Raw genomic sequence first — 71067 nt, forward strand, 5'->3', positions numbered from 1 at the left:
AAAGTGTCGGACACAGCTGAGTGACTAACACACACATAACATTTTTTTTTTTTACATAACATTTTTTAAAGTGTCTATTGGATTTGTTACAATATTGCTCCTGTTTCATGTTTTGTTTTTTTGGACCCAAGGCATATGAGATTTTAGCTCCCCAACCAGGGATCAAACCTGTACCCACTCCTTTGGAAATACAGAGTCTTAACCCCTGGACCACCAGGAAAGTCCGTAAAGATGATGATTTTCATGATAAACATCTTTAGGTCTTTGGGGAGATATACTGAATCTGAAATGAGTTAAGGAAATGGACTTGGTGGTTAGAAAGACCAGAGTTCAAATCCAGGCTCTGCTTCAGTTATCCATGTCATTGGAGTTGCGGTTTCCACAATTGCAAAAAAGGAGATCCTTACTATAGCCCTGATCTCACTGGAGTTTTAAACAGCTTTCTTGAGATATCATTCACCTACCATACAATCCTGTCAGTTAAGGGGTAAATTCAATGGTTTTTAGCCTCGAGATTTTTGCAGGATTCAATGATATTGAACACACAAATTTTCAATACTAATTCTCTGCTCATAATTTTCATCATTTTCTTGGGCTAGGTTCTTAGAACCAGCAATATAGCATAAATGCCTGTAAACCTCTCAAATATTTTGGAAATAAGCTTTATGAAGACAGAAAGTGTTCTTATGACAGTTTTTTAATTTGGGGGGTTGGGGGTTATTTTTTCGTATTGGATAGAATTTAGGGGCACAGATGCTGGTACAAAATTCTTGGGCTCATTGATTCAAGATGCTATCTTTCATTCTCCCTTGTGTAACCCTGAATCAGACTCATCCCCAAGCCTCCACACACAGAGTAATTAGGAGAAGTCAATTTAGGTTCACGGAATGTCCCTTCCCTGTTGGCCACCCTCGAAAAGCCACTAGCCTGTCCTTCTCCATACCCAAGCGAGTCTTATTCCTTCAGTAAGAGCTGCACTGGTACCATCTCCAGTTGCCCATCTTAACTGACACCAAGCATGCTACATAGCAAACCAGCAGGAAAGACAGGAGATGGGTCTCTCTACCAAGTCCACTGGGTTCCCAAACTACCTACAAGAAACCACAAATGCATATTCCATTTGGCCGTGGGAGGGCTGACTGCAGGTTTCAGGGCTGAGTTAGTGAAGTGTCAGCCAAATCCAAGGGCATGTTGCACCAGACTGTTGTGTGGGTGAGTCTTCAGGCATCCCGCAGGTGTGGGAGCAGGTTACGTGAGATGGGTGTGCGTTAGGCGGTGAGGGTTGAAAGGAAGGTGCAGAGACAGTGGGTGGGGTCAGAGGTGGGCAAGGGTGGAGGTGAGGAATCGGGCCGCAGCTGGGGTTGGACCTAGTAGTTAGACCTGTAGCTTAGAACCATTTTTGGGTCATAGCTTCCTTTGAGAATTCTACGGATGCTAAGGAAAGAATGCACACACACCCAAATGCATACACACACACACACACACACACACACACACATTGTTCCACAAATTTGCATACAGCGTCAGGTTTCCGAAAGCCTAGGAACTTCAGCCAAAGACTCAGGATTAAAAACCTCTGTCTAGACTAGCTCATAGGGACTTGTCAGAAAGAAACCCTAGGGCTACACTAAGAATCTGAGACCGTTTGTCTTCTTCTGTAACAGAGGCTTGCAGGTTTGGGAATTAAATTCCAAAGCCCACTTAATCCATAAATCATTTTCTTCCAGTTTTTATTTTGAAAATTTTCAAAGTACCAAAAAATCACAAGCTCATGCAATCTTCAATCACACTCTTTAATTGTCAACATGTGGTCAACATGTTCCCCTATTCACTCTCCTCGCCCTATGTATGCGTGTGCACTCAGGAACCTATGTTTTTTCTGGAGAATCATCTGAGAGTAAATTGCAGAAGTTCCGTTACCACATCTCTAAACACTTGGCTTGTAACTCCTAAAATCAGGAGAGTAACCCTACCAAAACACAAGGCAATCCTCACACTCATAAAATTTAACATGGATACAATACTTTATGTAATTTACATCCTATATTCAAATTTCCCCAGTAGTCCCAGTAAGTACTGACCTTTTAGCTGTATTCTTTTTCCTTCCCTTCCTCCTTCCCCTCATCTTTCCTATCTTTCTTTTTTAATTCAGGATTTAATCCAGGATGATACACTTCATTTAGTTATCTCTCTCAGGCGCCTTTGATTGAGAGGCCAAATTCCAGAGTTTTGTTTTCTTGTTTTCTCTTGTGACAGTGACCTTCTTGAACAGTGCAGGTGCTGTTTTGCAGAATGCTCCCCAGTTTGTATTCAAGTTAAAGTTTTGGGGCAAATGTTGTGTCCCTTCTTGGTGCATCGTATCAGAGGGTCAGCTGGTCCCTTATTGGTGATTTAAGTTTGATTCATGATTAGAGTGATGATCTTCACGTTCTCCTTTGTAATTAATGTGTGCTTTGTTTTCAATGAATCCAGTAGGGTAACACTGTACTCAGTGAAAACCTTGAGCTTTGGCAAATGCTGGGTGAGCCAGTGGTAAGTATCTACTCAGTCTTTGTTCTCAAGCTGTTTTTAAAGAAGACAATGTCCTAGGAAACTAGCTACAAAATATACAGTTTTCTGAAGAATGTGGGTGGATGCTGAGAAGAGCAGTATCAACTCCAACATTTAAAATGAACTGAAATGTGAGACTTGAAGAGGAAAAAGGGAGTCAAGCTTGGAGGCTAGAAAGAACTGAAAGATGGGTATGTGGTGATCTCAAGGAGGGAAAAGTCATAGGAGAAAGTCCTGATCTGATCCTAATAATATTGAGCATGTAGCTTGTGCTAGACACTCAGATTATAAGAGTTTTACGTGGTTTGTCGTTGTTGAGTCGCTAAGTCATATCCAATTCTTTCGTGACCCCACAGACTGTAGCCCGCCAGGGTCCTCTGTCCATGGGATTTCCCAGGCAAGAATACTGGAGTGGGTCACCATTTCCTTCTCCAGGGGAATCTTCCCGACTCAGGGATCGAACCCATGTCTCTCACATTGGCAGGAGTATTCTTTACCACTGGGCCACTAGGGAAGCCCCTTTAACACAGTTTAACTTGTCTAATTTTCCCCACAGCCCTATGAAGTAGGCGCCATGACTGTTTTTATGCTATAAAATCTACAGCACAGAGAGATTAAGTGGTTGGCCCAAAGTCACAGAGCTTGTAAATAGCAGGACTGGGATTCAAACCTGGGATGGATCTGACTCCACAGTCTGTGCTCTTAACTATATCAAAAAAAGAGGAAACAGAGTCTCATCTAGAGAATAGAATATGAAAAAAAGATTAGAACCAGAGCAAACTGGGCTGTGCCAGGAAGTTGTGTTGATTTAAAAAAAAAAAAATGTGGGATTGGAAAGCGAGACAAAAGAAAGGCCCAGAAGATCAAAGAGAGAAGAATGTTCAGGGCTAGAAAGTAACAAAATAAAATAGGCCAAGGTTGGTTGGCCACCCCACCCTCAGTCCATGCCCAACTCTACAGGCAGGCCTCTCACAAATCCCCTGCTGCTGCGGTCCCAAACAAAACCAGAGTACTTATATGATCTCAAAGTATCGCTTATTAATTATGGAGGGAAAAATAGGAGCTTTACAGCGAGCAACTTGGCTGACTCCAGCTTACCCAAGTGTCCGATGTGAACTATACAGAGGGGTCTTGAGGGAAGGTTCTGGAAGGAAATTTTGGGGACAGTGTATGAGAAGGGTTTTATGAGGAAGGCGCTGGATGAGAGAGAAGGGCAAGTCTTGAGGTTCAAGGATCTATGGGTGACAGGTCAGGGTCCATTGGGGGAAAGACGGCGTGTCCCTGGGAAGGAAGGGGAAATCTTATGACGGAGCGGTTCTGAGAGCTAAGAGCAAGTCATTAGGAAGGGACTTGATGGGAAAAGTTTGGGTGACAAAAAGGTCACAACAGGGTAGGTTGGGGTGGGTAAACTCTGGATGACCAGAGGGCAGAGCGTTTGGGGCAGGTGTCTCTAGGGGAGTCCTAAAACGGTATACGAGGCATAAGCCTCTAGGGCCGCAGCCTGCAGGAGGGGTTGACCTCGTGGTGAGCGCGGCAGGCCAGACCCAGGATGGGGAGATTTGGAAGCGGGCCTTGAGGGGCGGGGCAGAGGCGGGGCAGGGGCGGGGCCGGGCCCGGGCGGGTCCCCCCGCGCTGCAGGGGGCGCTGTGAGTCTGGGCGGACCCGAGCCGGGCGGCGGCCGCTCCTAGTGAGCGCGGCCCCTTTTCCGGGTTTCCTCCTCCTCCTCCTTCTTCGCCGCCGCCGCCGTCGCTGCCCCTTTCCCGGCCGGCGGCTGCCGCTGCTGGTGCCGCCGACAGCGCCGCCGCCTCGGAGCCGCGAGCCGAGCGGAGGCCGCCGCGGAGCGCGAGCGCTGCCCGCCCCGCCGCCCCGCCGGCCGCTCCAGGGCCGGGCCGGCTCGGCCGGCGCCCCCCGCGCCCCCCAGCCCGCCCGCCCCCGCGGGCCCGGCCTGGCGCGGCCGCCCGCCGCGGCGCTCCTCCTCCTCCTCCTCCGGCGGCCCGCGGCCCGCCGCCTTCTCTGCCCGTCGCCCCGCGCCCCTCGCCGCGCCGCCACCCTCGGCGCCCCGCGGCGCCCCCCGCTCCCGCCCGCCATGCCCGGCCCGGCCGCGGGCAGCAGGGCCCGGGTCTACGCGGAGGTGAACAGCCTGAGGAGCCGCGAGTACTGGGACTATGAGGCTCACGTCCCGAGCTGGGGGTAAAGCCGCCGCAGCCCCCCGCCGGGCCCTCGCACCCCCACCTCCGCCCGGCCGCCCCCCGCCGCAAATCGCACTCGCCCCCCGCGGTCTGTCTCCCCTCTGGGCCCGCGCCTCTTCGGATCTGGGGTGGGAAGCAGACCCTCCCCACCATATTCTCGTCTCCCTCTCCCCGCTTCTCGTCCCTTCCTCTCAGTCGTGCGCACCCCTCTTACCCCGGGGAATGCTCTGTTACTGACAAGTGTAGGGATCCAGGGACCAGAGCCTGGTGGAAGTGAAGGAGCAGCCCTTCCTTCTCACGCGTTGGGGTTTCTGTTGGGGTGGGAAGTCAGCAGCTGTCCTCTTGAGCTATTAAAATTCTCTGCCTTTTTGAGGTTTTGAAATGAGACTGGGTGGGAGGAAATTTTTAAAAGACGTCCAGATTCTCAAAGCGGGCGCTGTCTGCCTTGCGGGAGTGAAGTAATAAGGCAGGTGCTGTGGGCAGAGGGGCACCTGTGAGCCTCCAGGATGGATGCTCTGCCATGCTCAGACCCCTGCCTTCCCACCTTGTCTCCGCCGAGTTATGAGGGATCAGTTAGGTTAGGAGCTGCGTCCAGTGAAAGGAGCCAAGTTTATGTTGTGGCTTTCATTTAGGGAATGAGTTATGGCATTAGGTATATAGACACTTGCAAGTGCTTGATCAATGGAAGCGCCTGGATGGGGATGTGTACTGGGCATAGGCTTGGTTAATCCCAAGTCCTGGCATTTATGTGTCCTTCTTGTTCTTTCCCAGTAATCAAGATGATTACCAGCTGGTTCGGAAACTTGGTCGAGGAAAGTATAGTGAAGTATTTGAGGCTATTAACATCACCAACAATGAGAGAGTGGTGGTAAAAATTCTCAAGGTGAGTGTCTTATGAGTGGCATTAAAATTTCTTTTTTCACAGGTCAGAAGGATACAAACTACGCCAACTACATTCTAGAATGAGCAGGACAAACTCATTTTACAAACCTTCTGCCCCATGTGCCTCTGCTACTCCTCCCATGCTGCCTGTTTGAACTTTTTTTCACACAGACCTTTTTCAAATCTAAGCATGGTAGTTAAGGAACATCCTTGTTCTGAAATGTAATTATGGGCTCCCAAAGTGAATATTCCAAAGAGCCTTCCATTTGTTACAAACTAGATAGGAATTCACATGCAAGAAGAGCCTCTTCATGAAGAGCCCAGTTGATTCAAAGGCTCCTTGAGCACTGAATTTGTTATTCCAGAATGAAAGATGGAAACAGAGTAGCTTCAAAGACAGTTTGAAGCCTGAGTGGAAGGAAACACCTCAGTGAATAATTGCTTGTTTTTTCTCCTTTGGTGATGAAAGTTTCAGATGGGGTACATGCAGTGAGCCAGCAGGGCCAGGAAGGTTCAGTTGTTTATCAGTCAGTAAAAGTGAAGTTGGGAGCAGTAGAGAGTACACTTACAATCACTAAAATAATGATTGGAACAAAACAGCCTGAATCTGGTTTAGCAGCCTAAGTTTGTAACAGATACACACTTTGTCATCTCTTGGATGGAGGCATGATCCATCCAAGTATGAAGTATGTATGAAGTATGAAGAATTGGCTAAAGTATGGCCAAAAGTTGGCTAAGTATGAAGAGTTGGCTAAATTCTCTTCCAGGTAACTGATTGTATAGCTTTGATAATGTTTTACAGGGTGGACTGAAAAATAGTTCTTAGAATCTGTGAAGGGTATTCATCACTGCCAGATCATTTCACTTGTGTGCATGTCATTTAGTAGAATCTTGAGATGACCAAAAAGCTAATTAATATAAGCACTTTTACACAAACAAGAGTCCAGTATGGCCATTTTGGAGAGGCTCTGTGGATAAGAATGTAGGATCGAAAAGCTGTTTTTGTGATCTTAAGTAGAGTTAGGGCAGCTGTGTCCATATTTAAAAAGAGGCAGGCTTGGACTGTCTGAAAATGGCTTTTCAGAAAAATGAGCGACTCTTATTATTCAGTACCAGCCTAGCCTAGTGATGAAGAGACAGGATTACGGTTGAGAGAAATAGGCAAGTTACTTACTTGTGCTGTCAGAAACGCTGGAGGTAAGAAGTGAGGAACTGTTATTGAAAAATGTGGAGTTTTTGACTCTCCTCTTCCCTAAATATGAATTGCACCTACAGAATCATGTCATCTTTTTTGTTATTGTTTTTCTTCATAAACATAAATATTTAAAAAGATACTTTCTTCAGAGAAGTCACCTGGAAAGCCATACAGCTTTTTTCTTGATATATTAGCATAAATGTTTTTACTATAAGCTGCTTAAAATCTCTCTAGGAAGTAAGCAAGGCATAAATTGAAGTTAGGAATATCCACATTCTATTGCTGTGCATTTGGAAGAATGAACTGCTGACGCTAAAGCAATTTCAGAAAAATGTCTAAACTTTCATGTGATGGCAGCATTTTTAGAGTAAGCGTGCAACTTCCTATGGTGTCTTTTTTGAAAAGGAACAACATTCAGGTGTACATGGAAGTAATGATATGTTCAATTAGAAAAGCATCACGTTGCTCTTTGGTCATCCTTGTAGAGAACTTTGTAGCCTCAGTTACTAGATGGTTTTTTTCCCTGCTCTGAAGATTCACAGGATGTGTTTAGGGAATCCTGTATGGAAGCCGAAGGTTATATTTAAGCCACAAGAAATGTAGGCCCAGAGAAACATATCTGACATTACTGTGTTGAAGTAACCCTCAGCCAGGGCTCTTGTTTCCTATTTCTCCCTGTCTCTTACTGCTCATTTTGGCATTGGGTTGTAAGATCTTAACTTTGAGCACAAAGTAAGTTCCACTGTTCTGAAATAAGACTTGGGAGGCCCCTCTGATGTTCCAGCTGGCTCAGTGTTGTTTCTTGTATCTTTTACACACAAGTCCTTCTCAGGGTGCAGCCCACACCACCTTGTTTCTGCTGATGAAAAGTACACTCACTTTTGTTTTTCCAAGCACTGTGACATTTCTATCCAGATTTTGTTCTGTCTGAAGGATGGGGTAAGAAACTACTGATGGTATTGTTGGCTTTTCTCTTTCCGATAGGCTGAATTAAAATAGATTAAAAGTACTGTTGTTTTTTTTTTTTTTGAAAAAGAATAGGGCCTTTATCCAAAGTTATGTGCCCCTATTCAGATAAGTCAGAGTTATGACTAATACTACTATTGTCATGTTTAGCCACAGGAAATTAGTTCCTTAACAGAATGCCAGTTGCTCATAATTTGAAGGACTCCAGAAAAAGCTTGCTCTTCATCTTGGCCTACTGGATTTCAGCTGCAGGAAGGAACTTCTGTGTTGATGTGCACGTGGTGACTGAGACAGAGTACGTTCCTTGAGGACAGGAACAGCCTGCTTCTTTGGTGAATGTTTCCACCCAGTGCTTTCCAACATATGAGAATGGCTGGATGATGAACGACCGCAGAGGAATTTCTTATCTCTTCATTTACATCCATAGATGTCTAAATATTAATAAGAGGTTTTTAGGAATTTAGCAATTGGTGAGCAGAATGTTCTCTCTGGCCTGAATTGAGATTCTGAAACCGAAATCTTCAAAGAACACTTCCCAATCAATAGGGAGGTTGTGTCTTTTTTTGACAGAAATTGTTTTGAGGAGTGGGGAGGATGGTAAGGATTAATATAGCAGGGCAGAAAGCCACTTTCATGCCTAAAGTTTCATCTTTTGATTTTGAAAAATCAAATTTTCAGTTCCTTTGTAGTACCTTTTAGGAGAGTGTACACAGAAATAAAAGCATCTGGCCACTTTGGACAACTTTTAGCACTTTGTGAGCATTACCTCTGTGTGTGGATTTCATCTCTTCTTGAAGTCCTTGGGAGGCTGCAAATTCAACTATTTTCTAAATAGAAGTTAAAAGCAATACCAGATTTTAAAAAACAAAAGTGCAGGTTTTTGGACCCGTGCTGCAAGTACTGGAAATCCTCATCTTAGGCTTCTTGTTGGTATTACTTCATATAGAGCTTGTCCATTCCCTGCGCCCTCCCCCCACCGAAATTAATTATCAAGCTTCAAACAAAGAGTGGTAGCAACACAAGTGTAACTCTACTGTCAGGAGGTAGTGTTAAAGGTGATTGGTCCCGGATCCTTCTTAGTTACTTCACAGTGAGTCGGTGGCTATGGAGCTTTTATGAAACTGATGTTTTTCTCTATTTGTACTTTCTCAGCTGGTAGGTTTTTTGCCCTCCGTTTGCTTTATTAGGCAAGTGTACCAAGACATCCACTACATGAAACAAGACATTAATGCTAATACGTCTCTTGGTATAAAAAGAGGATTGTTAAAGTATTAAAAATAATACAAATTTTGAAAATTGTGAACGAGTTGATGCTGTATCCAATGCTGTGGTTGTGGGGTTGGAGATTTGAGAGTGTGGTCAACCTGTGAAACAGAATCACAACAGGGGAGCATAGATACTATTAGAACCCAAACCTGTTTTTACAGATAAAGCAAGACCCAGGAGAACCTGCAGTTTGCTCGGGGTTCCATGGCCAGCGGGATAGAAGCTGGGTTCATGACCTTCTGTCCCTGCTGCAGAGTCTTGGTAGATGTGAGGGGCACTAATGGGACATCAGCTGGATATTCTGAACTCAACTGGAAAGATGGACGAGCATGCACTATAAGTCAAATGGAATTTCTTTGTTTCTAATGATTTTTGAGGTGTTCTTCTGGAAGGAAATACCTGATGTCCGTGGGTTGCTACTTGACATGTGGGGTAGATGAAAGCCCGAAGCGCTATAGGGACCTAGACTTGGCTTCTCTGGTTTGTATCCACAGCAGCATATTTAACATATAAGTGAAATGTTACTTTCCTTTCTTGTTTGACATCATAAGGACCAGTGTTTTTATACTCCTTTTTTGAAACGTATAGTACCTCCAGGTCTCATCCTCATTACTTGCTAAGAGGGCAGAGCCCTTAGGAGAGAGGACTGTACCATCCTCTCTGTGAGATGCAAAAGCCTACTATGTACCTCACTGTTTTAAATTAAACAATTTTTAAATCCCAAAGGTAACAGTTGCCCTCAAGAAATTGATCATGTATTTGGGAAGATGAGAGTTGAAAAATCAGGGGGAAATTTGTTGTGAAGAATAAACATTGCACAAATGATATTTAGGTCAGTTGCAGTGGATTCTGCCATGGTAATAAAATAAAAGCCATCATCCAGACTGAGCATTCTTTCTGCTCTGTCCTACAGTCCTGACAACCATTGTTTGTTGTAATTGTTTATTGCAGGTGATGAAATTAAAATCTTAGTAGGGCAGTTGTTGATTTTGTAGTGGAACAAAAGTAATCCCAGGTTTGAAAATTCTGAGCTGTGTTCCTGCCTTCCTTGAATGTATCAGTTCAGTTGTGCTTGGAAAGAAATTAAAACAGGACTTTGCCTGTTAATATTTGCTGGGATTTATTGAGGTCATAATTCTTAATGCCTTTTAGTAGACATTAGCTTGCAAATTCAGTCACAATTAAATTCTAGTAGTTGAAATCATTCTCAGATCCAGCTTTTTAAAAATCAGCTCTGAGTAAATAAATAGGACAGATAACTATCAACTTTCGTCTTTCTGAGCAGCCATCACTAAATTGGTCTTTGTTTTAAAATGTTTAATGTTGCTGAATAGGGAAAGAGAGGCAGGACCACATTGAACAAGATTTGGATCACATTGAACCAAGACTGCTGACTACCTGGGACTCTTCACCTGAGGGCAGAAACCTCCTGAAAAAAATCTTTTTTTTCCTTTCTTTTCAGAGCTCTTGCACAGAAAATTTTAAAGGAGTTTTTCCCCTTTAAATAGTCTCTGTAGGTGTGTGCCGAAATTCATTTATTGTTAAAACTTGATTTAATACTTTAATTTCTTTTGTTTAGCTTTTTTATCTACTAGAGTTTAAGTTTTTTTGTTTTGTTAACAGCTAAACTGATTCAGTTAGAGCCAGATATTCTCTGAATTGGGATAAATGAACCTTAGGTGAGAGAAGGGCTTTTAATTTAGCATGCAGATGAAATGTGAAATTGTGGAAATGTGTTTTCCACTTTAGTGGTGGTGAGTGAGTGTGGACAGTGGGCTGGAGGATCGGAGCAGCCTTACTTCTGTAAAAATTCATGGTCTGTCTTCCTTCAGATGTCAAGGATCCTCCCTTATAAATCCTAACTTTTTCTCTTGAATTCTGTTTATAAAATGTCAATCATCGCTGTCATAAGTATCTGGGCGTTCATTGGTTTTTCAGCTTCTGGAGGTCTCTCAGGTTCAGAGGAGTAAGCTTGAGGCTAGAGAGTTACCGCTTGATTCATGTAGAGACTTGGTGCCTCTTTGGAGGGTAGTGTCCCTAGCTGTTCATCACTTTTCTTACAGTCTTCTGGTCTTTTCTCAGTATGTGAGGACTCCAGCTGCAGTGTGACTCCATTTTGCCACTTCAGATTTGTCCTGCTGTCCCCAGGCTGACAGGTGACAGTTGGGCAGTCAAATGTGCTTCACTTGTTCTGTGAGTTACCTTTAGACATAGTGAAAGATATGTTCATCTGAACTGGATTATCCAGGAACGGGTGTCTGCCTGATCTGTTGCTGAATCACAGAACAGGGCAAGGCTCTATATGGGACATTGTCATTGGAGCAGCTTATTTAATGTACTTGTTCACTTTTAGAGGGAGAGGGGGGTTTTGATGAACACAGGCTTCTGGCCATTGTTTTTTTCCTCCCTCTGTTGCCACTCCCACAGATTTGTAACTGCTTTACAGGAGTGGATGACAGCTCTAGAATTTGTTGGGGCTTCCCTGGTAATTCAGTGGTTAGGGTGCTGAACTTCCATTGTGGCAGGGCACAGGTTTGATCCCTGGTCGGGGAACTGAGATCTCACATGCCTTGCAGTGTGGCCAAAAAAAAAAAAAAAGAATTTTCTTACATTGAATATATTAGTTGCATTTGATTTTTCTTTTAACTTTGTGACAAAATTTCGAACTACTGAAAAATTGCAAAAATTCCCATGTATCTTTCATAAATATCCTTTTCTCTCTTTTATTTATATATATACACACACGTGTTATACATACAGATATGTATGTATATGCTGATACATAACTATTTCTTTTACTTGTTTTAAGTGCTTGAAAGTATGTTGTTTATCCCTAATTTCCTATATTTCCTAAAAACAAAAGCAGTTTCTTACATAACTGAATGCCATGATCAAAAATAAAAAATTAATATTGATGCAGTGCAGTTAATCTACAGCCTATGTTCTTATTTGCCAATTGTCCTTATAATGTTCTTTATAGCAGAGGAAAATCCCAGATCATGCGTTACATTCAGTTGTCATATTTTTTTAATCTGGAGTAGTTGTTTAGTCTGTGTGTTTCATGACAAACATTTTTAAAGCTTGTAGACTACTTATTTTGTAGTATATCCTTTGGCTGTTTTCTGACCAAGTTTATACTTGATGTTTGAGTGCTTCACTTTTCCAAAGTATTGAGTTCTGTAATTATGAAAAAGGGAAATAGTAAAATTTCTAAGTGGACATGGAGAAAGAACCACAGTAGCCCGATCTGTTCTACTGAGAATCCTGACAAAATGGAATGGGCACGATTGTGGCAGCTGGCTTGGAAGAATGCAGCCAGACTCCAGTCTCTCAGTTGAGCACCCTCTTACAGGTGATGCAGGTGTTCTGTGTTTTATAATCTCTCTCTGTTTTGTGTTCAGAGCTGTAGCTTGGTGGCCAACAAGAGATGATGGTTTCTCTGACTTGTGTGTATATTACGTTTCCACCCATTCCACTGCCACCACCACATAGACACAGTCTTTTTCCATCTTTTCCATCGTGGCTAATCCATTGGGCTGTCTTTGTCTTTGCCTGTGCTATTGTAACTGTCTCGGTGAGGCGGTACTCCTTTTCCTAAGTTACGATTCTCCCATGGCCACACTTGGGAAATGAAAGCACAGTGGCTAAGGGTGAGGCCTGCAGAGTCAAACTGACTAGATTTGAATCCTGCGCCTGCTCTTTACTGTTAGCTGTGTGATCTTGGGCAGATAGCTCAACTTGGCTGAGTCTACTATATAGGAATTTTGTGAGAATGAAATATGAAAATAACGGACCTAGCATTTATCAACTGCTTCCTATATACTAGTCGCTGTTTAAGTACTTTATAAAGCATAATTGTGGTGATAATGCTTATTTTTCTAGAGCTACTTTTATTCTTCTTCAGACTCTAGCCCATTTACAACAAGAAATAACATGCATAATGCTGACATTTTTGATTAAGGTTTCCGGTTTGCCTGTCCAGCAGATTGAAAGGTTAGTGGGTAGCAGGGGTTTTCAGTCACTGCTGTGTCAGAGATTGGTCTTTTCCTTTGCTGATCCATCATCTCTTCCTTTAGGAATGGGGTCTGTTGGGAAGTTTTACTGGCTCTGAGCTGATTTCAGAGTCTAGATATTAAGGAAATGGGAGTGGTGACAGGAAACGGGAGCCAGCAGCTGGGAAACAAGTTTGTAACTTGATGTCAGTGAACTGGTCTTCACTCCTAGAAGACAAAATTACATGGGACCCGTTGGAAGAGCAGGTGTCTTAGCAGTTTGTTTCAGTTTTTCCATTTATGAGTGCATGATAGACAGCTGCTGAGAGCTATAACGTTTTCCATTGGGCAGTTAACTCGTAAACATTTTATTTTTAAATTATGACATAGGCATTCAAAATTTCATGTGTCCTAAATGTAACTACTTAAAAGATTTGATATGTAAGCTGTATGAGTCTGTGAATTATTTCAAGTAATCTTAAAAATTCTTATGGGCAGGCCCCTCTTAAACCTCATTTTCTTCCCCCATCTCTTCTAATTTAGGCATGCCCTTGTGCAAAATAGTGCAATAGTCATTTGATAGAAACATTGTTTTAAAGTTTTATTTATTAACTTCAAAAGGAGTCTTACTTCTGATTGCTCTTGTGTATTTAAGCCAGTGAAGAAAAAGAAGATAAAACGAGAGGTTAAGATTCTGGAGAACCTTCGTGGTGGAACAAATATCATTAAGCTGATTGACACTGTGAAGGATCCTGTGGTAGGTGCCTAGTTGTTGAAGAGGAGAGAGGGAGAGAGAGAGAGTGTGTGTGTGTGTGTGTGTGTGAGAGAGAGAGAGAACCTGAAACTAATGGGAAACATCATTATAATATGCTGGGAATGATTGTGTTTGTCTTTACTGCTAAACGATTTTGAAAACCAGAAAAAAGCATGGTGGTCCAATGATAAACTAGCCACTACCACTTTTATGGAACCTTAAACCATTTGTAGAAAGAAAATCCCTTTCCCACTTTTATAGCCTCATTATTTTGATCCAGTCCACGAACGTTTGCTTCAAAGCTCCCTTATGCTCCTGCTTTTCTCCCAACTTTGAAAGCTTATTAACTGCCAGTTAACATTATTGTACCTCACTTAAGTAAGCCTGACATTTGAAAATCTGGGTTTACAGAAGGAGATAGGAAGTGTGTCCATGTGGACACTTCCTGTGGAGAACTGAACAGATCACAGACCCCTTGAGGTCACTACTTGCTGTTTCTCATACTGGTCTTTAATTTGGCATCCACTATTAGGGCTCACATGGTATATGCAGATGCAGTTTAAATATTTTTGTTAAAATGCTTAATTTTTAGCCATTTAAAATATGCTGTTTAATTTTGTTTTCTCCTCAGAAATAACCTAACCTTAAGTGTTTATGATTAGGCAAGCTTCCCATTCAATTTCTGTTCTTTTACCTCTTCTACCTCAGATATTTCTCTGTTTTCCCATGATACCTTTTTAAGAACATCTTTGCTTCTGTCTGCTAAAGACATTGTCATAATAATGTAGCTAGCACGCATTGAACACTTACTGTGTGCCAGGCATTATTCTGAGTGTTTAACGGAATTATGTCATTTAATCTCTACAACAGTCTAGTTGGGTGGGTACCATTATTGTCCCTGTTGTCACAGTGTACAGATAAGAAAACTGAAGCCTGCAGAGGTTAAGTAAGTTTCCCAAGATTACAGTTTTTCCTTTGGATCCTAAAAAGATGGAGAAGGGTGGTTACATGCTAGATTATATCTAACTGGCATTAAAAATATATCCCAGCCTGGGCTTCTCAGGTGGTGCAATGATAAAGAATCCTCCTGCCAATGCAGGAGACGCAGGAGATGCGGGTTTGATCCCTGGGTCGGAAAGATGCCCTGTAGAAGGAAATGGCAACCTGCTCCATTATTGTATTCTTGCCTGAAAAATTCCATGGGCTACAATCCATGGGGTTGCAAAAGAGTCAGACACTGCTGAGCACACGCATGCACACGCACACAAGTTTCAGAAGTAGGAATAATGACTGTTAAGTGGATGAACATTAAAGGTTTACTATGTTTAAAAAAATATATATATCCCAGCCTTATCAGTTCAGAGAGATTTCACAGTAACTCTGGACTGCGTGATCCTTGGAAATGGCCTGCACTGTGAGCCAGCGTGTAGTTTTATACCTAGTATATCTCTGTTTTGCTTTATATATATATACATCTGTGTGTGTGCACGTGTTAACAAAACTTAGCGGTTCCTATCATTTTTGTAATGTTACTTAAAGCATGCATGTTTCACATGATACATAATACAAATAAAGTGAAGAAAAACCAACAGGGAAGCCTCGTCCCCTAACTTGTAGAGGGACAGGCTTGCTTCTAGCCTGTAGAGAGACCTGGTGGTCTTGTTGAAACCTTTCAACACTGGGCTAGTGAGGAATTCTTGGTCTGCTCCTTGTTCTGGTGAAGACATGCATGCACTGTGGCCTGTTTGCTACATAACTTTTACCTACTTCTTTGAGCGGAACTGCACAGCCATAAAGATTTCCAGGATTTTATTTCTTCCTATAGCCCTTTAAGCCCCTGCTTTTCTCTCAATTTTGAAAGCTTATTTCTGCCAATTAGCATTATTTTACCTTACTTAAGTAAACCTGACTTTTGAACATCAAATGTTGACCATTTTGTCCTCATTACATTAAAATTTATAGTGCTTTAAAAATACTTGATTTTATATGGTTTTGGAGGGGCGCACATCTTTGAAAAGAGACATTCTCTAATTATGCCTAGCCATGGCATAATTTCACATTATACCTTAGTGACAATCATAGACGGGAGGTTTTTTGTTTTTTTTTTTTGATTGTGGAAAGACCAGTGGTAAATTCCCAAGACCCATGCTAGTTATGTAAAATGCGTCTGGTTCATTAAACCAAGGTGAAAACTTTCTACTCTCTTTGTAGTTGGCAGGCTGGAACACAGCAGAGTATATACATCTTCACATAACGTGCCAGGCCCACTGACGGCTTGGTCAGAGAACAGACTCCTAAAAAACAAAAACAAAACCTTTATAATGGAAACTGCAACCATTTACAAAAGTAAAGTGAATAGTATAATGAACCTCTTCGCACACATCACCCAACTTTAGCTCAAGTTAATCAGCTTAAGGCACTTTGTTTCATCTGGACCCCACCCACTTCCCAACCACCCACCATGCCCAGTTGTTTTGAGGCAAATTTCAGACATAACATTTCAAGGGGATTCTTTCTTAATAAGCTCTCCCTAATGAGTGAATCTCTCTTTCATCTAAGTGGGATTTGGGGATGGGCCAGTATGACAGAAGCAAATTAAATTTATTGTTTGAATACTTACAAAGCATTAATATTCTCTCTTGCAGTCAAAGACACCAGCTTTGGTATTTGAATATATCAATAATACAGATTTTAAGGTGCGTATATGCTGTTTCTTTCTGGCATGGGGTTAATGGGGAATGGGGAGGTGGTGATAATTACTGTTGATACTCTGGAGCACAAGGGGACCAGGAAAGGTCATTGCTGAGAGCAGGAGATAACACTGGATGGATTTCTTACAGCATTAGTACAGGATGCAGGAAGTGGTTAGAGTCTTGCAGTTGGTGAAATTAAGCATTACTCTTTGCCTTGCTTACTCTGGGAATAACTACTCGGCTGGGTCTAAGTTAATGCCTCATCTATAATGCTCATGTTGTAGACATGATGGGTAGATGTTAATTTTAATTTTCATAGGAATCTTACACATTCCTAATAGGAAGTGATAAATGGATACAGAACTTGTGTGAAAAGAGTCAGTATTGTACCTTGGATTCAAGCTATCAAATGGTGTGTGTGTTCATGCACACTGTATACAAAATAAATGACAGAATCACTGTGCTTTAGAAAAGCCCTATTTTGGGGGCTTTCTTCTGTTTATAGTGCATGTTAGTTTAGACTTTAAAGTGTTCTAAAAGCATGGTTTTAAGCTGATTTTTCATGAATTTGTGTTTGTTGTTGTTCAAACACTGCAACCTTCTGATAAGAGATCAGACATACTGAGCATGGTAGAGCATAATATGAAAACCAATATAAAAACAAATAGTATTGTTTATTTTTAGGGGCTTTTAGGTGATTATAATTCTTCATCAGTGTAGAAAAGGCTTGTGATTTTGTTGTGGTGGAAGTTAGGAAAAAACCCAGTCAGCAATTGAAAGATGCTGTGCTAATGGGGAGTGATCCTTTTGGGTGAAAAGAAAAGAATTTTATCCTCACAGTTACTTTTTCTTAAGTAATCACTCTAAAATACAGTCAATTAGTGAAAATATGCACAAATGGGTATTACACCTTATAAAACAGTAAGCAGGTTTTATATTCAGTACAATCATCCCTTGGTAATGTCAGGCGAGTGTGTGCTCCTCGGTTTGTCTCATCACAACAAAAATTTGGAGTGGCGGACATTAAAGCCCCCTTGGCGGGTCACAGCTCTTGGAGGACAGTCCGTGTTATAGGTCTTAAACAAATCAGTGTTACAGCTCAGTGTTACAGCTCTATTTTATTTAGATAATAGCAGGAAAATCCATCTTGGAGGCATGAGGGCATGTTGATCCAAAGACACGAAGAGAAGAGCACCCCATCGTGGGGGCAGGAGGGGTGGGGGAGAAAACGCTTTGGCTCCTCTTTTTATATGTTTTTTTCTCCCCCCTGGGCCTGTCCTATGCAAATTGGGCTTAGGCAGGAGCGCTGTTCTACCTGAAGTCCACTCCGGTCCTCGGACCTTCCTCTGCTCTATTTTCACAGGCTTTTCCCTTGCTTGTCTTTTAGCCACCGCCATTTAGGACTCCTTTTCCCTATTCTAACTACCTAACAGTATCCATGGGAGATTGGTGATTGGTTCTAGGCCCCCTCCCCAGAATACCAAAACCCCAGGCTTATATGAAAATGGCATTTATATTAAAATGACACAGTACTTGCATGTAACATATGCACGTCATTTAAAGATGATACTCTAAAACGTCTCTAGATGACTTGTTACGCCTGATACAGAGTAAATGCTGTGTAGGTAGTGGTAGAGCCCAGCAAATGCAACTTTGTGGGATTTTTGTTTTTTCAGTCCATGGGTGATTGAATCCTCGAATACAGAGGGACAGTTGTGTAGCTTTTCCCATATTAACAAGTTTCCTTGTGATGTAACTCCTGGAAGGTGAACTCTGGACAGTGGGATGTGTATTTCTTCATTAACTGGCAGAGCAGCGCTTAACCGGTAGAGTGCTGTGCTGATGAATGTAACTGATCACACTTGTGAGGTGAACAGCTGAGGTTTATTAAGAATGTCCATGATTGGGAATGTGTGTGTGTTTCTGAAGAAACAGGCTTTAATGAAACCAAGCACTTTTGTAATGCAAAAGCTTAAAAGCTTGTCTTAATGGAACTTCATAGTGAAATACCTTAGGTTTCAGTGTCTCTGCTTCCTTGATGAATTTTTACCAGTTATATAGCCACACATGTAAAAATTTTACTTCACCATTTTTGTGTTTCTCAAGTTGACAGCTGCTCTGTTGATTTAATGACATACAGAACATCAGTTTTGAATTCTAGAGAAATCTGACTTCATACAAAGGAAATATTTTGATGGCATATATTCTCTAGGAGCTTCCTTTAAAAGAATCATGGGAAATTGATGTTTTTTGAGGCTTGCATATCTGAAAATACCTTTATTTTATCCTCCCAATTAATATTTTTGCCATGATAGAGAATTCTAGTTTGTAGTTAAGAATTGCCTCAGAATTTTGAAGGGATTGTTCCACTATTAGCCACTGAAGCCACTGGTTGTGATCTGCCTTTTTTTCCCCTTCCTCATGAAAGCTTTGAGTATTTTCTCTTTATTCTCAGTCTCTGAAATTTCACAGTGATGTGCTTTCATATGGGTTGCTTTCATCCTTTGTTCTGGGGACTTACTGGGCTTTTAAGTCTAGAAACTCATGTCCTTCCATTTTGGAAAAATATTTTTAATGTTCCTTTCTTCCCTTTCTTCTTTGTTCTCACTTTCTAGAACTCATTCAAATGTTAGACTTCTTATCTTGGAACTCTATTTTCTTCTCTGAATTTTTAAAAATAGTATTCTGTTCTTTTATGTTTTATGTAATATCTTCTATTTTCTCACTGAGAATATGTCCCCCCCCCCCATTATGTTTTCTTCTTTGTGTCTTTTTCTGTTTTTCTTCCAAATTTTTGGGGGTGTTTTTGGTTTTTGTTTCTGTTACAGTTGTCTGAAATGTCACAGGTTTTGAATGCCTGTTAATGAACTTTCTGACTACTGATTGTCAGCTCTTGTCTCGAGGATGCAAGCCTGGCTGCCAGCATCTCAGTTGAGGAAAGCTATAGGAAGTGCCTTGTGGACTTAAGACTTCGTTTCGCCTTTGCAATGTGGTGTGAAAACATTTTCCCACTTGCAGTTCAGTCTCTTTGGCCATTTTCAGTGATACCTGGAGTCACCAATTCCTGAGCCTTTCTGTCATTTTTCAGTGTGAAGTGTTTGCTACTTACTGGGCCCCGTCTGCTGGCAGAATGTTGGCAGAATTCTCAGCTTTTTTGGTCTGCTCAGTCAACTGGACATCTGTTTTACAGCTTCAAAATTGGTTGTCTCTTCCATTCTGTTAGTATTGTGGGTGAATCCACCCCGCACCCCCGCCCCGCTTTTTACAGATATTTTTGAGGAACTTTGGGAAGAAGCAGAGGTAGGGATGGGTTGGTTCTACCAAGTTATTATTAAACTGGAGGTCCTTTTTGAATGTTCAAGCCATGCCATCGTAGTCAACTTAAAAGATCTTAAATATCAGGTAGCATATGTGTGTTTTGGAAGAGCAGACTGTAACAGGAAAATTACTTTTCTGGATAGTATAATTGGCCATAAGTGGGGAAATTGGTTGATTTTAATGTCTGTGTTCTTCAGACTTTTTGTTTTGTCCTGTGTCCATCTTATTAGGAAAGGTTGTTTTTATTTATTCTAGAGTCTTTCTGATTTTGCTATCAAGATTATACCAACTTCATAAGTTAGATGACTTTTCCTTTCTGTTCTCTGAAAATTTACATAAAATGGGAATGATCTAGGTGGTAGGTGTCTTCTGAGGTGGGGAGAAGAGACTTTGGACTACACTTTCCTTTTTAAAATATACTCTTGGTTAAAGTTTTATTCCAGTTTTATATATCTTCTTAGATCTATTTAGATAATTATTTCTAAAGCTGTCTAAATTATATTCACATAAAGTTATTGATAGCATTCTCTTAGAACTTAAAATTTTAATGTGCCTGTAGTTATGCCTTCCTTTACATTTGTAATATTATCTGTACCTTTGGTTTCTTTTTTCTCTTTTTTGAAAAACTTCAGATTGCTAGAGATCTCTTATTAATGCTTTCAAAGAATCAGCTTTTGGTTTGTTCAGATAGTTTTTGTTAGGTTGTTTATTTCATTCTGTTTCTACTCCTGTGTGAATTATTTTCTTCCTTCTTTCTTATTTTCTTTTTTGGGTTTTCACTGTTTTTCCTGTTACCTTCTTGAGTTGAAGTCAGCTCATTGGATTTGTTTCTGTCTTTCTTGATTGGTAGTACGTGTGCTAAGTCTGCACAGCCCCAAGCACCATTTTAGCCGCATTCAGCAGTTACGTGACTCATGCCTATATATTTTTCAGACTACAAGTACAAATTCCAAACTTGTGGATTTTTTCCCTCAAACCTTTTTCACTTTGAAAATCTACCGAAAATTGAGAACAGTAGCAGGTTAATACCCTTACATTACCCAGGTTACCAGTTCCTGCTTTGCCACATTTGTTGTTCTTTCTTCCCCTCCTCCACCCTCCCCTCTTTATCTTTTTGTTGAAATTATCTTGGAGTACAGTTGTAGACATCATGATACTGCACTCTCAGATATGCCAACCCTGGAACTAGGTGGGCCATTTTCCTACATAACCACAATACTTTTAGTACTCTTAAGAATTTTATATAATAATGCCATCTAATGTACAGTATAGAGTTTATATTCAAAAGTTTCCCAGTAATTATTGTCCTGGAAATGTCCATTCAGGATCCACTTGGCTTTTCTGTTTGTTCTGTTTTTTAAATGATTCTTGGGACTTCCCTGGTAGTTCTGTGGTTCAGACTTCGAGCTTCCACTGCAGTGGGGGCACAGGTTGGATACCTGGTTGGGAAACTAAGATCCCACATGGCATGACCTTCCCCCCACCCAACCTCCCAAAAAGATTCTTTTAATTGTTTCCTTATTGATTGCATTGTGTCCAGAAAACATGATCGCTATAATTTTGATGTTTGGGATTTGTTTATGGTTACTTTGTGGCTTTGGTACATGGTTGTTTTTTATATCAAGCTTGTTAATTTAGATCTTATTCAGATTTTCTATGGCCTTGCTGATTTTTTTCCCTTGATATTTTATTTTGTAGTAATGGTACTGGTTTGGTCAGTTTCTCCTTAAAATCGTTAGTTTTGATTCATATATGTCAAAATGATGATAAAAGATACATGGGGATATTTAGAATAAAAGACAAAACTTGAAAACAAGTGAATAGGAAAAGTCAGTTTCTCGAAGTTGGAATGAGTAGTTATAGAAAGCTCCCAAACTCAGAATTGTCTCAAGGAAGCTAAGGTCCTGTTTTAAGGTAGAAAGAGTTTTTGTTGAGACAATGGATCTCAGTTTTCCATGCCTTTGAAAAAAATGTAAATAAAAGTGAATATGCATTTTAAGTAAAATATACATCATTTGGGCATTTAGAAAATTTATAAGACATCCCAAATGGATTCCATCTTGAGAAGATGGTAGACCCATATTAATCCATGAAAATGTCATATCACTCACATAAAATTAGGCCTTGACTACCTGATTATCTTGAGGCCTTGTTAATGCTCCTAAGGTTTGAGGTGGAGATGGTGCATTCACAGACTAAAAGTTCCCTTAATTGGGGGAACAAAATTTACTTTTATTATAGATGACTGACATTTTGTTATTTCTCTGTAAGGCATTTTCAGGTAGTTTGTAGTAACTTTGATGTGCTTGATTAATGATTTGTTCTGCTTCCTTAAATTTCTAAAAATGTTGCCCTTGGTTTCATTCTGGATTTGGGGATTGTGTGTGACCAGTGCCTCCGGCATTCGACACCTTTCACTTTCACACTCCCCTCACTTTTTCTTCTCCCTTCATGGGGACCACTGGTTTCTGGACGTAGACCAGGCTGTGTATGGCAGGGAATGTGCAGACTGTGTGTGTAAGGTGAGAGTTTGCTGTGTTGGTGGTTCCCATGTCTGGTCGCAAACCTTCTCGAAGTGAGAATTCCTCTTCAATGACGGCTGTCTGGAATGGAGGCTTGGAATCTGAAGCTGCACTATGACCAGATCTCAAGAACTGTCTGTGTGTAGACAGCATGAGTGAGGCCCCCTTGTGGCCATTCCTTTCTGGGTGTTGGTTTTATACCCAGAGGGCACCGTGATTCTCTTAAGCAGATTTCATTTTTCCCATTCTTCTCGGACTTTCTGAGGTTGATTAAAAGTTCCAGGAAATTTCTACCTTGGGCCCTTTGAATAGTCCTGGTGTGTAACTGACTTCTAGGTCAATGCCAGTGTGTCTGAGGCTTTGGAACCAAACTAGGATTGATGAATACTTTCTTCCTCAGCACCTTCGTAGACTTCCGGGAAGTGTAGGGTGGTTTTGTTTTTCAAGGTCACTTACTTTATGAAAATGTAAGTAAAACTAACTTCCTGTCAGTATTTGGCAGTTGGTTAGTTAATGTTCTCCACGTTAGCTAAGAAGAATGGAGGAGAAGTGTGGTTCTTGTGAAATTTCCCTTCCTAATTTGTCATGAAGCCTTAGTACTTGTGTTTCTTGAAGACGGTTTTAATTTTGTTCCATTGACTAGTGAGCATCATCAAAGACATATTTATTGACTGCCTTCTATGTGCAAGCACAGAAATGCCACACGTGGTGTGAGGTATATAAAACATGTCATTCTGCCATGCAGGGACTTAGAATATAGACAGAGTTGTACCTGGTTATCAAGCTTGTACCTTGACATGCTTGTTTGGGGGAGGGAAAGTTCAGAGGTCTTGAGTCACCAGATCAGTGACTGCCAGCAGCCATGGCACCCATTCGACCCCGTCACACATATGCTGTGTGCTATGCAGGGGTGGCAGCATAGGACTTGGCGTGTGGGCAAAGTGAAGAAGCCTCTGATTGTTCACAGCAAAGTGAGAAAGTATCTTGAGAATCTCAGGTCACTGCCCGTACCCAAGTGCGGAATGTTAACTCTGGGGACACTGCTGCTGTCATTGTCCTGTGAGCACCCAAGAGATCAGTGACCTGCCTGGGGATTCAGAGAGGAGGAGACTGCTGTGGGCTCTGAGGAGCCCGGGTGGGATGGTTATGACTTCGCCAGTTAAGGTAGCAGGGCAGGCATTCTAGATTTGCCAGAGGGGAGAACAGAGGTGAAAAACACAGGTTTGTTTGATCAGAGTGGGGAACTCCTCAGGGCTTCGGTGGAGAAAGAGCTACAAATGCTGGAGGAAGCCCAACTCTAGACTCTTGAGTCCTGTTACAGGTGTAGTTTGGTCTCCTTCCCAGAGCTGAAAAATGAGAGAGAATGTCAATCTGTCACTCAGGACTTTGTGATGCATTAGACCTAAACATTATAGTCAAGCAGGTGTTTGTTGTATCAGTATTGCATTAAAAGTGATATTGGTTGGAGTAGCTGGAAATACTGTGTTGGCAGTCCAAGGACATTTGTTTTATGCCTTACGCCATTGCTTGATATGGATACCACATGATACAAAAGGAAAGCCTTCCATGCATGATAAAGATCCAAATAATAGCCTGCATTTGTTTTCTGGAAATAGAATATTCTAATCCTCTGAGGATTATTAGAAAATGCTCTTTCCACTTTCATGGTCTGTTTATTGACTTGGGGTTCAACTTGGCACCATCTCTGGGTGTGATCTCCTTAACCTCAGAGGAAGAGCTGATTTGGCACTCCAAGGAGATGGTATCCCTGGCCTGTGTCTGTACATACAGGCTGTTGGTCGGTGTGCTGCTGAGAAACCTTTCTTGCTAATCAGACCTGGGGGAGAACAAAATGCCTGGGTGTTTTGTTATGAGTGAGTCTCTCCTGAGCAGAAGTAGCGGCATGTTCATGCCATTGGGCCTGAAAATGGTTCAGTCCCAAGCAGGGTCAGCCTCCAGTAGTGGAGCAGCTCCAAGGCACCACCAGTATACTGGAAAGGATGTTTTCGTTCTCTGTGGTGCTCTGAGTGAATCAGATACTCTTACTAAAGGAGGGAGAGTTACTTATAAGGGGAAATTTGAGAAAGAGACTAAGTCCTGGTGGTAGAAAACGTTACGTTTGATTCTTGGCAAATTTGTTGTTTTTCCTAAAAAATTTTTTCAAACAGGTAGTATGTTTACCTGGATCTAAAGTATTAATATATGGGCTTCCCAGGTGGCACTGGTGGTAAAGAACCCACCTGCCAATGCAAGAGACATGAGACGTGGGTTTGATCCCTGGGTTGGTAAGATCCCCTGGAGGAGGAAATGGCAACCCACTCCAGTATTCTTGCCTGGAGAATCCCATGGACAGAGAAGCTTTGTGGGCTACAGTCCATGGGGTCACAAAGAGTTGGACACAACTGAAGCAGCTTAGCAAAATATTAATATAAAGTGGTACACAGTGAATAGACAGTCTTGCAGATACAAATACTCATATGTAGTTGTAGTTTCCCCCCCTTTTATACTGACACATTGTATATACACTGTTCTGTTCCCCTTGAAGACAGTCCCTCCATGGCTTGAGTCTCCCAATAGAGAAACAAAAGAGGTTTTTACAACAGTGTACTGATTCATTTTATAGAAGGTGTGGCTTGAACTGATGGGAAAAGAGATTTATTGTCTTTATTGTCAGTAAATATAAATATATTGGAATTTATTGTCTAAATAATAATACAGTTTCCAACAGGGGTTTGTGATGTTTGTGATGTGTGATGATTTAAATGAACCTGGATATGCTAGATTCTGTTCTGTCTCTTAGAAATTGACATTTTAAAAAACAAACAAAATTCTCAATCCAAAACAAACTTTGGATTACCAATTACAAAAACTGTCATTTGTGTCATTTGTGTTAGGCCTGGAATCATTTTCAGAACACATATCCATCTATCACTCCCTCCTTTCCTTCTTTTTTTTTTTAACATCTCACCCTAACACTCCCCTGTGCCCCAAACGTTTTGCATCTTTAGTTACCATCAGTTTTTGCCTATAAAGCGCTTTTTTTCCCAGCCTAGAATTGATTTTTGGAGGATTGGAGGGATTTTTTTTTTCTTTCTTTTTTTTTTTTTTTAGTTAAGTCTCTTGCCATCTCCAGATGCTATAGCAGTTCATTTTCCTGGTGTTTCATGAGCAGACTGTCTTGTCTTGCCACCATTTTACCATGTGAACTGATGAAGTTTTTCAGGTTCTACTGTCCACTGGGAACTTGGTTCTCTAAAGTAAACTGGTGCTGCAGTGGGGCTCATTTGTTTGAAGTTCATTAAGAATATGAGGACAATTGGACAATTTGGACTTGACCTTTATGATAATCTAACTGTGACTGTTGAAACCATGCAGCACTTACACAAGTTTTTAAAAGACCCAAGTTGGTGTAAATGGGCTTTGTTTTTTAATGCCTTTTGAATTCCTTTCATTTTTTTCTTCTGAAGACTGAAATGTTAGACCTTTGTCTTTAGTCTTTGCCTTCATTTGTTCCAAATCAGGTAGCAAGAGGTTCTGGGGTTCTTGATTGACATAAGCACTAAGTTTACAGAGAATAATGACCAACTTCAGGATAGCAACAGGCAGTAAGACTAAATTAACACTCTGTTTTCTGAAATCCATTTCAGCAACTGTACCAGATCCTGACAGACTTTGATATCCGGTTTTATATGTATGAACTACTTAAAGTAAGTAACAGTCATAAACGGTGACTTTTTTCAGTATTATTCATTAAAGGAGTTTTTTGAGAGGACATAACAGAACTCAAGAAGAATATATCTTGACACCCAGAGAATTTAATGGGTTTGAGGTGGGGGTGGGTGGGTAACTTATTGAGGCCTTCATTGTGAAATCTTTACATAGAAACTTTCCAGTGGACCTGAGAAAAATGGCCAGGTTAGGGCTACTGGGGACATTATACCAGAGGTTAGAATCTCATTCTTCATAACTCTTGTTGGTTCTTGGTTTTTAATTGTTTTGTTTTTGCTGTTTAATTAATGCTTGTTAGTTTTCATTACTTATCAAGTCGCCCCAAACTTAGTGACTTTTAGAAAACAGTTTATTATTTGCCATAATTCACTGGATTGGATGGGTGGGTCTTTTGATCTGGGGCAAGACGGTCCAGACTGGGATGGCAGCTGGCATGGCTTGAGGTCTCATCCTCCAGAAGGTTGCTCTGGGCTACTTCCCATGGTGGTCTCATCAAGTCCCAACAACAAGAGAGGGCAAACCTTGATACATGTAAGCCCTTTTCAAGCCTCAACTTTTGTTAGGTTTGCTAATGCCCTATTGGCCAAAGTAAGGCACGTGGCCAGACCTGGATTCAAAGGGTGAAGTAGTGGATGCCACTTTTTCATGGGCAGAGCGTTAAGTTACATCATGTAAGGACATGCATATAAAGATGGTGGACATTTTACAGCCATCCTGTTCTTGCCATTTCTCATAGTCCCTTTCTTATATGGGACAACTTATCCTGTAACCTATGTGTTTAGCCCTGGCTGATTAACCTGGACATGTAAGGAGAGGCAATGAGTAGATTTTCTAGGAGACTTACTAATCCCAGGACTGAAATTTTCAGGTGTTACTGATTGACAAAGGAATGATATTTTTTAGTTTGTCTAGGTAAAAACTTAAGTAAAGAATTCTAAAAAGGTTTGTAAAATGGAGTAGGCTAATGTTTTTTTAGGGTCAGGGGTCACTAAGAATCTAATGAAAACTATGAGCCACCCCCAGGCATGTAAAATAACATGATATAAAGTTTTAGGATGGAATGCATGGATCTCAATTTAAGAACCTCTGGAAGAATGTAGAGGTGTCCTTAGATTAGTTCACAGCATCCCAATAACAGTAATAATACACGTGTTTGCAGGCTGGTCATTTCAGTGGCTCCCAGTGCGTGATGTCCTCTCTGCCTTCTGGAGGCAGCAGCTACGTGGTGGGGGTCATACTTTCTGCCTATGAGGCAGAGAATCCCAGATGAAATTTGAAAAACATCTTTCATGCCTAATGGTCAGAAACTATCAGGTTTTTAAATTCCCCCAAGGAATTTAAGAGCAGTCAGTACCTCCACAGGGAAGCCAAATAGTGAACTTGGTGAAAGAATTCATCCCCTTACTGTATTTGTTCAGCTGTTGCTTTCTTCAGGTAATTTTTCACACCTTAGGTATTGTGGTCCTAATTTATTTATTCCTTTGGGCAAAGACTGGGCAAAATTACAGAATCAGCACTTGCTAAGTTTTCTCAAAGACGGAGAAAATAGGGATAGGGAAGAAGTGTAGAAAATGTTGAAGGAGCTGAGGTCGAGGGCTACAGAGTGATTGCTTGGTGACTCACTCAGGCTTCCTGTCAGAGCGCCTGGTTCAGGTTTAGGGAGTGTGTCCTCAGGAGCCCTGGTTCCCTACAGCACTGCCCCAGAGCCAATGTGGAATCTTGCTGCCACTGTTGATATAAAACAAGACAGAAAATTGAAGTATTCAATTTAATTGGTACTTAAATTGAAGTCCTATATAGGACAGTGCAGTTACAGAAGATTTCTCTCCTTGCATAGATTATATTCTCACCTTTTCCACCATAGTTTGGTTTCACCTGTTCTTGACCTTCATATGAAGAGCATCATATACTGTATACTCTATTGTGTCTGGGAAAAGCAAAATTTGCATATTCCTGGAATGCTGCTTGTATGGATTGTATTCTGGCTTATATATTCCTAGTACAGTGCCCTTGCTGCTCCAATCCCAGTGGTCCTCAAGGACAATACTAATATTAGAAGACATGTTAATCTAGAAAATTCATGGGACACTTACTTGAAAGACTAGCCGTGTTGCAGATAAGATTGGGATGTCATTCTTCATGTGGATCCTTCATGTGTTGTTTGAACTCTTATGAGAAGTGACTCCAGTGTGGTTCCTCAGTCTGGTTTTAAACACATCAAATTAAGCCAACATATGATTTCTAAATCCAGGTGGCTGGTCTGTTGCTACCAGCGCCAAGTAGGAGAGGAGTGCCTGAATAAGTGTCACTATATCATCCCCCTTTTAAAGAGACTTTTATAAGAGCCCTTGGTGTCCTCCCCACAGCCCCCTCTCCACCAGCGGCTAGCGTAGTGTGCCCAGAGAGCAAGGGTGCCTTCTGAGGAATGTGTTTTCTCTTTTACTACAGACAGTAAGACTACCTTTCGGGAGACTGTGTTCAAATCAAGCTGTCACAATGAGAATGTACTTGCATTGGGGGCACGGGTGGTTGGGGGTTTGCTTACTTTTCTCTGTGCTTTCTTATCTAATAGGCTCTGGATTACTGCCACAGCAAGGGAATCATGCACAGGGATGTGAAACCTCACAATGTCATGATAGATCACCAGCAGAAAAAGGTACCATTACAGCCAGACAGCAACAAGCCTTTCATTGGAAGGCTCAGGGCCGACCCGAACTCTGGCCAGGACCTAGGTGGTTTCTAAAGACCCGTGCTGTTTCCTCTGGCAGACTTACGATGCTGTTATTTCTCCAGTCTCCACTGTTGGTTTCTACTTCACATAAGCGTAGCACACAAGGAAAGTAGACAGCTGACCCTGACTGTCGTCGCTTGTTTACTATGGTCATGGTTTTCCTAGAGGGCCTCAGAAAGAAACTACAGCTGGTGGTTTTTACTTCCTTTCTTAATGACCCTCAGACCAATCTGTCTGACCTTAAAAGTACACATGGGTCCCTCCTGTTTTTGAAACTCAGTTCTGATTGTCCCTGACTGGTGAGTAAATGAATCAACTAGTGTTAGATTAGTGAAGAGCTAGAGCAGTTCTTCACTCCTGGAGTGGGGCACACGTCCCCAACCCTTTCTGTTACGACTAGAGCTTGTAATGGAAACTGTGAGGAATGAGGAATGTGTTAACACATGCAGCTGGTTATGGGGGCAGAAGACAAGCTTAAGCTTTATTGATCTAGAGAGATGATAAGCCAGGATAATTTAAATGTTAAGGAAAAACAACTAAGATTCCAACCAAGTGCTCCACTCTAGAAATGACCTCTTAGCAGTTCCCAGAAAGTACATGTGCCTTTTTAGCCAGTGCACTTGATAACATTTTTTATGTGGCCAAAGATTATCTAATGGGATGTGGCCTTGTTGTAAGACAGAGGCATCTGGAGACACTCCTTTCACATGTTTTATTTCTGTCGTATTTATAGCTGCGACTGATAGACTGGGGTCTGGCGGAATTCTATCATCCCGCCCAGGAGTACAATGTCCGAGTGGCCTCCAGGTACTTCAAGGGACCAGAGCTCCTTGTGGACTATCAGGTAAAGTTGTTAATGAGGCACCGCTGAGTTCTTTTTACTTCTGCTTAGGGCTTTTCCTGGTTTTTTCTTTTTCCTGGTTTTTATTTATAGTCAGTTTGGTTACATTAAAAATCCAGTCTATGTTCTACCCCAAAATGATAAAATGATAATGATGGATTTGTCTCAGCTATTTTTTTTTTGGCTTTGAATTTTAAATTATCTACAGAGGTCAACTGAAGATTAGAAACTCAGATCAGAAAAATGACGTTTGTAACCCCCTTCACTGACAGGTTGTCTTTATTTCCACAGATGTATGATTATAGCTTGGATATGTGGAGTTTGGGCTGTATGTTAGCGAGCATGATCTTTCGAAAGGAGCCCTTCTTTCATGGACAGGATAACTATGACCAGGTAAGCAAACACCATCTGACTCCCATCCATTTGGGGGCAGATGCCAAGAAAATAGCATCTTGATAGGAATGCTGTTATTGAGTCCCTAAATACCACTCAGTGTAAGCTTTTCTCCAGGGTAAAGAATTTCACAGAATCTTGTCTATGGTCCCAAAGATAGAGACAGACAGTGCTGTGTTATGCCCAACTTCCAAGTTGAGTCTATGAAAAAGCTAAGTACCTCCTTGTACAAGATTCTAGTCGTTCGGTTTTGTTTTTTGTTTGTTTTTAGGCTGTGCTGGGTCGTCATTGCTGCACGTGGCCTTTCTCTGGTTGCAGAGAGCGGAGGCTACTCTGTCAGTTTGGTGCGCGGGCTTCTCATTGTGATGGCTTCTCTGGTTGCAGAGCACAGCTCTAGGGCATGTGGGCTTCCGTGGTTGCAGTTCCCAGGCTCTAGAGCACAGGCTCAGTAGTTGTGGCTCATGGGCTTAGTTGCTGCATGGCATGTGGGATATTCAGGGACCAGGGGTCGAACTCATATTCCTTGCACTGGCAGGCAGGTTCTCAACCACTGGACCACCAGGGAAACCCATAGGTATTAGGTTTTATGTCCCCATAATCATCAGTTTCTAAAAGATGATTGTCGTAAGTTGTGTTATCCTTTTAAAGGCATTTTGAAAATGTGCGTTCATGTGAACTTCATATCCGTGAGTCTGCTGCCTGTCTGCCCTGGGCTCAGATGTGTATCTGTTCCCCGGAAGTGCAGTGCTGTGGAAGCCTTCCAATGCCTGGGTCCAGCATCCCCGCGGGCTCGCCGTGAGTTCTGTGCTCAGTGACTTGGTCAGTTTGTTCTGTGTTTCAGCTCGTTCGCATTGCCAAGGTTCTGGGTACAGATGAGCTGTATGGGTATCTGAAGAAGTATCACATAGACCTAGATCCGCACTTCAACGATATTCTGGGACAGTAAGTAAGAGAGAGAGAAAGAGGCTCTGAGTTTATCCCATTTCAGAAGTGAAAAGGTTAGCCTAAATAGCTTTCTGAAGCTCTTTCCCCTTTCTAATTATGTCAGAATTGAGATATTCTTTTTTTCCCCCATATATATTTTAACTTGAGCTATTTTAGCATTGTTTACATTTGTCTTCTAATCATTTTACTTCTCTAAGAGATAACCTGTTAATAGAAAATGGAAGACAAAAATCATGCCACAGGACAGAACTTTCTGGAATAGCGTATGCTTATTTTAATGCAAAATCTTAGAACGCTGTGATTCTTCTTTGAATAAGAGAGTTATAGTTTCTTCTTATTCTGTGTAATGGATTTTCTGTAAGAGCAAATTTTAAAGCCTATTTTCAGATACAGTACAATGGTGTTGAGAAATAAATGTTGTGTTGACAATTTTCAGAGAGTAATTTTATGGAACCTCCATGTTTCTGCGGCCAGCTCTCTAAATATAACTGCTAAACAATAAAGATTACTCACATGCCTCACCCAGAATTGACTCAAAGCCTGAGGCATAAAACATTATCTAGAAAGGTTCCACAAATTTTGCACCAAATGTAGACGTTTTAACTAATTATGTGTCCTTCTCGGAGCACTGTTTTGTTTGAGGGCGCTGGTGGGTAGGGGTGTGGCAAGTGGTACCAGTAACAGTGGGTTTGACCAGCTTGTGATCAGTGCAGTGCTCTAAGACTTTGCTGGCTTTAGCCCTAATAAGGATTGTTGTGGAATTTAATCTCCAAACACTAATGCTTTACTTTTCTTCTCAGACATTCACGGAAACGCTGGGAAAATTTCATCCATAGTGAGAACAGACACCTCGTCAGCCCTGAGGCCCTAGATCTTCTGGACAAGCTTCTGCGATACGACCATCAACAGAGACTGACCGCCAAAGAGGCCATGGAGCACCCGTACTTCTGTGAGTCTCTGGGGGAATGCTTCCACCTTCTGTCTTTGAGGCCAGACAAGAGATTCTGGAGATTTGGGTGGATTGTCCTTGGGATTTGGCCCCATTAGTTCTAGACTCTTGAAATAACTCTGCAGATCTGTTTCTTGATGCTCCAGGTATTTGCTTGTTCATTGCTGTAGTTCCCCTGAGTCAGGTCTGTTGGACCATTGCCTGTGACCCCCACGTTGATAGATCACAAGTATCTAAAGTTTAGTTTTCAAATACATAAGTTTGTGTGAAACCTAATCAAAGATTTTTTCCCCTCCAAAAAAAACAAGTGATTTGTTGAAAATAATAAGGTGATCATAGCGTATTTTTAAAGAAGGACATTAGTTAAATAAATACAAGGAATTTGAGGAAAGGATAGCAAGTGTGAAAAGACCTCCCTCAGATCCTATCTGTATTACTGACTTCTTAGGTCTCACTTTGAAGTATGTGTGTATATTCAGTTTATGTGACTGCTTATTTATCTGCAGACATGTGGTTCTCCCTCTGATAAAGTATGTCCCAGACTTTCATTAGAGACAGTGTGAGGTCATTTAGTCCAGTCACAGAGAAGACTTGAGCATGAGGGAGGTTAAATGACCTTAGTTTTCTCTCTGAAGCAAGATTAGACCTTTCAACCTGTCTCTTGCTTGACCAGTATGCTATCTTTCCTTGATATCTTTCCTCCTCCTTTTTTCCCCCTCTGGAGATGAAGTAAATCTTGCCCAAAGAATTCATGCTCTTTGGTTGTGAGCCTGCTTGCCCATGAACTGTAGTCGAAAGCAGATTTTAAAAAATCTTACCCTTCATTCTTCAAGTGCTACTGGATGTCATCTCTCCAGGTTCCATCACAGAAAGCTACTTTTACCCTCTGAGTTTGACTGGATTAAGAACACTGATGTTTATATTATACAAATCATGATTTGTCTGCTTTTCCAAATACATGGTATACTTCCAAAAAATTTTTTTATTGCTTAAAATCCATAGATCTTCTAATGGTTCCTTTTATTCACCCTTTTCATCCTCTGAAGTGTTTATCACACATACTTTGAAGAGATTAGGAGTTGGATATGTCATTAGTATTCATGGAAAATAAGACATAAGAAAATTAGTAGAAATTTTGAACCGTGGACAGTGGGTGTTTCTGTGCCTCTCTTTCCCCTAAATCTCAGCAGTCGCACTTGTACTCTGCAGAGGTATGAGCTGACTATGAGAGCATTTCCCAGTCATTTCTCAGCATTTGTAATTTTTGTTGCCCTCTCGACCCTGGCTTCCTGTGTTTCTGTCTCACTGAGGAAGGTTGGGTCTGTCATGGTGTCTGCCCCCAACCCCTAACCCGGGCTGGCCCTACCTCTGCTGAGTGTCCTCCTGTTTTCTTGCAGACCCCGTGGTGAAGGAGCAGTCCCAGCCTTGTGCAGATAACGCTGTACTTTCCAGTGGTCTCACGGCGGCCCGATGAAGACTGGAAAGCGACGGGTAATGCGGCATTGATGCTTGCCAATAAAACCAACCAACCAAACACAAACCTTGAAGGAAAACTACAGTGTGATAAAAAGAAATTCTAGCCATTCCTTCTAAACGCAAAGAAGAGTAAAGACCTAAAAGTCTGTCAAAAAGAAACTCCCCAGCACTAGTCTACAGGGAGCTGCCATTGGGCAGCCTGACGATGCACATAGTTGAGAACCTGAGGGGGACTCTCCCTTTGGAATGCATGGGAGATGAGAGACTCGGAGTTGTTGTACATTTCCTTTATTTAACAGGAGACCACTGTTGAATTAACCTGTTGAAGTCAACAAGCTCTGAATATCTGACTTCCTATCTATTCCACTGCGGTCTGGGTTTCCTTTGGTGAGATTCAGGCTCAAGTTTTAGCAAAATGTCAGCAGTCTGAACTGACACACCAGCCTCATTTATGAAAAGGAGATACTAAAACAGTGACAGTATTTTTTTTTCTAAACTCTTTTACAGATTCATGTTTTATGTATTTTTTTCTTTTCTTTTTTTTTTTTTTTAACGACATGAGCTCTCTGGGAAATGTACCTCATCCCTGCCGTTTTCTTCTAAGTGTATTCATTTGGGAGCAAACTGCAGTCACTCTCACCAGAGTCCCATTTGATGTCAGCAGGCATCACTTTAAACCTTGTGATGCCTTGGACAGGTCCATCTGTTCCATCAAAAGTTGAATGCTACGTTGCATAACTTGGAGCTTACTGTAACCTTCGTTGATTTGCCTGACCTTAAAATCTTGTTGCTATTTTTTTCATGTAGCTTTTTTTCTTTTTCCAGTCTTTTAAGGAAAACTTCATTTCCCAGCACATCCCTGTATGTGCACCTATTTTAATGCACATTTCTGAAACAAAGACTTTTTGTTCACAACCATGACTAAAGCTGGAAAGTCAGTCTTCAGGGAGGGAGGATAAAAACATCCTGTTAGAATTTATTCAGGAAAGACAAATTGGGTGGCGGGGGAGGGAAAGTCCTCCTTTCCTACCCTTTACCCCTTTTTATCCCCATGAGAAACAATTTCCCTCTGTAATCAGGGTAATCTGCATTTTTGAGCTCTGATAGGTATACATGAATGTGTTGGCAAAGAAGAGTCTTTCTCACGTGCAGAGCCTGGCGTTATGTGGGCAGGGCCACCCATAACCCGTGACCAGAGAGAGTAACACACAAGGGACTTGGGGAAGGGAGTGGAGCTGCTGGGACAAGTGTCAAAGATGGGGATCCATTGTGCTGGCCTTCATGTTAAGCAGAGTAAGCTGTATTTTGTTTAAGAAGATTTAAAAAATGGGGGCTGATGTCGCTCTGGGGACCTGTCATCAACATGGTTTGCACGCAGCCCCCTGACCACAGCTGCAGAGCCATGCCACAGCTGTGGGGACCTCTCCCACTGGGCTAGAGCTCAAGGTGTCTACCACCACATCACACTTTAGGGTTTCTTTATTAACTATTTAATAATGCCATACATTTTTATAAGGTTAGATTGTTTGTTTGAAAGCATCTGTTTACATTCCATATTCCAATAAAATTGTATTGGTATTGGTAGCAGGTCCTATCTCTAAATGTAGATTCTATTTTTGTCATTTGGTCAGTGGGAACTTAAAATACAAATAAAACAAGGTCCCAAAGCCAGGAAATGCATTCTGTTAAGGTTCTCATACCAGTGCTTCCTACCTTCATTGCACGTCCTGTATATTAAAGTATACATTTGTTCTACCTGGAAATCAGAAACAAGACAGCACTTCTTGGCTGAACCTATATTGATATGGTAGGCAGCAAAACTCAAGTGTTTCAGACTGTCAGACACCTTCTGACATGCCCTTCTAGGCAACACCGAACTGTTGGTTATTATTTATTAGGGAGATGTGCCACTGTGTGTCTTTCCTGCCCTACCCATCTCCTCTTTTGTCACTCATTCCCTTCCCCCACCCTTCTTTTTTTCCTTCAAGTCACCTGTCTGGACCAGGCAGGGAGAGCCTGCTGGAGAGTCTTGATGAAGTAGCAACCCTGCTTCTCTCTTGAGTCCCCCAGAGGCAATAAAAGCATCTGGAGCAGGGTCAGGCAACTGACTTCTGCCTCTCTCTCCTCTGGTCATGATGTGGTATGTGCAAACAGAGCTCACCTGCCTGTCCTCGGGGTCTATGGCTGCAGCTTGGCAAAGGAGTAATTTTTCCATTTTATGCATACAGTTTACTTTTCGCCACCGCTACTTTTTACCTCTGTTCATGCCTTAGACATAAAGCATAACTGAGTTTAAAATGCACACTCCTTTCCAAGGCTGGTCTTGACACCCAACTTGTGGCTGGCTGACTATGACTGGTTCTTTCCCAAACTGAACTGAGTCTAGTCCAGACCTTTCCTCTTTTCCTAGCTCCAAAACCATTTTGTGTGCAGATGGACCTAGTTCCCCTGAGATTTTAGTCTTTTCCTGGATTAGGAAGCAGTCTTGGAAAATTCAAAAGACGGATGAGAGAGAGTGTGTGTGTGTGAGTCTAGTCTTATATCTAGACAAAGCTATGGTAGATTCACCCACCCAGTATCCTTTCCGGTTAGCATATTATTTCTTAAATTCATCTCAGTAATTTTCATTAGACATTTTGTTTGCTTCATTACCTTATAACAGGTTAAAAGTGCCTAAGATAAGGATTTACTGTTTCCTAAAGAAAAGCAAAAATAATGTGGGGAACAGGGTAGTGTTACACTGTCATCTCAGGTACTGCCTATGTTCAAGAACATAGACCTGGCGTGGCGAGAACAGAAGGTTCCTGTGCCAAATACAGATGGGTGTATCAGAGGTGGTTGGCCACAAGTGGGTCTGACTGCAAGGTTTTGCTTCAGCTGAGAAACCCCATGGTGAGAGCAGAACTGATGAAGTGCTGAGATTTTCATCAGGTTTGCTTGCAGTTCACTCTCCCCAGGACTGTATCAGTTGGCCCACACCTATCCTGTTCTAGCCAGTGGTGGGCGACTGGGCAGGAGAAGTATACAAGGAGTGTATAATGCAGACCACGCATTCCCAGTTCTTCTTAGGACTCAGAGGGGTGTCAGTGCCAGTTCCATGAGGCGTGCAAACATTGGTCCCTCTGCTGGGTCCCCTCCGGCATACCAGTGCTCGTGAGGCTCAAAGCATGTGTATTCCCTTGCAGAGAAGGAAGGTACTCTCCATCTGACTGATCAGAGTTTGTAATCCTTGGGGCAGGGAGAGAGGACAGGAGAGGGGATTGTTTAAAGAAGACAGGGAATCAGTTTAAATAAAAAACAAAAACAGTGCAAAGGTAGATCTTGAGAGGAAGGAACATGACTTTTGAGGCGTGAAAGCAAGGCGGGGCACAGATTCAAGTTCTGGAACACGCCCTGAGGCGGGCGCTCCCCACGGGCTGGTTGCAGCGGGACCGCACGGTGGTGCTCCCGAGGCAGGTGCTCAGTCCCAGAGAGAGCCCGCGGCCGTGGGCCTCAGCCCGCGCCTACTCAGGGAAATGACTTAGCTTCTCCCAGGTGCTGCTGTGACGAGGATGGAAGCAAAATCATTTTGGGACACAAACAGTTGGAAGAATTTTTATATATGCATTGAAATGGATCTGAGAGAGCCCCGTCGACAGTCTCCTTTAATGCCAGTTCAGATTAATGATTCATCTAGGAACCTGTGTTACTGCACAAGCATACACAGGAGAAAGCAACCTGCCCTCCTGCACATGAATAGGAGTGGACAGTAACTGCTCAGAGTCAAGGCCATTGAGATGTAAACCCAAAAGCAAACCAGGGTCCATATGAGCAGACAAGAAACCAACATTTGTCAGTGAGCTTAATAAATCTAAGACTGAGTGACATCTTGCCATTAAAAAGTAACCCCAGGGTGGGGGTGAGGGGAGGGTAGGTGGCGAGGAAACATCTGGCTCAAAACCAGTAATAAAATGCTTTGGAGCTATATGGATGTGTCAATGGAAATAACCCCAACCAGGTATTATAGAGGCTGGGGGAAGCGATGGAATGGGATTATACAGGTGATGCATACTTTCATGTAGAGACTCAACAATGTGCTGCAAATGTGATACTTAATCCTGAACTGCATGTATTGGGGATTGTTTTTTTTTTTTTTTTTAAGTTCACTGAATCAATAAATTAACAGTTTTTCACTTGCTGGCTTTTCTTGCTGTAAATGGTGACTAAGAGGTTGGAACAGAAATCTTGACACCCAGTGGAAAGCTTGAATAAACCTTCCAGAACCACGGAGCCGGCTGTCTCCTTCTGTTTGCAGAAAAGCAACACTGCCTGGGTTGTGATCCTTTACTAAAGAGTACTTTAGTACACGGTTGACTACCACTTTGTATCACTAGATGACTGATGTATAATTTCTATGCTGCTGCCGTTTAGAGGAAAGAAAAACGTCATGTGAAATCCTGTTTTCATAAATAAAAATGTTGACAATCACCAGCCTTGCCAAGTGGGACACAAGCCACTGCCATACGAGGACCTTAAACTTGTATTTCCTGTCTCTTGGGGGAGAGGAGGAATAAACCTGGAATTGAGAAGATGTGTGGGTGGGCGGTTGCAGTTAATCACCTAGGTGTGAAGACTCCTTTAGCAGAAGTGGTGGAACTAGGGTGGTACGGGGACAGTCCTATTTCTTGGTACTTGCTCCTGAATTCAGGTACAGCTCAGAACCTGCTGCTTGGGGTTGACTGTTTCCCTGTACAACTTTAACCTTTGTGGCAGTTTTCTGCATTTACGTAAGAAAACCTCTCCCCAGCCCCATTCCTTGCAACGTAGGCGGGCACGTGCTGTTGTGTGGCCAGTGGAGTCTTTTGTTAGTGCCCTTGTTCTCACTGCTCCCTTGGTGGAATTGGACACTTGAAAATCATTTGCTGAAGAGTCATTTCTTTCTTAGCCTTATACACCAGGCAGCCTTTCTCAAACACTAAGCAGGTGAATCCTTCCTGTATCCAAAGAAAGTGGGTCATGAGATGATTCTGTATGACAGCTTCCTAGGTGCACTGTCCCTTCCATTACTGCTGTGGTACCCTTCTGAGATGCTGCTTCTAGAATTCCACTGGCATCTCAACCGCCCACTCTGCTGTGCTGGACATGGCAAGAGGAACGAAGTTTTCAGGCCATTCCAGACGGCCACTTCCAGGGGAGAGTTAAAAATACTTGAGCTGCCGTTTTGCTCTTTATTCATCTGGGGCTTTTCCCTGTGTAAATAGTCATCTGATTCTTGGTCCAAAGACATCCTGAGTAAACCAGGTCAGATCTAATGAGGACTCTGGAGCTGGGCTATTGAACTTCTCGTTCGGGCTCGCCCAAGATGGTCAAGAGTGATGCTTTTAGATGAGCATCCTGGACCTGAGAGCAGTGGAGGGGCCAAGACTGCCTCTGTAAGTGGTGATGGGAAAGGGTACTATTTGAAACCTGAAACCAGTCAGTCCTTTCCTGGTTTTCCACGTAGTGCCATGTGCAAGTCATGCTTGTAGACTATTTCCAGCGCTCCCCAGAAGGGAGCCACTTGCCCGTGGAGGCCTCTCTTCACTCCCAGTCAGATTGATTAATGTCGTCTTTCCCCTCCTCCCGTCTCTCCCCAGGTCTGTTGCTGTTCCTCCCACTTTTCCATAAGCAGAACAAGAACCAAATCAAACGTCTTAACGTGTGTAGAGAGATCACGTTCCGTGAGCAGACACAAAACGGTGGCGGGTTTGGCGAGCACGAACTAGACCAACCGAAGGGCAGCCCACCACCGTATGTCAAACCTCACTTCCGAATGTAAAAGGTTCTCACACCTTTGGCTTCCTGTTGACTTCCTCCTGACCCAGAAAGCATGGGAAATGTGAAGGGTATGCGAAATGGTTGTTGGTTACTGTTGCTCCCCCGTGCCCCTGGTTCGTCCCGTGGCCACCTGTTTTTCCAGCAAACCACGTTAACCAGCCAACCACAGACTCCAGTGGGGGCACGGGGCGTATATGGCATGACGGGCAGTTACATATTATAATTTTAAAAGTATATATTATTGAATAAAAGGTTTTAAAAGAAACGTATGATGAGTTTTCAGTGTGGAAAGGGCCATTAAATGAGACCCCATGGCCACAGAGGAACAGAGTGAGAGAGAAGAGCATTTGAGCCAGGTTCTAGCCAGAGGAAGGAGGGCTGTTTCCAGGACAGAGATGAGAAATGGAAGAGGTATGTGAACCCGTCTTGGTGAATGGGGCACCGCAGGTGATCCCAGCAAGGCTTGGTGAGCCAGGAAAGCGGGCCTTGCCTTGAATGCATTCATCTCCCTGGACCGCTCCTTCCAAAGCAGGTGAGTCACCCAGCCATTCAGGTGGCAGGTAAACGGTATCTCTCATGAACTCAGGAAGCTGCCTTAATCCCTGCTTTGCTTTCCACTGTGCATGTTTCAGTATTCCATTCCATCCCCAAATCCTGTCCACCCTGGCCCCCTACTTGAGAAAAAGCATCTGACCTCAGAGGCTGGTTCAGTTTGTTGACCCAAGGTGGGGAAGGGGTCAAATCTTGGGTTCAGAGCATCCTGGGAGAAGCAGCAGCCCGTCAAAGGTGAAAGAAAATGGAACAGGAGCTCCAGACATGGAGAAAATGAAACCAAAATCAAATTTGATGTGTATCTTTCAATTTTTTTCTATGCATTTACTAACACTTTGAAATTATAATGGATTTTATCAGAAAGGTAGATTTTACATTCTTTTTCTGCAACTTGTGCTTTCACTTGGTCGGGAAAATTTTACTATTAGCGTGTGTAGATCCACCTCACCCCTTTTCATGGCTGTATAGTGTTCCATTGTGTGATGTACCATAGTTGAAGCAGTCCTTTATGGATAGACCCTTACCAGTACTATTGCTGGTATTGCTGCAGTGAACAAATTTGCACAATATTTTTACACAGTCTGTATATTTGTCAGATAAAATCTTAAAAAAAAGAATTACTGTGCCATATGTTTTTCTTTTTTTTTTTTTTTAGGAAGGGCATTGTTCAGAAAAAGCAGTCTTCTGTTCCCTTCTTTCACTGGTGTACGCTGGCACCATGATGCCTTAAGCTATGGAATTCTTGTGGGGCTCTGTCAGGCCTGCCCAGGGTCTATGAACTTTCCAAGTGTAACTAGGTGTTATTCCAATCCTGTGAACTGAGAATTCAGTATCTGCTTTTAAAAATATTTTTTTCAGGAATTTTCTGGTGCTCCAGTGGTTTATACTCCAAACTTCCAATGCAGGGGGAGTGGGTTCAATTCCTGGGCAGGGAACTAAGATCCCACATGCCTTGCAGCACAGCCAAGAAATCAAGATTTTAAAATGATATTTTTCTCATGATAATTAATGGCAAGTCACAATCATGAAATAATCACATAATTTCAGAATCAAATTCTAAAATTCTTTTCCAAAAAATTACAAGGAAAAAAAGTTATCTTAAATATGAAAAATGGCTGCCTTTTAATGTTTGAAATGCTATGGAGAAGCCTTCAAAGTTAAGAATGCATAGAGGTAGTAATGTTTTAAAATATCCCTGGCCAGAGGGGACTGGGTAGTAGAATGCATGAGCAACTCTTCGCAGATTCTTCTACAAACTTTAATGTGCATCTCAAATGCATTGTTCTAAGTGAAGAAGCCAGTATCAAAAGGCTGGATGATTCTATTTATATGACATTAAGGAAAAAAAGGCTTCCCTGGTGGCTCAGTGGTAAAGAATCTGCCTGCAATGCAGGAGATGAGGGAGACAAAGATTTGATCCCTACGTCGGGAACTCCTCTGGAGGAGGGCATGGCAGCACACTCCAGTATTCTTGCCTGGAGAATCCCACGGACAGAGGAGCCTCGTGGGACACAACTGAAGCGACCTAGCACGCACATAGGCACAGAAGAGGCAAAGCTGCTGGTATGGAGAATGGACCCACAGTTCCCAAGGGTGAAGGTTGGTGGGTTGCGGGGTTGGGGGGCTTGACTGCAAAGGGACAGACAGCATGAGGGAATTGGAGGGCGATGTATCCTAAACATGGTGATGGTTATATGACTTTGTCAAAACCACACCCCAAAGTGTACATTTTAGTGTATGTAAGTTTAAAAATAAGTTTTCAAAAATAACAAAAACGTGCAGAGTCCCAACACAGTCCCCTTTGAACTTCTTTCTGAGATGAGCAGGAGCTTCATCTGTCTGGCACTGGCTCTTTTACCCATGTCTTCAGATATAATGGCTGGAGCTAGGATTCAGCAGTCCGCCAATTGAGCACCCCAGTCATTCAGGTGCTCTTCCATCTTTGCTCCCAGCTAAGGGGTGATTCTCCAGGCACAACTCCTCTTCTCACCACTATACCTCCCCATTCCCATCAGCAAGGAGGGGTGAAGAAGAAACTGCCTTACAGTGTGCGGCAAGTCCCTTGTGTCCTTTACTGGCCAGGTGCTTGGAGTTCTGGTCTTGGACTGATATGAATAGATGCTGTCCACTGGTTTTTCGCAAGTAACTAGGGCTTTTGTGCACTAAAAGATTTTTACAGTTCCAGGTGGTTTTTTTTTTTTTTAATATCTTAGTTATTAAGCTGTGATTAAAAGTCTAATTTGTGTCTTTACAAATCCTGTTATAACTACAGACTGCTTGGTTTTGTATGTAAATCTGAACATTTATTTTGGTTCATCTCTGACTGATGTTCAATTAATTCAAAACGTAATGGGTTAAACCAGCAGTCCCCTAAATCTTTGGCACCAGGGACCGGTTTCATGGAAGACAGTTTTTCCATGGACCGGGGGTGGGGGAGGTGTTGAGGTGGGGGTGAGGGGTGGTTTGGGATGATTCAAGAGCGTATTTTGTGCACTTTATTTCTAATCTAATGCTACCACTGATCTGACAGGAGGTACCCATACTGGTCCAAGGCCCAGAGGTTGGGGACTCCAGGGTTAAACCATACATGTTACCCACATACTTAATCTAGTTTCCTTAGATTGAAAGTAAACCACATATTTAATCTGTTTGATTTGCACAAACACTTCCCATAGTTAATATGAAAGACCTAAAATCTGCTGAAATCTTCCTAAGCATTCAAATACTAACATATCTAAGTCTAAACTCATAGATTTAATCAATCAAAATCTTTTAAACATTGTTTACAAACTTAATTAAACTTTCATAGCATTTTAAAATTATAATTACAGGTCTAATTTCAAATTCCTTTAAGCATTTCAAATTAAATTCAAAGTACCAGATCCTCTAATCCTTTAAATGGGTTAACTATTTCAAATATCTTAAACAACAAAACATCATAATAATCAGAAATGTATTCCTCTGTTTGACATGGATTACTGACATTGTGTATTTGATTTACTTCCCATAATCTTGTGAGTATTTTGACACCTGTGCCACCAAGGTGAGATAGTCTATCTAAATGCAAGACTCTAATTCGTTCATGGCCAGAGATTCTGGGCTGAGCACAGAATTGGTTGCTGCTTCTGCAGTGGTTCTACCCTCCTGCTCATATTGGGTTGGCCAAAAAGTTCACTTGGGGTTTTCCCATACACACTAATGTATGAAAACCCCGAAGGAAATTTTTGGTCAGTCCTATAGTAATAGTAATGGGATTCTCAAGACCACCTCATATGTTTTACCTCATGCAGTTACTTTACTTTTACCTCCTCTGCATCTTTTAATGGCCTGATTAACATCAGTGGAGCTTCTGCATACACTACTTAGATTGTAATTACTACCTCATTAAATTCTGCTTTTTTCATTTATTACTTTTTAAAAACTGACTCATCCACCTTACTCTCATCACAATCGTTGAAGGAAGCAACATATCAAGATTTTTCATGTATTTAGTCCTTAGCTTTCTTGATGAAGAGAAAACAGTCTTGAAGAAATAAGAGTTGACCCTTGAACAACTTGGATTTGAACTACAGGGTTCGCTTATATGTTGATTTTTTCTGATAATAAATACTACATGATCCACAGTTGGTTGGATCTGAGAATGCAGAACTGGGGATATGGAGGAAGCAGTCTTATACAGAGGGACAACTATAAGTTACACAGATTTTTGACTGCTGGAGTGGTAATAACCCCTGTGCTCTTCAAGGGTTGACTGTATAGTGGTTAATGCATGTTTCCGTGAGAGACATCTGTGGTTTTAGATTAAATTTGTTCTACATTACTTTCAAAAGAAGGCAGTATCGGAGGTAACCATTTAACACTAATCCATTCATTCATTCATTGTGTGTCTGTCATGCAGGTACTGTGGTAGGTGAGGGGATATGTGCCCATAAGACACAGTCCGCCCCTGGAAGGAGCTCGCCAAAATCAAGTCTACAATAGGAGCAAACCCACTCACTTATGTCCTCTATACCTTTGATCAAATCATCAAATCATCTTAGCCAAGGCCATGATCATAAGTAAACTTCGAACCCCCACATAAGGAAAAACAACACAGTTTTCACATGGATACTCACTGAGAATGAGTAGTTAAGAGAAGCAAGTACTTTCATTTTCTCCATCAGCTTGCTTGATTGATCTTGTTGGGTTCCTTCCAAGGCCCTGGCAGGGGCCTTAGAAATTTATTCAAGTAGTTCATATGATTTTGTAAAATCTGCAAAGGTAAGCAGAAGATTTGAGTCTCATCAAAGCTGGATCAAAACAGAATTTCCTTCCCATCAGAAATAAAGTCAATAATGCAGGGTATATAGTTAATCATACTACATGTTTTTTCTCCTTTTTAAACTTAAAAAAAAAATAAGACTCATGCAAAATAGAATTGATCAATCCCTGTGTTTGGAGGGCACAAACAAGGAGCAGTGCTACTAGCACAAACAGCAGCACATATGTGGGTGAAGTTGCATGTTTTATGAATCCTTCTATCAGTCATGATTAAGAAGACTCAAATATCCTATTCTCTTAATTACAAAATGATATTACAAAACTGTCTTAAATAGAGGTGGTCAGTGTGTGCATGCTAAGTCACTTTAGTCGTGTCTGACTCTTTGCGACCCTATAGACTGGAGCCTGCCAGGCTTCTCTGTCCATGGGATACTCCAGGCAAGAATCCTCCTCCAGGGGATCTTCCTGATCCAGACAACTAACTCAAGTCTCCTATGGCTCCTGCATTGCAGGATTCTTCACCCCTGAGCCACCGGGAAGCCTGATCACAGTAGGCGCCACAAAACCTGAATGCCTCCCCTGGTGAGTTCTGAGGACTTCAAATATAGAACAGGATTTGGACTTTACCCAGGGTAACGGGGTTAACAGGAGTAGAGGATGTTGTGGGCTGACTGACATGGAGCCTGGAAGGAAGGCTGAAAACAGAGGGACTGGAAGTTCATACACTAGAGGCTCAGCGAGTGATGGTTTCCAACATTTGGTGTTTCTTCCACATTTGAAATATCATAGTTTATGTCTTTTAAAAACGAATCTAAGAATTGATTTTAAAAAAAGCACACCTGTTGATTCAACTCAACCAACTTTATTTTAATTGCATTAATTTCTGCATTTAATGTTCAGACCTTGTTTCTAATCACGCATTTAAGGTGGTAACTTTTCCTCAAGGATTGCTTTGACTTCATTCCGCAGGTTATGCTGCATGTTCATAGCGACCCGGTCAATAATTAAAGCAATGATGCCTATAAGGCATTTAGCACACTTACTCCGCAATACTGGTTAGCTGCTTTAACCTTATCCTGTACTCGGCCAACAAGCAATTATCTGTTAGTCTTAGGACACCAGGTCCTGCCTTTCCCCACTTTTCCGCTTGTAACTCCTCCTAGCCCCTAGTGGGCGGAACCTGGCCTTCACGCCCTTAGACTCCATCCCCGTCAGGTTCCCTTGACACCACGCAGGTGCTAACCCATTCTATTAAACTGTCTCCTTCCGCTTTCTAAAAGCGGCTCTGGGACATCGACGGGAAAATAGTCCCTCGGCAAGGGAGTTCTTTTCCCGAGGAGGCGGCACTAGGGCGGGGCTTAAGAGCGAAAGGAACAGGAAGTCCGCGATCCCCGTGGCGGGATTGGGCTCTGCGCTCTGAGTGGGCGGGCTCAGGGAAGCGGAGGGATTCATCTCTGGCGGCGGGAGGCCCGCCGCCTCCATTTAAGGAGGGGAGTGCGGCGCTGGTGGCAGTTGCTGTGGTTTCTGTGTTCGGGTGGTTTGGTTCTCTTGGGAGTGTAGGTTCACGGACTTAAGTGTCCCGCGTCCAAGTCCAGCTGTCTGTGGCCGCCGATCTGGAGGTCAGGAGCTCAGCTTCCCTTCTTCGGACCAGCCAGCCCCCTGTATTGCCTTCGCCAATTGGTGCCCATATTTAGGTCGGCTTCGGCGAGGCTGAGGAGAAGGCCGCCGGCAGGATGTTCAAAAACACATTCCAGAGCGGCTTCCTCTCCATTCTCTACAGCATCGGCAGCAAACCCCTGCAGATCTGGGACAAAAAGGTCAGGGGCTGAGGGCGGCGACGGGGCGAGGTCTCTGGGCTGGGTCTGGGGTGGCAGGTAGTTGTGACGAGCTGGGGCCTGGGGGAGGCCAGGAGATCTCTGCTGTGCCCTGGCCCCAGCCTGGGGTGATTGAGGCGCGAGGTAAGGGCATCGTGTAAGCAGAGGAGGTGCATGTGGGGTGGGCGTGGCTGGAGTTTAAGTGTCCTGCGGCCACGGTGTGGACCAGTGTCCCTCGCCGCAGACTTGACGGACAGGCGGTTCTTTAGCTTAGATTTCCCCACTTGTGTGGTGGGGTTGATAGTACCCGTCTAACAGAGTGAAAAGCGTCAAGTCACATGAGGTTGCTTTGGGAAAGTGCAGATGAAAGAAACTGCTGTTCACTGATTTCACAAGTATTTACTGATATCCTGTGTTGTGCCAGGCGCTGTGCTGGGCACTGGACACAGAGCCATTGTCCCAGGCTCCCTTATAGAGGCACAGCCAGTTTAGGTTTCATTCATTTGCTCCCTTCCTCTCACTGATCCCAACGGAGCCGGAATTCGGTGGTCTTTGGCACCTGCTCCACACTCACTGTGACTCGGGGTCTGTGCTCTGCCTCCAGTGACTGATCTCCATCAGGAAAATTGCAAAATGGTGATAAAGTCTTGTTTAGGTTAACGTGTTCAAAGCCAAGTACAAGCCTCATCATCTTTATTCAGGCATCCACTGGGTGATACTTCTGCTGACTCCAGGGGATGGTGACCCTGTCCACATTCTGGAGATGTTGATTAGGGGGCATGTGTGCCTAGCAGTCTATGAGTTGGTTCACACTTAACTACTATGTTATTTCCTTTCTTAGGCAAATTCTCAGTTATCTGTACCCTTTTTTGAATATAAGTTAATATAAAGCACTCTTACCATGGAAGACAGGTGACTTAGTACTGCACTCCTCCAGGGAAGATGGAGAGAGGTGGTATGTTGAATGCTGTTTTTATAGAGAAGGATGTGGGATCATCTAAATAAGCAGTTTACTGGCAATGAGGTCAAGAATCTTGGATTTCATCTCAGAACAAGTCCCTGTCTTCATCTTCCCGCATCCACAGATGAAGGTTTTTCGGCCACGGAGAGACAGAACACAGCCAGCCTTCTTTCTGCCTGTTGCTGCTACGCAATTCTTCGTTCTGAGATCAGCTTTCGGGGTGGTGTATTCACAGTGTCATTTTTATAAGATAGTTGAAAGATCTGAAAGTAACGAGTTTAGCCTTATGCATGTGTGAGAAACCTGATCAGCTTCTCTTCTTTCACAGTGATTCTGTTCCCAGACTACATCTAATGCTGGGACTTACTTTTTACACAAGAAAGCGGTTCCTTAATTGCTTTCCTACATTACTGAGTTTGTCAGTTCCATGGTTTTGTTCACATTGGATTAAAAAACCTTGTAAACTCTGAAATTGTACCTCTACAAAGAGAGCTCAAAATGAGTGTAACTGGGAACTTTGTAAGCATGATGGCTTCTCAGCTGTTGTGGTGGCGGTTATTTAGTTGCTAAGTCGTGTCTGACTTTTTGCAACCCCCTGGATTTTACAGGCAAGAATACTGGAGTAGCTTGCGATTTCCTTCTCCAGGGGATCTTCCGGACCCAGGGATTGAACCCACATCCCCTTCATTGGCAGGTGGATTCCTTACCACTGAGCCACCTGGCTTGACTTAATCATGGATTGTCCAAAGTTGAGAGAGTGGATTGTGTGCCAGTTGAACTTGGGGTTGTAACAAAAGTGTCAGTAGAAGGCAATTAAAATAGAGAATGGGACTCGCTGTAGGAGAACTTTTCAGAGCAGGTCAAAGAACTTAAGTCCAATTCCAGTGTTAGAGAGGCTTCAGCATTTGTATTAAGTGAAACTTCTATCAGAGTTGCCCCATTTTAACCCTTCTGGGCTTGATCTTTTGTGGTGTGTTTTATTTTTCAACTGCAGTTTTTTGACTAGTCAACATGTTTACAATACAGAATATAAAAGCAGAGTAACCATAGTGCACTGTGTCCCTTAACAACGCCACTAGAGGTCAGATGGTACCTTAATGACATAAACGTGTGTGAAAATATTGTTAGATCACCTGGCAGGGCTATGTGGAGTAAATTAAGCAGACATTTTGGCAAAGAAAACCTTTAGAGGAATTCTCATTTTAAGGAAAATTCTTATAATAGGGAGTTAAATGTTTCTACTCTTTTTATTTAGACTAGATTGAAAAGTGTTTATCTGTGAATTTTTCCCCTTGGGACAAGGGAAGGAAAAGAAGGAAAAAAGGGAAAGTTTGGGGCCATATCCATAGGCTTGGTGTATATGTGTGCCTTTTCTCAGCTATATTACGAAGTCCTCAGACAGTGTTGGGAATCCAGTCCAGAAGGGGAAATGCTGGGAATTGACATACTTAACAAGGGTTTATTGAGCAATAGCTAAGTGAGGCATTGTGTAGATTTGGGAAGATACAGAGTTAGAGAAGACATTTCCCCCACTCCCATGATTCTGAATAAGGCAGAGTTATAATAAGGGCAAAGGTTGATGGAAGGAAGGAAGGATGGCCCACACTTACCTAGAAATGCCCCTGCCCTCTGCTCGTAGGTGCTTTTGGCTCTAAGTGCCTGTTTTTAGTTATTACATATTTTGATTTCACAAAACTTTACTATTCTTCCTGAATTTATGGAGAGAGAGTTTCTGACATTTGTTTACAGCGAAGAACAGTCTTGGAAAAATTAGGTTTAGTTTCTGTTTAGGCTCTGCGTCTTGTGAATGTGAGAAGTGAATGCTATAGTCATAGTAATAGTGGATTTGCAAATTCACTTTGTGGGTGTGGCTACATTTACAACACCTCCGTTGATCTGACACGCTGACGTTAGCCCTTCCCCCGTGTCATCCTTCAACTCTCAGCTTAAACACTATTTCAGTGGGAACTTAAGTTAGGTCTCCTGTGCGCTCCTGTGGTGTTCTGTATCAGACCGTGTGGCAGTTGCCTATTTATTGTGTATCTTCCACTAGACTACAGGTTCCTTAAGGGGAAGACTAGTATCTTACCTGGAAACCCCAGTGCTAGGTGTTGTCAGACACCTTGAATTTGCGTCCTGGCTCCGACACAATGTCCTGGCTGTGGAACTTTGAGCAAGTACTTCACTCAGTTCTCTCATCTTGTAATAACGCCGCCTGCTTCTCCTGGTTACGATGATTAAATGAAGAGGTATATAAATGCTTAGCAACAGTTAGGGCATACAGTATTAAACAAAGCAGGGAACTGAGGCATTTGCTCAAGAGTAAAGGAATAGTTTATAACTGAGCCCAATAGTCAGATGCCTAGGAACAGGAAGTACAGGAAATTCAGATTTCTGAAATTAGGATAATTTAGTCATTGTGCCATGGCTTTCCCAGTCCAAAACCATGGCTCTCAGGACACATAGCCTGTGGGCTGGTACCTGCTTAACTGGTTCTCCAGGCTCACCTCCCTATCTAGCAGTGACTTCCTGCTGAGCTGAAAGAAGTCTGGTCTCTCTCAGCTTCGGCTTTTTGCACTTGCCAGCCCCTCTGCTGGGACCCACTCCTTCTTTTCCACCTTAATTAGCCTTAGGTCACAGCTCAAAGGCATTTCCTCAGGTTAGGTTAATTTATATCCACTTCTATATCCTTTTCATCAAACTTGAAATTAGTTTCTCAAGATCTGTATTCCTGGCTGGATGGTAAGCTTCCTGATAGAGACCTTTGTAGTTTTTCAAACCAAGAGTGTAGGAGAAATTAGGGGCTTCCCCGGGGCTCAGCAGTAAAGAATTCACCCGCAATGCTGGAGATGAAGGTTTGATCCCTGAGTTGGGAAGATCCCTTGGAGGAGGGCATGGCAGCCCACTCCAGTATTCTTGCCGGGAAGATCCCACTGACAGGGAGAAAGGAGCCTGGGGGGCTGCAGACCCTGGGGTTACAAAGAGTTGGACACTATTGAAGCGACTGAGCACCCACACACTGATGGTTTAGGGGGTAAAAAATCCACCTGCAATGCAGGAGACACAGGTTCGATCCCTGGGTCGGGAAGATCCCCTGGAGGAGCAAATGGCAACCCACTCCAATATTCTTGTCTGAAAAATCCCACGGACAAAGGAACCTGGTGGGCTACAATCCAAAAAGTCACAAAGAGACAGGACTGAGTGACTAAACACAAACGCATATACAGGGATTTCTTAATCCTTTAACTTCTGAGATCAGCAAATACTACATTATTAAAGGGCTCTTTATATTTAATGTAAACATTACTTCTGATTTGTAGAGAAAATACCGGGAGGTTCCATTCCCACTTAGACTGATATAAAACATGTAACTTTGAGTCTTTACCGGTAATATCCTTAAAGTCTGCTACATGAGATTGTTAATTCATACAAGCGTCTCTGTCTTTCTTTCCTCTCATCTTGTCTTTTTCTCAGCTGCTGCTGATCCTCCACTTTCCCAGAGTATTAGAACCATAGTTTTTGTGGTTGTTGCTGGAAGATATTAGATTTCCGTTCAGTTCCTAATTTTAAAAATGAATGAAGTCTCTTTGCAGAAAAAAAAAGTTCCCACACCGTAGTTTTTAATTAGCAAACCTTGTTAGTACATGTTAAATTAATGCAGTTTCCAATAGTAGACTTGAGAGCATTTGGACATGAACATGCTAGCACTTTTTTTTTTTTTTTTTTTTTTCCAGATTATCCCTGGGTCAGTCTGAGGATGTTCTTCATTATTCCTAATGATAGCTTTTACTGTAATTGGGCAAAGGCCTGGGTTTTAGTTACACTTGCCCTTTCACGGCATTGTTAGGAAGAGACTGGTTATGGTACACAAAGTCGTCCTTGCGTTGAAAGGCTGTTTGTAGACGCAGAGTTGTCTGCTGTTTGGTTAGTCCCGGTTAAGTGCTGCAGAAGGGGAGCAGCCTTTGACCCACTGGTGCCTGCAAGGCCCAGGCCTTGAGACCGCTATGCCCAGCTCTCCCCACAGAGGTCTCCCTCCGCCTGTTTTCTGACTTAGAGCCCAGCTTCTAGCTCAGGGTGGAAACTTTCCTGCTGAAATGGACAGCTCTAAAGGCTTAATGTAAATTGGAACATGTGTCATTAAGACTAGGGTGCCAGATGGCCCAAGGGCTCAGCTGTCTGCCACGATAAGTGGGTGGGGCCAGAGAAAAGTGGGAGTAGGGAGTGGATACAGCTCCTGTTATTTTTAAGGCAGCATTGGACAGCCTCCTCCCCATCCCAGTAGTATTTTCCCCGCCTCAGCTTGACCCTCTTCCCTGGGGCTTACATTGGGAAAGAAAAAAAATCTGTGTTCTTTATTAGTTGCCCCAGCAACCATGGAAAGCCTGGGAGAGTGATTGCAAAAAAGGGCTTGAAGGCTCCCTTTTGCTGTCCGCAGAGGCTGAGACCCATTCTGATTGCTAATTGCCGGTAGCCTGGGGTTCTGAAGCTTCTAAAGTACCTCCAGCTCATGGGTGGGGGTGGGAGTGGGGGTGGGAGGGGAGGTGTTCCTGAAATTAAAATGTGTAAGATTGGCTTTATTTTTTTATTATTATTATTTTGGAGGAATGAAACACTCATAGGTCACACTACAGGAACGTGTCATGAAACAAAAAGAATTAGCAAGTCAGAGGGCTCTCCCGGTGGCTCAGTGGTAAAGAATCCACCGGCAATGCAGGAAATGCAGGTTGGATCTCTAGGTCAGGAATATCCCCTGGAGGAGGTAATGTCAACCCACTCCAGTGTTCTTGCCTGGAGAATCCCATGGACAGAGGAGCCTCGGGGGCTCCGGGTCCATAGGGTCGCAAAGAGTCAGACATGGCTGAAGTGACAGAGCACACACAGCAATTCAGAAACAAAAGATACTTTCTAATTTAGATGAAGGAAGTAAAATAAAACCTACTTACACCACGAGCAATAAATGCTACCCAGTTCATTTTATCTTCATTTCACAGTGAGGCCTGCCTGGTGGCCTCTGAACTGGAAGGAGGTAAGGAAAGGAAGTTGATGCTTTCTGAGGCCGTGTATCTTAGTATCCATGTTTGTCAGAAGCTGGACTGGGGAGGGGGTTGCTTCCTGGAAGACCTTGACAAGCTAAGGCAGTGACAGCCAGATTGCCAGGGTGTTGGGAGGCCTTGCCCCAAATTGACCACCTCTCTTTCTCCTTTGATCCTAGTTTGAGAGCTTAGAGAAAGGTTTTGGGAGGTTTCCTACTCTTTAACTGCTCATATCTCTGGTTAATTACACCCCATCCCCACTCCACTCTTTTCTTCCAGTGAATTTGTATCTACAAGCGCTTAAAACTTAATGAAGAAGAAAAATCATAATTCACTAAGAAATCAACTCAATTTGATTTTAAAGCTCTGGCAGTTTGTGTGACAATACCTGTGCTTTTCTTCTTTGAGGATTGAACTTTGTTCTTGGGCAAAGCTCTATTTAGACTCTTCTCACCACTGGGCAAGTTAAAACTCTAGAGAGACTGGTGGGTATTCCTTCAAAAAAACTGCCTTTTTCTCCTCTGGGTTCTTGAGTTTTCATGGGCTGCGTTAATTAATTTTGTAAGAATTAAGTTTGTGAGTGTGGATGTTGATGTGAAAGAGATTTCTCTTAAACTCTGACAATCCAACTTTAATTTGCCTCTGGGCCAGAAGTCTATAAGAATACACAAAGTCTGTTTTGGCTTTTAGTCTGTTGGCTTCTGCTTGCAGTATAAGGCATTGTTTTCTTCTGTAAAGACCTGAGTGGTCACATTTACTGGAGTGAAGTCGTATGCTGTAAACTTTGAGATGGGCAGAAGGCAAGTTTCCTAACATTTCCTCCCTGTGTAATCTGGCTGAGTTTTCTGGAGCTGAGGGAGGCTTCCTGTCCACTGTGATCTGAGAGGCCATCCAGGATGTAAGATCTGAGATCACGCTGCTTTTTTTTTCCTTTTAATTTGGCTATGCCAGGTCTTAGTTGCAGCACCAGGGACCTTTCATTGTGGCAAGTGAACTCTTGGTTGCAGCATGTGGGATCTAGTTCCCTGATAAGGGATCCAACCCAGGCGGCCTGCATTGGGAGTTCTGACTCCTAACCACTGGACCCCAGAGAATTCCAGGAGGTCACACTTTTAAACAATGTTGGATAAATTGCAACACGTTGCCTTTTAGCAATAGTAGTTTCTGGACCCCGATTACTTAATTCTTTGTTTTTAACCATCTGTTTGGTTTGTTGCCTTCTGTACCTTTTTAAGAATGAAGTTACTCTTCAGAGAATAATTAGTAGTGTGTTATAAAATTAGTAGGGTACTGTCAGCTCTTATCAATGTGACTACATCATATTATATGGAAAAATTTCTGGATGAATTCCTCCTTTACCAACTAGTCAGCCTGATTTTCCACAGCAGCTGTGGGCTAGCAAATAGAGGAGGAATATTGCCACTTTGGGAGCATTTATATGGGGAATGAGGTGGGCAGTGTTGGCATGTGCTACACAGATCCAAGTCTTTGTGCTCTTAATCTCCTCTGGAAAGAGGCCCAGATTTCAAAGCAGGAGGGCATTGGATGTTGCCAGCTTTGTTTGAGAAGCACTTCAATGTGATGTCTGTGACTTGAGAATCCAGAAATGCTGCCCTGGCAGAGATCCGGGGCCCATGCACCCGGAATTCTGTCTCTAACAATGGGTCCCGAAGGGGGATTTGTGGGAAGGCATTCTTGATGCTGGCAACTGCACTGTCTTTGCGATATACCCTGGGATCTCTAGCCTCCCATAATAGTTCATGGTGGATATGTCATCCAGGAATTTTTAAAAAACCCTCCTTGAATCTCTTCAGATGTGCCGACTCTTAGCGTGACAAATTCCAGAAGTCAGCAAATATTTGAATGCTTAGTTTATGCCTAGCCGAGTACTAAGCATTGTAGAACATACAAAGTGTTTCATACTCTATCCTTACCCTTGAGCTTATACTTTTTTGAGGCGACAAGACTCAGTTACATCTTGCAGAAAAAGATGGGCAGTAATACCCGATGTCACCTGGGGAATACCAGGCACACCACATGTGGATCAAGTTCACAGTAACCAAGCTCAGAGACTGAGGTCTCAAGACAGAATGCCGTGTTACCAATAATCCATGTTGAACAGTGTAACTGTCAGAGTCAGTGTGGTTTTCTCTCCCATACGCAAGTCTAACGGTGAGCCACGTGATGAGTCATTGACTGTGACAACGCAGGCAGCTGTTTTCCCTCTACCCATTAAGAGACCACATGCTTACCTTTCTGGTGCATGCAGTTCTAACCTTGCTTGATCTTCTTCATGTGTTAATACATTCAGCCCGAAGAGGCCAGCCCCATCTCAGAAGTGCCTTCGTGTGTCTCTGTTCTATCCATATAAAGTGCTCGAATGTAATACTTGAAGATAATTGTGCTTTCCTAAATAATTTTTGAGAGGAGGAGTCCATACTGAATGATTCCTCTCCATCATATACCCCTACGTATGCTGCAAACAGTACAAAACAACGTAGGCTGAAGTGCTAAATTACATAGTTTGGGCTGCATGAGCCAGGAAACAAATCAGAGAGAAGAGAGGTCAGTGTAGGCTGAAAATGCTAAAGAAGGCTTCTGTGTGCGGCTCAGATGGGACTTGAGTTCATACTTGAAAAAGTAGAAACTTAGGGAAAAGAAGATAGGGAAGTGCGAAGTCAGAGTAAACCTCAGGGAATAATATGTTCACTTTTGGGTTGCCACCCTCCCTGTCGCTGACACTCAGCATTTGGCCTTTCTGGCCACAGAACTATCTGTGTGAGGCAGTATCGGGCAGTGGAAAGCCTGGTTGTTGCTCCTGCTTTCCTTACTTAGGGCCCGTCATCTGCACTCCCTGCCTATCAGTGTCCACATGTGTCAAGTGGAAACACCACCAATGACCTTGTGTGTTTTTTTTTTTTAACATTTATTTGTTTGTTTGATCTTTGGCTGCCCTGGGTCCTTACTGCTGCTTTCGGGCTTTCTGTGGTTGCAGCGCGCGGGAACCAGCCTTCCTTGCAGTGGACGGGCTTCCCATTGCGGTGGCTTCTCTTGCCGTGGAGCACAGGCTCTCGGTGCACGGACTTCAGGAGCTCAGTTGTCACAGCCCCTGGGTTGTAGAGCCACAGGCTCATAGCTGAAGCTCACGGGCTTAGTTGTTCCACGTCACGTGGAATCTTCCCAGACCAAGGATCAAACCTGTGTCCCCTGCATTGGCAGGCAGAGTCTTATCCCAGGGAAGTCTGACCTTGTGATTTTTGTTGTTGGTCTTGTTAGGACTAAGATTGCTGTTTTTGTTAGGACTGTTCCTAGTGCTTGGCAGACACTTGGTAAACATTAGCTAAATTGAAATTGAATTGATTTCTTTGGGAAGAAATTGGTCCTGATTTATAGATGGCCCAGTTATCTGCAGTTCCTGTGGTGGTTGATTGGGCCCTGTCTAGAGGTAATTGCATGGCTTATTTACATATAAACTTCAACATACCATGTCACAAACTTCTGTGTTAATGCCTCTTGGGCTACTGTAGTTTTCTTTAAATAGTTGCATTCAGCCTTCGAAATCTTAACAAAATTATTGCCAAATATTTCAGTACTCACCAGTTTAATTTTCTCCCTTGTAGGTACGGAATGGCCACATCAAAAGAATCACTGATAATGACATCCAGTCCCTGGTGCTAGAGATTGAAGGAACAAATGTCAGGTAGGTTGCCAATCTGTTCTCCCAGAGACGTTGTATGCCCAGAGGCAGTACATGACAGAGGCTAATAGCAGGGACTGCAGAGCAAGACTGCCCCGTGTAAATCCGAGTGGATTTACTACTTAGGGCTCACCCTGCGAAGTTACTGTATCCCTCAGGCTTGTTTCCTCACCTGTAAAATAGGAATAAGAATAATACATCTTCCTTAGAGAATTATTGTGAAGATTAAATAAGTGAATATATATAAACCTGCTTATCACATAGTAAGGGCTGGGTAGGTCTTAGTTACCCCAGTGTGTCTGGGGGGAGGTGAGGGTGTTAGAGGAATCATCCAGTGGGTGGTCAGCATAGTTTTCAGTGTTACAATGGTCTTGGTTTTGGTTTTCTATCACTTAATAGTTTCTTAGAACAGAAGTAAATCTTTTCTCACGTGTGGAAAAACTTCATCCGATCTGCTGGCCTGGCTTTTGCTTTTCAGATACTTTCTTGTTGATGTCTAGTGCTGTGTTAAGCTTTTGTTTCAGAGTCCGGCACTTTTTTTAGAAGCATTAGCTTAAGGGTTGAGGGATCTTTGGATCTTTTAGATCTGCCTTCCAGCTTACCTCCTTGGGCTGAGTGTTAACTGCTGTGCATATGACAAAAGAAGAGGCTGGTGGTGTGTTTATTGGTGTTTACTCTTTCTACAGCACCACGTATATCACGTGTCCTGCAGACCCAAAGAAAACGCTGGGAATTAAACTTCCCTTCCTTGTCATGATCATCAAAAACCTGAAGAAATATTTTACCTTTGAAGTACAGGTAAGCATATGCATGTGAATCTGTACACTCTCGGCTATACCAGAGAGGTGGCCGGTCAATTTATGGGAAAAAAGTGACCGTAGGAAAAGTATCTTTATCCTTTTGAATGTATTCCTTTTTGCCTCTGCCATACACTTGATTCTGCCATTATTATTATGACATAATTTCAGTATTAGTAATCCGAATTTCATGCCCAGTTTTAAAAGAAGCAGTAACGCATCCAGCTAATCAATAGCTCTAAGATTTCAAAGCTTGAGAATTGGAAGAGTATCTACCTGGGAAGTTACTATTTAATATCAGGCTGGCTATTGTTGGTCTCTATTCCAGCATTCTTAGTTTTTCAAAGGGAAGAATGTTTATGGAATCATGCTATGGTCTGAGGGCCTGATGCATGTGTCATATGTCATAAGCAGCTGATGTTGTCCTGGCAACAGACAAGATAAACTCGCTGTTTCCGGGCCATCTGCGTCCAGTGTGACCCATGTAGGTCTGTTTATTCTCCCTTGGGTCTCAGCCTTGGGAAACCAGGCTGTGGGAGTTTCAGGTCCTGGTCTTACCAAGGTTGTTTGCTCCAAGATGGAATTACTGTGATTCTTCCTTTCCATATTTTGTAGGTACTAGATGATAAGAATGTGCGTCGGCGGTTTCGGGCAAGCAACTACCAGAGCACCACCCGGGTCAAGCCCTTCATCTGTACCATGCCCATGAGGCTGGACGACGGCTGGAACCAGATTCAGTTCAACCTGTCAGACTTCACTCGGCGGGCCTATGGCACAAACTACATTGAGACCCTCAGGGTGCAGGTATTGGCTCCTTTTCCAGAGGGAGCCCCAAACGGGAGACAGAACTCTGTGGCTTTCTGGCTAAAGTTCCCAAGTCACCGTTCGGGGGGCTTTCACCTCAGAGGCTCAGGACCTGTTCAGGCATCTGCTCAGTAATAGTAGGGAGTGTGGGGGTGATGTAGTCACTAAGTTGTGTCCAGCTCTTGCAACCCTGTGGACTGTAGCCCACCAAGCTGCTCTGTCCACGGGATTCTCCAGGCAAGTGTACTAGAATGGGTTGTCGTGCCCTCCTTCAGGGGATTTTCCTGACCCAGAGATCGAACCCACATCGCCTGCATTGCAGGCAAATTCTTTACCACTGAGCCACCAGGGAAGCCTCATGGTGGAGAATACAACAAGCAACATCTCCCTCTTGTCAGAATCTCCGCCTAAGCCAAGCAGAGGAGATGCCAAAGAGATGATGCTTATGACAGCGCTATGCGGGGTGAGGGGGCTGGAGGAGAGTCAGGAAAAAAAGGAAAGACAGTCATAATTTGCCTCTTACTTTAAGAGACTTATTTTAAGTCTTACATTCACAGATCCATGCAAACTGTCGCATCCGACGGGTTTACTTCTCAGACAGGCTCTACTCAGAAGACGAACTGCCAGCAGAGTTCAAACTGTATCTCCCAGTTCAGAACAAGGCAAAGGTGAGCCGGCTTTCCTCAGAGGAAGGCCAGATAGTGAGTTGGAGAAGCTGTGCCCCCGCAAAGGGCTGTGTTCTACACGGTCAGGTGCTGAGCCTCTCTCTGTTGACATGGAGTATGGAGGGCCTTTACATCAGAAGTTCTTAGGTCTGCCACCGGCAGGGAGTCAGGAATAATCCCATGAGCTGCTGTCTCACCTCCGTGAAGTGACCCTGCCTCTTGGGGGGCATCCTGCTCCTTCCTGACCCCAGGCCTTCCTTGCAGAATATCTTCCATCTGAACCTCGTCATCAGCCCCAGTTACTATCAGCCAACCCCTCCCCCTGGCATGATGACGGGTGCTTCTGGGCCTGCCCACTGCGGACACGTATGCACCGCCCCATGAGCCAGCACCCCCTTGAGTGCCCCCTAGAGGTAGGGGGTCACTGCCATTGACCCTCTGTTTTCTAATAACTTAAACTGATGCATTTGTTCTTTTTTTTTTCTTTCTTTCCCCTTCAGCAATAACTGGAATGCAGCTCAAGGGATAGACCCTGGATATGACTCTTAGTTTAAAAAGGAAACTATCTGGAGGACAATGCAAAAAAACAGATATTTATATTAGTTCACTGTGCTATGGTTCTTTTACCTACTGCTTGGCATCCCTTGTGGACGCCAGTGACTATGCCATGCGTTGTAAGTACAGTGGGGGATAAGCCGTCCTTTGATACGTGAATGCTGGAGTTTATCTCGCTGCCTGCCTTGATGTGTGGGGAGATAGATTTACCACGAACTTACAGAATTAAAGATGGTCCCGTAAGGCAGTTTCAGACCAATATTTCTTCCTATGGTTTGTTCTTTGTTTTATATGTTATCTAAATATATGTATATGCTGTGTAGCGCTCATAATCTGGAAATGAATAAAATGTTATATTCTTGGTTTGTAAATTTGTTCTTGGTTTGTGTGTGTGTGTGTGTGTTTTACATTGGTGACATTTCTCTTTCTTTATGGGATGAAAATAGAACTCTTTGTGAAGAACATCCCGTACATTCATGCGGTGAATTAGCTTGCAGTAAGCACTGAAAGAACAGGACATCTATAGATTCTGATTTGGAACAACTCCCAAGATAAACTAAATGGGAAGAAACATGAATTGCGTATCACCTAGAATCATCTTATTCTGCGGGGGCGGGTCTCAAGTGGAGCTTTAGACAAAGTGGCACGTGTTCCAGATTGCTCTTAAACCCCTTGGGAAGGTGTCACATTGGAGCCTCACTTGCTCTTGTGTGACCATCAGCCTCACTTGCCCTTGTCTAGTGCTCCTCAGCATTGGAACAGATCACCGCCTCCCTGTTTGAGCTCCAGATGAAGTACCTGCCTCGAGTTTAGGAACTTAGAGGAAAAGTGTTTTTTAAACACTGGACTCACTTGAAAGAACTGAAATCTTAACACCACTCTCCCAGCTCCCTGTTATTCTACAGCATGTGCTTGGGGCTAGTGAAATGACCCTGCCACAGATAGTTATGTTTACAAAAGTTGACCACTTAACACTACCGTATGTAATATTTCTGAAGGGAAAACAATTCGGGGGTGGAGAAGAGCCTATGTAACTACACCTCCAAGATCTCATAGGGTGCATAAGAACTGTGCAGTGATTACTACTGGAGAGAATGGTGCTATTGCTTATATAATTTTTTTGTGTTCAATACTATAAAACATTTTCTTTGAGGTAGTAGTTAGTATTAAATTTCAAAGTCAAAAAACAACAAAAGGCCACCCTGGATACCATGCTCTTACCGACCCTCCCTTGGATTTGGCTTCATCCCACAGGGTAAGACTGGAATTGTGGGCATTTTGACTTAGATTAGAAGTAAAAAAAAAAAAAAAAAAACCACGGGGCTCAATTGGTCTTTACCGTGGCTGCCTCCTGAGAAGTTAAGTGGCAAGGAGCCCTGTCGTCCCACACCCTTATCCTCCAGCATATGCTCTGGGTAAGCGTGGCTGAGACTCAGGATGTGGAGGGCTGGAGGTGAGGGTGCCCGGCTGCTGCCTCAGACACTCACTGAGTTCTTGTTTCTTCTCATGGTCGTCAGGGGCCTGACACTGAGGCGGGCTCAGCCAAGATGACTGCCTTCGTCATCTGCCAACCGGATGGAGCCACCTTTGCCACGGTGGCTCTCCTTGGAGAGTCCCCACGGCTCTGTCACAGAGCCCCCGTCGGCCCAGGTGACAGCCTGCTCTCTCAGGGCCACCCCCAGCCACATCTGAACATCGACCCTGCTTCTCCATCCTTAAACACCCGAGCGTTCCCGTGCTTAGACCCCGTGTGTCTGTCCTGAGCCTTCTGGGTTACAGAGGGATCCTCAGAAGTGGGTGGGGGTGGGGCGCTCCGGGACGTCAACAGAGTTTCTTGTCTCTGGCCGCTGTGTGGTGAAATCTCCCCTGCAATCTGGAGTCTATTGTGGGATGAAAGCTGCTTTTGTGGAGGCGAGAAAACCCGGTCAACTTCTCATCTCTCTCCGGTGCCGGGCCATCGGCGGAGTGCTCCTGGAAGTCCGGAGAAACACAGTAACGCACTCTCCTCCACACAGAGCCCCTTTCTCCCCCAGGCCCTTGTCAGACTAAGTACGGGGATTACCTCACCACCCTCCTCAGGGTGGGAGGCGGCAGCTGTTGACTTCGCAGATGCTTCACATATCCATCCGAGAGGAAGTGAGGGGGTGTGGAGGGTGATGGGATGTATTATCTAAGCTGGACCCCGGCCAGCGTGAACTGTGGCACCAGCCATGGCCCCTGCCCCTCCGCTCCCCAGGAAGATGACGATGGCTAATTATGGGGCAAAGGAAAGGAGGAATGAAGGGACAGGCTGCAAGGCCCGGAGGCCTCCTGCACGGAGCCGGGGCCAGAGTGACTTTGGATTGAGGAAACTGGAGCAGGCAGGGTCGTGTTAGCTGGCTCCTTGGAAGCCATGATGTGTGTTTTAGAAGGAGTTCCCTTCCCAATAGGAGTGTTGGTTAATTGGTGTGCACTTGAGTGGACAGGCATGCAGTCGTCCCCAGCAGGGCCCATCGAGGGGGAGAGCCTGCTGCCACGACCCTTATTTGCTGCCATCGTGTTGACTGCTTCCCCACAGCCAGGCCGGTAAGGCTGACTGTGCTGGTCCAGCCACCTCCTGGGGCATTTCTCAAGGAGGCAACTATGCCAGGAGACAGCCCCCCAAGCTGATTTCTTTAGCTCCTCAGCAGCGTTAGCCAAAATCCTCAGGTGTCAGGAATTCACTGAAAAAGATATTGGAGCTCTTCCTGTCTAGCTCTCTCTGCCCACATTTTGCTGATGACGCTGTAATCTGGAGAGCTTCGGGCTGAGCGACTCCTATGGTGGCAGGAGTGGAACAAGGACATAGAATCCTGGTGGGAGTCATATGCCATCCTTGTCCTCCCGTGTGCTGGCATTCCCCTGCTTCCTCCGTGGCTGGCTGTCCTCTTCGTAGAGGCATTGATGGGGCAGATAATGCCTTTGTGGGGGGATACCCTGGAGGTCCAGTGGCTAAGACTCCGAGCTTCCAATGCAGGGGACCTGCATTGAAACTCTTGTCAGGAACTAGATCCCACATGCTGCAACTAAGAGTTTGCAGGATATCGCTAAAAGATCCTGCCCACTGCAACTAAGACCCGGTGCAGTCAAATAAACAAAAATATTGAAAAAACAAACAAAGGTAATGTCTGCCTGGGAGGCTGGGTCAGGCCAGAACTGGCTGCTCAGGAAGACTAGACTCAGCTCTGCCTCTGCGGTGAGGGCTCGCCTGCGGTGTCCCTTCATGGTTGCACTTTAGCTGAACTTCAGGGCCCGAGGCTGAGGATAGAAAGCTTCAGGGCAAAGGTTTGTGTTTAATGGATTATAAAAGTAGCATAGGCTCATGGAAAATTCAAACAGCACATAGAATATGGAGTAAGATAAAGTCACCATTCCCATTCCTGAACTGAAAGTATTTGAATGGACCAGACTGACTTTTAACTACTTTACATGTATTTGTTTTACTAAATTATCATAACACTGAAATAGAAACTATTCTTATTTTACTGATGAGAAAACCAAGGCCCAGAGATTACTGTGCCCAAGCTCACACAGTGGTGCTAGAAGCAGGTTTCAAACTCATGCTGTTTAACTCCTGTGCTGGGCTCTTAAATCACTTGACTTCTTAGCTTGCTGTTTCCTCCTAACAATAGCCTCATGATAAAACACACGAAACTTACCTAAGAGCTGGGTGGGGCGAGGTGTCCACCTATGAACAATAGATTAGATCTCTTGTGTTAACTTCACCCAAGGGAATACTATACAGCCATGAAAAGGGACAAATTACAGCTAGGTGCAACAACAGAAGAACCACACAACCATAACACAGCATGAAGACAGCAAGGCGAAATATAGAAGGGATGATTCTACTTCTATACAATTTTTAATTAGACAAAACAATATATTGTTTAGGACGCATTTATAAATGACAGTCTATACAGTAGTCCCACTTTATCCACAGTTCTGCATTTCCTGGTTTCAGTTCTCTGTATTCAACTGCAGTCCAAACATTTTAAATGGAACATTCCAGAAATAATTCACGTCTTAAACTGTAGAGCATTCTGAGTAGCATGATGAAATCTTGTGCTGTACCTGGAATGTCCATCACCATCGTTTGCCTCTGACCGTCCACCATCGACATTGTCATGGCTCGATGACACAGGATCACCTAAAGAAGACAATTCTCCACCTGAAATTGTCAGGTCAGTAGTAGCCTAATGCTGTGTCACCCACCTCAAGTCCTCTCATCAGGTAGGCATTTTATCATCTCACATTGCAAGAAGAATGAGGAGTATAGTACACTAAGATATTTTGAGAGAGACCACATTCATATAACTTTCATTACAGTGTATTGTTACACATGTTCTGTTTTATTATTTGTTCATCTCTTACTGTGCCTAAAGTGTAAATTACACTTTATCATAGGCACGTATTGTGGAGAAGGAAATGGCAACCCACTCCACTATTTTTGCCTGAAAAATCCCGTGGACAGTGGGGACTGGCCAGCTACATTTGAATGGGTCACACAGAGTCAGACACGACTGAGTGACTAAGTACAAGCATAGGCATGTATGTATCAGAAAAAAGGAGTATATGTAGTAGTATATATAGGGTTTCAGGCATCCATAGCGGGTCTTGGAATGTACTCAGTGGTAAAGAATCCACCTGCCAATGCAGGAGGCCCAGGTTCGATCCCTGGGTCAGGAAAATCCCCTGGAGGAGGGCATGGCAACCCACTCCAGTGTTCTTGCCTGGAGAATCCCACGGACAGAGAAGCCTGGTGGGCTATATAATCATTGGGTTCTCAAAGTGTTTGACACAACTGAGCTCATGCTTATTACAGGGTTTCAGGCATCCACGGGTTGTCTTGGAATGTATCCCTTTGGGGACTCCTGTAGCAACAGGCAGAAGACTATCTCAAAACTCAGGAGTGTGCTTTGCCTAGAAGTGGGGGTTGGGGGTGGCGGAAAAAAGTGATGGGGAAGGCACTCTAGGGGCTTCTCAGGACCATCAATATTTAATTTCTTAACCTGGGCAGTTTTTACTCAACAATGTTTGCTTCATTACTATTTGAATTACACACACCGTTGAACATATTCTTCTGATTATGTTTCTCAATTTTAAAAAAAAAGGTCAAATTTAGATGACTTAGTCCTAGCTTGTTAAAATGCAGGCTCTTGGGGCCCAGCTCATCAAAATGCAGATTCTCTTTCAGGAGATCTAAATCTGGCCCAGATCGACATCTGCCTCTGGTGGGTTTTGGTGTTTCTGTCACTTGAAGCTGCTCCAAGGTGGAGCGAGCAAGCATTGAAGTGGTACCTCTGAGTGTGGAGAAGTCAGATGCGGGGAGGGAAGGAGAGTGTAAGTAAAGTAAACCAACTCTGGCATGTGTGTCCATAGCAGCCCCCTACCTCCCAGAGCCTTACGTTGCCTTTCTACAAAATTCTAGTGCATAACTTTATATCTCTATTCCTTTTCCGTAACCTGAAAATATGGAGTCCTGTAATGCAAACCACGAGTGCTTCTGGGCTGCAATAGAGGCCCTTCCAAATTGTAAATCCATAAGGCACTGAACATCTGGATGGAGCATGAGCTTTGGAAAAATTGTGCTTCTTGGTATCCATGGTGTCTGAAGCAAAGCAAAACAGTGTGCAAGGGTGGGATATGGAAACACATTGGACAGAACCCCTTATTAAAGGGTGTAAAATGTCACTGAGAACCTCTGCTGTTTTATTGCATGAGGGTAATAAATATTAATAAGGGCCTTTGTGAGTTCCCTCATCACATGGGTTCCCCCCAATTCTTTTTTTCCATAAAGTCTTAAGCTGTGAATCCTCCTGGTATTTGGGAGGGAATACAGTAAAATCAGGAAATACAGTAGAATCAGTCCACACACACAGTAGCCTTTGGGTTCCAGTTCAGTTCAGTTCAGTCGCTCAGTCGTGTCTGACTCTTTGTGACCCCATGGACTGAAGCACCCCAGGCTTCCCTGTCCATCACCAACTCCCAGAGCGTGCTCAAACTCATGTCCATCGAGTCAGTGATGCCATCCAACCATCTCATCCTCTGTTGTCCCCTTCTCCTCCTGCCCCCAATCCCTCCCAGCATCAGGGTCTTTTCAAGCTAGTCAGTTCTTCGCATCATGTGGCCAAAGTTTTGGAACTTCAGCTTCAGCATCAGTCCTTCCAATGAATATTTAGGACTGATTTCCTTTAGGATTGACTGGTTTGATCTCCTTGCTGTCCAACGGACTCTCAAGAGTCTTCTCCAACACCACAGTTCAAAAGCATCAATTCTTGGGTGCTCAGCTTTCTTTATGGTCCAACTCTCACATTCATATGTGACTACTTGAGTTCCAAGTCACCCTCAAATCCACCTCCCATCCGGTACTGCCCTTGAAGCCTAAAGCATGCTCCCAAGCCTGGGCCTCTCTTCTTGGTGCTGGAAACTGACCTAAGCCAACATGTGGGTCCTGGTGACCCTTAGGCCCCTCTATCAGAGGAGATAGAGGAAAGCTGAACTCTGTCCCCTCCAAGCCAGCTACCACACATGGTATATTGTAAAAGCACGTCTCAGACCACAAGTACAAAACTGACAGTGAGCATGCAAAAAAAGACTCATGTCACCTGTTCCTAAAGCTTGGTGAAGTGTCTGTGTGCTCTCCCACGATGCACTTCTGTGGGGACTGTGAGGCCGTGGGGACAGCAGGACCACACGTGGATTCTCTGCTGAGCGTGCGCAGGTGGGAGGAGGGATGAGCTGCCGTCCCATCTGAGTTCCAGACTAAACCGTTCTGAAGGTCTTGGGTGGCTGGGCTTGCCAACTTCCCATGCATGCCCCATATTAATGGGGACAGACAGAGGTACACGTAAAATGCTTCTGGCTATTGCATATTTTGGAATTGACTCACTTCCCCAGTGGAAAGAATTTCTCCTTCTTTATTTCTTAGGGAAAGGTATTTCTGATATATACCTGCACTGCTTACAGGGAGCAGAGATTCGTTCCCACAAGTTGTGCTCACTCTGGTCAGTGGGCTGGAAGAGCAGTGGGGGAGGGGAGAGCCCCTTGCCCCCAGGAAACCCTAAGGAAGAGAAATGGTGCAGGGGAGCTGAGCCCCTGAGGGGCCCCTGGGCTTCCCAGTGGTATTTGTGCATTAGCTTTGTCCCTCTCTACTGCCCTCCCCGGAGGAAGCGGTTGAGGCTGAAGATGCTTCGGGGCATCACTCATTCCCTGGGAGACTGAGTTCACCTGGTGTGGGGACCAGGGGTGGCTGCCACCTTCCCTGCAACTGGGGGCTCCCTGGTCCTCAGAGGCCCCAGTTTTCCCGCCTTGTCTGTGAAACCATGCAAGAGAAAAACTTCGATGTCTTCCTCTATTCATATAGTACTTCTGATACCAACCAGTTTTCCAGCACCAGCTGTGTGTGTGTGTGTGTGTGTGTGTGTGTGTGTGTGTGTGTGTGTGTGTGTGTGTGTGTGTGTGTGTTAGCCGCTCAGTCCACCGACTCTGCAACTCTATGGACTGTAGCCCGCCAGGCTCTTTGTCCATGGGATTCTCCAGGCACGAATACCGGAGTGGACTGTCATTTCCTTCTCCAGGGGATTTTCCTCACCCAGGGATCAAACCCGGGTCTCCCACGTTGCAGGTGGGTTCTTTACCACCTGAGCTACCAGGGAAGCCCCAGCACTACAATCCACTTCTGATGCTGTCTGCCTGGTGTTCATATCAGATTTCACAGGCTAAGGGCTCAGTTCCACAAGACAGCCCCCTCCACCCCCAACTCAGAGGCCGATTGCCAGTAGTGGGCCCCCAGGTTACCCACACCTGTGTCTGACTGAGCTATGAATTGGGAATTCCCCTGACCCATTCCTCAGGTTTGATAATTTGCTATGATAGCTCACAGAATAAATGCGTTTACTAGTTTATTATGTAGTAAAGGATGTGGTCAAGTATACAGATGGGAGACACAGAAAGCTAGGTCTGGAAGGGTCTTGACTGCAGGAACGTCTGTCCTTGTGGAATTGGGGTGCACCGTCTTTCTGTATGTGGGTGTGATCCCCAGTGCAGAAGCTCCCCAAAGCCCATACTTTAGGGATTTCTATGGAGGCTTCATCACGTAGGTATGATTAATGATTAACACAATCTCTAGCCACACTCTTCTCCCTGGAGGATGGGGAGGGGCTGAAAGTTCTGAACTTCTAATTATGGTTTGGTCTTCCAGGTGACCAGCTCCCATCCAGGAACCCACCAAGAGTCACTTCTTTAGAACAAGACCTTTCTATCACCCAGAAAATTCCCAGGGATTTAGACCTCTGTGTCAGGAACTGAGTTCAAAGGCCAAATATCAGAACAGAAGCACCTTTACTGCTTAGGAGTTTACAAAACTACAAAGGTTTTAGGAGCTCTGGCCAAGAGCTGAGGCCAAAGACCAAAATCCGTGTTTCTTCTTATATCATGGTTTCACACTGTAACAAGGAGTTCAGGGCTGTGCATATTCTCTTGGAGAAGGGCGCCAGGCCGCAGATCCTGGGTTGGCAGACCTGAAGAAAATGAAGTGGGTTCATGCTAATACAGTAACCACTAGCCACTTGTATCTATTTAAATTAAATTTTAATTAATTTAAAATAAAGTTGAAATTCCATCCTTCTGTTGTACTAGCCAGATTTCAAGTGTTCTGTAGCTACATGTGGCTGATGGCTACCATATTGGGCAATGCAGATACAGGAAATTTTGATGGGACAATGCTGTTTTAAATGCTTATTTCAACAAAACACAATTTTACCACCACTGTCAAAAAAGGGTCTTCCCTGGTGGCTCAGACGGTAAAGAATCTGCCTGCAAAGCGGGAGACCCAGGTTCCATCCCTGGATTGGGAAGATCCCCAGGAGAAAGGAATGGAAACCCACTCCATTCTTGCCTGGAAAATCCTGCGGACAGAGGAGCCTGGCGGGCTACAGTCCATGGGGTCGCAAAGACTCGGACACACAAAAAAGTTCAATGTAGCAGAATCATTTCCTTAAAGGTGGATCTGAGCAGGCTTCTCAAACGTTAATGTTGCCTAGGAATCATCTAGGGATTTTATTAAAACGTGAGTTTCGATTCAGCACATCTGATGTGAGTCCCTAGATTCTGCATTTCTAACAAGCTCACAGGTGGTGCTAATGCTGCTGATCCACAGACCTCCCTTTGAGCCACAAGGGATCGGAGGCTTAGGTACAAACACTTAGGGTGGATTTTAGGTGATGAGCCTCAGGAGTGGGATGCAAATTCAAAACTGTACGAGGGATGAGCATTGCCTTTTACTCCTGACCTCAGTCACTGACCTTGGTCACTGTGTAACCTCATCCAGACATGATGGGCTGGGGGTGGGAGGGCGACGTGCCTCCTGCCTGACGAAGGTGTGTCGACACACCAGCTCTTGCTCTCGTGTTTGCTGAGGGAGGGGCTGGCCTGAAAGTGTGGCTTGAGAGACCTTGTGACCAAGACCTGCAGGGAGAAAGCCACGATCCATCCAGCTGCCTCAGGGAAGGGATGCAGGGACCATGGGTGTCTGTCTGCGGAGTGAGGAGGAGCCGCAGGTGCGAGTGAGGGGCAAGGTGACCTCTGAGTGGCCCCAGGGCAGAATAACACAGGTCCAGAGAAGCCGCAGCCCCCAACGTGGTGGGAAAACGTGTACCAAGGCTGGCGCCCCTGTGACACATCCCTGCCTGGGGTCTCAGCTCAGAGCTCGCTCCCCGGCCCCATCACGTCTGCCCTTGTCTTTGGCTGAGCTGACCTTGGGTGAGGGGTCACTGATCCAAGTGAAGCGTGTCCAGTTCAGTTCAACTCTGGAGTCTTCAAAGAGCCCCCCATCTTCTCCAGCTGAGGGTGGCCCTGCCCTCTCACTGAGTTGCCCTCATCCGGGGTTCGTTCTCATGAGCAGGACCATCAGAGACGGTGGTGTGATCAGGTCAAAGGTGTAACGTCCAGTCTGTAAGTTTTGTTAGAGGTGTGGGGGGATGAGTCTATTCATCCCACAATAGACTCCAAGTTGGGCAGGAGATTTCACCACATGAAGGCTCTCTGGAGGAGGACTTTGGGGGCCAGGAGGTGTGGACCCCAGGCCGTAGGAGGAAGGGCAAGTCCAGGCAGAGGGAAAAACAGGAGCAAAGGCCTGGAAGTGGGAACTCTGGCTTCCTGTTACCAGATCACGCAGGGTCTTTACATCTGGCTTTCAAGCAGCAAGCTCAGGCTGGGGGGTCTAGTCTTGGCCACAGGTGGGCTGAGCCAGGGCAGGCGCTGGCGCTCAGCTCCCTTCTTTCACCTTCTGCTCCTGGGGAAGAGGACTTTATTCCAGGGGGGCAGGCAGCCCTGGGCGCTGGACACTGGGGTGCGGCAGGTTCCTACTCCATGTTCCCTGGCCCAGCCTCCAGCTCAGTGGGTGGGGGGTTCTCTGGTTCCATTTCCCACACCTAATCCCTTGCAGCTGTTGTCCTCCCCGGGAAAGACAGTTGTGTTGGAGGGAAGGGAAATAGTTATTTTGAGTTGGTCACTGGCTTCTGACCAGGAGAGGTGGATGGCCGTGTCGGGGCATGGCCATGGGGTGGGCGAGCAGAACCAGAGCCATGATTAATTATGGAGGGTGCTGGGGAGGAGGTCATGGTCCTCACTGAGATGGAGTGTAGGGGAGAGTCAAGGACCAGGGAGGGGAAGTGGGCCCCAGATGGGGGATGTAGAAAACAGAGTCCGTGTCCTGAGTGTAGTCGGCATCAGCTGGAGAGGGTGGGGAAGGTGGAGACAGCCTCTCCAAATGGGCCCCGGGAGTCCCCGTGACCCGGACTGGGGCTGCAGGGTAGGGGTAGGGGTGTCTCTCACTGAATGAGCTGCTTGTAAGCAACTGGGCTGCTTGGTCATAGTCCCCTCTTCCAAGCAGGCCCTCCCCAGCACCGCCCTCCCTGCAGAAAGCAAGTTTGATGGAGGCCAGAGCCTCTGGGACATCTGGCCTTCCTCCCTCTGGGGTCACTGTAGGGCAGGGAGATGAATGGATGTGCCTGCTCTAAGCCTGGAAAAGCCAAGTGGCCCGTGGTTAAGCCCTTCCCCGTAGCGTGTGCCAGTGCGGGCTTGCATCCTGGTTCCGTGGCTTGCTCACGAGCCCTGTGAACTCAGCGACTGAGCCTTCCCGCTTTATAGCAACAGGAGGGACAGGAGTGACGTTCGCCTCAGAGGCCTGTTGTCAGGGTTCATGGAAAGCATGAGGGGACCGTGCTTAGGGCAGGACCCAGCCCTGGGCGGGTGTTGTCATGGCGACAGTTGTTCTCAGCTCATCATGGTGGTCAGCTTCTTTCTGGCCCAGGTGTCTCTGCCTGCTTCAAGGGGTTTCTCAGAGAGGAGAAATGAAGACATCTTTCCCAGGAAGGAAGATGGAGGCGCCCAGAAATTTAGGGAAGAGAGACCAGCCCGCAGGACTGTGTGCCTGAAAGGACAGGGCCCACGTCCTATTTCTTCCCTGCTGTGTCCCCAGCACCTAGGATAGTGCCTGGCACATTTTAGTGCTCAGAGCAAATTTTTTGAATGAATAAATGAAGTTTTTTTTTTTAGTGAATTAGCTGTCTGGGAGGTGGCCCCTGGGACCCTGGCAGAAGGAGATTGGATGATGAACTTGTGGGCTAGTCAGTGACCCAGGACATGGCCGTCAAGTCCTTCTGTCTGGAATTTGAACAGGGAAATAGAGAAGGGGGCAGTTAGCAGCTGGACTTGATGAGAAGTGGGCCCAACAGAACAGGGATGGAGTCGGCCTCTCCAAGAGGAAGGCGGCCCTTGGGGAGAGAGTGGTACCTCCTCTTCTCCCCTCTGTCTAGAGGGGGAAGGTGGAGAAAGAGGAGGGCCGTGCTCCCTGTGGCCTGCCCCCAATCCTAGAAACCCTCCACCATGAGGCGCTCATCGGTTCATTCACAGTCCCCCTGCCTGAGCAAACATTAAGCCCCTGCTGTGTACCAGCCACAGTGCTGGGAGCTGGGAGCACAGCTTTTACGATGGGCAGAAACCCAGACAGGGCATCAACGCCCTGGCTTCATGGAAGTGGAAGGAGAGGGAGCGCTCCTTGGAGGAAGCCGTGTCTATGGTTTGCGCTGAGAGCTGAGGGATGGGCACAGGTTTTCCAGGAAAAAGAAAGGGGAGATGACCTTCCAGGCAGAAGGGACGGCATGGGCAAAGGCTACAGAGAGCCAGCTTGAGGAAGTGCAAGACGTTCCACATGGCTGGGGTTGAGGTGCTGAGAGATGGGGCGAGAGGACACACTGCTTGGGGTCTCCACTCCAAGGTCAGAGCCTGCCTTTGCCAGAGCATCCAACCCACACCACGAGAGACAGCTGCGCTTGAGCCGCTTGTCCTTGGAGCCGAGCCAGGTGCGCAGCCTGGGGCAGAAAGAGCTGGGGCCCGCTGGCTGACTGTGTGACCCCCTGGCAGCTCACTGCTCCTCCCTGGGACGATTGCCCCATCTGCACGATGAAGGGCCCAGCTTGCTGTCCTCTAAGGCCCTGGCCCTGGCCCGGAGGGGCCATAGGGGACGCTGTGGACTCGTGGGGATGGGGTGGGAGGATGGGGGCATGAAGGCAGTCTGGAGAGGTTGGGCAGCCCCATGTTTATCCTTTATAAGGAAGCCCCCTTTTCAGGGACCACTGCTAGCATCACCCAGGTCTTTGGATCAGGCTTGGATGAGACAGATTCCAACGGCTCCTGGCCTGAGTGGCTTTGCTCTCCCATGGGG

The 71067-nt window shown here is 44.2% G+C and overlaps 2 protein-coding genes across 2 annotated transcripts; both read left to right on the forward strand.

Annotated features, from left to right (window-relative positions):
- Positions 1–4269: 4269 nt before the first annotated feature.
- Positions 4270–39452, forward strand: CSNK2A2 (casein kinase 2 alpha 2). Its single transcript, XM_043435715.1, has 12 exons — positions 4270–4740; positions 5511–5622; positions 13696–13797; positions 16440–16490; positions 25975–26034; positions 28629–28712; positions 29521–29631; positions 29920–30021; positions 30863–30963; positions 31767–31915; positions 33313–33406; positions 39007–39452. The coding sequence occupies exons 1-11, from the start codon at positions 4637–4639 to the stop codon at positions 33387–33389; spliced, it is 1053 nt and encodes a 350-aa protein (XP_043291650.1). The 5' UTR covers positions 4270–4636; the 3' UTR covers positions 33390–33406; positions 39007–39452.
- Positions 39453–45458: 6006 nt separating this feature from the next.
- CFAP20 (cilia and flagella associated protein 20) lies at positions 45459–58696 on the forward strand. Its single transcript, XM_043437617.1, has 6 exons — positions 45459–45816; positions 55428–55507; positions 56191–56302; positions 56917–57105; positions 57663–57773; positions 58271–58696. The coding sequence occupies exons 1-6, from the start codon at positions 45733–45735 to the stop codon at positions 58274–58276; spliced, it is 582 nt and encodes a 193-aa protein (XP_043293552.1). The 5' UTR covers positions 45459–45732; the 3' UTR covers positions 58277–58696.
- The last annotated feature ends 12371 nt before the right edge of the window (positions 58697–71067 follow it).

Source organism: Cervus canadensis, chromosome 18, assembly GCF_019320065.1.
Source record: "Cervus canadensis isolate Bull #8, Minnesota chromosome 18, ASM1932006v1, whole genome shotgun sequence".
Lineage (NCBI taxonomy): Eukaryota > Metazoa > Chordata > Mammalia > Artiodactyla > Cervidae > Cervus > Cervus canadensis.

Bases quoted from the DNA above. Each gene is read 5' to 3' on its own strand.
- CSNK2A2 (XM_043435715.1), top strand. From the start codon at position 4,637: ATGCCCGGCCCGGCCGCGGGCAGCAGGGCCCGGGTCTACGCGGAGGTG. The intron at 4,741-5,510 runs GTAAAGCCGCCG...GTTCTTTCCCAG, and splicing joins GCTCACGTCCCGAGCTGGGG to TAATCAAGATGATTACCAGC. The intron at 16,491-25,974 runs GTGCGTATATGC...AATCCATTTCAG, and splicing joins TCAATAATACAGATTTTAAG to CAACTGTACCAGATCCTGAC.
- CFAP20 (XM_043437617.1), top strand. From the start codon at position 45,733: ATGTTCAAAAACACATTCCAGAGCGGCTTCCTCTCCATTCTCTACAGC. The intron at 45,817-55,427 runs GTCAGGGGCTGA...TCTCCCTTGTAG, and splicing joins TGCAGATCTGGGACAAAAAG to GTACGGAATGGCCACATCAA. The intron at 57,106-57,662 runs GTATTGGCTCCT...TTACATTCACAG, and splicing joins TTGAGACCCTCAGGGTGCAG to ATCCATGCAAACTGTCGCAT.